Source organism: Schistocerca piceifrons, chromosome 1 (assembly GCF_021461385.2).
Source record: "Schistocerca piceifrons isolate TAMUIC-IGC-003096 chromosome 1, iqSchPice1.1, whole genome shotgun sequence".
NCBI classification, from domain to species: domain Eukaryota; kingdom Metazoa; phylum Arthropoda; class Insecta; order Orthoptera; family Acrididae; genus Schistocerca; species Schistocerca piceifrons.
In genome coordinates this window covers 949748827-949820915 of record NC_060138.1, presented here as the reverse complement: position 1 = coordinate 949820915, position 72089 = coordinate 949748827, and positions in this window count along the sequence as shown.

Genomic DNA, 72089 nt, shown 5'->3' with positions numbered 1-72089 from the left:
CGAGCGCCTTCTCTGCAGCATGGAAGGAGTGAGTCACAAGAAAACCTTTCAGATCAAATTTTATGACCTGAGCGTAATCACTCACTTTTTTTCAATTATATTGGAAGAAGTTTCACAGAAAATGAAACTTACTGGAAAGAACAAAACTTTATGTACAATATTAATATTATCCGTGCACAATCTTTTTCTATCTGGTTTCCACTGAATTAATGAGCAAATATTGTGAACAACAAATTTCATGCTGGAATATACGTACAGGCATGACAGAGGAGGAATTGCGAAACATCAGAACAACGGCTACACGTTGTTCGCGATCTATCAATACAGGCTGCCTGATCGCTCTTTTCTGGGCTTTGAATATTGTTGGTGAGTGCACGAAGTTGCCCCAAGACATTACGCCAAGAAAATTAATAGAGTGAAAGTAAGCATGTAATGTTGTTGCATTAATTTGTTCCGAAAGCGGTGCTGATAGACAATAAAAGCGGGTTAAAAGCTGTGAGCTGTCTGGGGAAGTTAACCTTGCTTTACTGAGCAACTGTTTCACCAGATATCCAGTCTAGCTTACCAAATTCCCAACCAGACTAACATTAATTATAATCTTTTAATAGTCATACGACAACTGGTGATATATATATATATATATATATATATATATAAGGGAACTTAAATAAAAAGAAATAAATCAGTTTATATTTTCAAATTTATTTTAACATTGATCATTGAAATTTCAGCATATTAAACTTGATTCATAACTAAACTGGTGCCTTATTTAGGATTATGAAAATGTGAGTTTGTAATCTTACAGAACACATCAAATAGGGAGCCAAGATTGGGAGACTGCATACAACACTGCATTCATAAAATAACACACGAAGAACGTTGAAACATATGCCTGAAGAAATTAACCACAACCAACCGATTCAATTTTCACCCAAAGAAGTTACGTTCGTAGCGCAATCCTGTCCGTCATGTAATTACCACACACTGGTATACTAAATTCATACTAACTCTCTGTGAAATCTTCCCGAAAAGAATAACTGAGGGCTACTTTGATGATTACACCACATGCTTCACGTGGTCAACTTCGTTTACACAAAAAGTGTAACTCCACAATAATTTTGATAATTAAATAAAATTAGATCGAAAAGCAATTTACAAAAGAAAAACCTCGAACTGGTTACTATCGTCTTACTATTAACCTGATGGGTCAAACAATTGTATAAGCACGTGGTACTGGTGTCACAAAGTACACCCCACGTGGGTTGAACATAAAGAAAAGTCGCTATATTGAAAAATATTGTCAAGACGAGACGTTATAATCTCACGCACATTCGCATTTAAGATTGATGATCTTAGTTAGAGTTACTGATCAACACGAGGTCCCACTTTACTCACAAAGTAGTGACAAAGCAGCTACCCGGATATATTCTGAACTTCACACTCGAATTGCACTGCGTTGCAATTTAAGATAACATTAGATATTTTAGAGCTAAACCTGAAATAAAGGTGATTAAATATTCAGTTAGGCTGAACTTAAGAAATCCATTGTCCTACGGACAGACACGCGCTTAGCCGGAGATCTTACCACTTCAGACGCTCGCCGCGGGCAGACTACCGTGGGCCCCATACCAAGGGTGCTTCCCGATACAAAACGGAAGTGACCAGAGAGGCAGCTTCCTATACCAACATGACAAGGGACGGACAGGACCATACTAAGAATAGAAGCCTCTCTGCTTTTAGAAAGCATAGCTACCTGTTCCGACGTTGGTCCTACTGTTCTCTAGCAGACAGGCTTGTCTGCTACCATGAAGCATGCAACTAGAAATACATTTGCTCATTCATCCTCTCACACAGACGGGAAGGGGGATGACAGTATCTTATCATATACAGTAGATAAAAGAAAGCGGATGTAGGTCCCGTATGAGACTGTGAGACATGAATTACATATAAACTGTGTTTTAAAGTGTTGTAGTGTGGCAGATCGTTCTTGTTTATGTGTAAAAGTAACACGTTTCCTCCCAGATAGTCAGAAACACCACAGTAAATTTAGAAGAGGAATTTATGCTGTAAATGACAACATATTTAAGAAATTAACATGAAAGGAAACCAACAGAGACCTTTCAAGCATAGTAAACAAGCCTTCGCATTTCAGTGCTAGAGACAGTGGAGATAATTTTTAGTGAAGATTGCAGCGTTCAGTTTCTGCACAAAATGTTGTAAATGATACTTCAAAGTTAGTTCTTCATCTACCTCGCCCTAATAATTTGAAGTAGTCGATATCAATCGCTATTTAAAATTTCTCTTGTAAAAGAATCCCGTGTCAGAAACGTGTACAGTGCGTTTTGTTGCAAGTAAGTGTTAATCTCAAAGCCACACGCTGGTTTACCGACTAAGTTATTAGCCGGATCCGTCCACGTCTTCAATAACACTTGTGTCATTGAAAAGAGAAAAAGTTGCATTATAAGCTACAAGACAGACCATTGCTGTAATCGGTGAATCCAAAACCCACTGACAAAATTTCGGACACTCAGGGATATCCTCTGGCTATTTTACTATGGCGGATCAGTGGTCTCAGGTATCTCGTAAGAAAGTAAATTCAGATCGTTTGCTTCTTTTACTTCTATTATCTTTGTATTCATAAAACGCCGAAAGTCTGCCTCCTTAGCGTAGTGGTCAAGGTGATAGATCATCACATGGGGGACCCGAGTTCGATTCCTGCTACTGCCAGGGAATTTTCTTTGGACCAGAGTGCATTCAACCTCGTGACGCTCAGTAGGGAGCTACCTTGTAACTAACCGGTTACTACGGGTTATTCCTTATTATGGGGAATGGAAATACTTATTGCTTATGAAATCAACGCGAGAAGAATAGGGTCGCCACCGACTCAAACCATACAACTAATCAAAGATTTGGTCGAATCGGAAAATAAATTAATCTGATCACAGACCAAAAACTCACAAAAATGCATACGTTGTGAGGTCGCTCACAGCGAATACGATGTAATTAATAGTATTGCCCGTGCGCTGTTCACGACAATCAAACATTTAAAATAAAATAGAAAATGCATGAACACTGCATAAGATCAGCTCCCAGCAACACACCTGAAAATATGACTTAATCTAAAGCATTTGTTATAAAATACAAGAGGAGACTAATCACTGGACCTGTGCATAAGGAAACGCATTGGATGTGCTAATGGGAAAGCTACGAGGTGAGTGGCTTAGGCGCAAAAACGTAATCTCGGAACACAAGAGAAAATTGTAGATAAAATCATTTATTCCTAAACTAAGGATGTGAGGTATGTACACGATTCCTGATAACACGTGGTTTGTGGAGGCACAATTTCTAGGTATAGTGCCAAATTCCAACAATATCACATCATACAATCATGTTAACATTTTCTAAAACAAACATACGATCGGACAGTTAGTGATGCCGGTAGCCCAACAACTATAATGTTCTACCACGTGGTTGGCTCCCCACGGACGAAAGACACGGAACGTAAGGAAAATTTACGAGAAGGCAAGGCTCTAAATATTTAGAAAGGTGAAAGCTTATACAGGCACAGCTGAAGGCAAAGAGACATTCATACAGAAGCGAGTGCTCACTTCTTATCGACACCTTTGTGTGGCGCTCTTCCGGCGGATCCAAGTCTGCTACAGAAATTCGCTAAAAGAAAAATCTGCCAAAGTCTTGCATTCCTTGCTGCGACAAGGCAAAGCAATATTCCAGATTTGAAAGGCGAGACCAAAGGCTAACAGCTCTCCCCTCGCCAAGTAACAACGCGCCACGCGGTCAGTCTAACTCACCCTTCTTCGACTGGAGCACAGCTGTGGACGCTTCCCGTACCGGCGGCAGACTGCCTCCCGCTTCTCCAGCCTCTTCCACGCTTCCGCGTGGACCGGAAAACCCCAAGATGCCATTTCCGCCACCAACCTAACGCAGGTGGATTTCTCACAAGTAGCGGAAACCTCTTTGCCGACTTGACCACTACGAGAGTTGGCTATTCTGTGCAACTGCTGCTGAATCTGTACGACTATCGCAGACTTTCTGCAGCAGACTACGCCACCGTCTAGCAACGTGACACACAACCACATTCATTCAATCACACTACTATGAGAGTAAAGAGAATATAGAAACAAGGAAAAGAAAGAGAAATGGTAATGAAAATGGGCTACCAGACTAATGAAAGGTGGCTACAGGACCCTTTCAACCTGATTGACATGTAGCAGCTTAAAGGTAGAAACGTAGAAAATGGCTGGGAGCGGGGTTTGGTGACCCCGTGCCACTCTGTACCCCATCCGATAATGAATGACCTAGGATGGCAAGTTGATCGGTTGACTATCGCCTAATCTCCATGGCCTGATCACTGGGTTACCTTTTCTTTTATTGCACTGAAAATATCTGAAAAACCGTGCAAGTGTCGAAAGTACCTGCTGTGTGTTTTGTTTAGAAACAGATTTGTTCCGTTCAAGAACGGTAATGCCCATATGACTCTTCACCCTCAAAATTACCTTAAGTTCTGCTCGGTTCAGTACCTAATTTGTCTTTCCGTCAGTACTTTAACAGCAATATGGATAGGTTCAGCAAAGAAGAGTTGGCCAACATGTACCTTGTGTATCATGTATGAGTTCACTGAAAGCAACGGAAGAACGGCACAATGACGCTTCTGAGCTGTTCCTGCAGCAACGGCAAACACATCACAGTGCTTTGGCATTTGGACATAACCATCTACAAAAAGCCAGATACGTATGCGTTATGCTGATTGCGTATTATAAGCTATACTACTCAGCTTGCCTTTTCCTCACATGATATACTGCGAAATATGGATGAAGGGCAACTGGCAGATTCCATATTTCTAGATTTCCGGAAAGCATTTGACATGGTGCCCCATTGCAGGCTGTTAACGAAGGTACGAGCATATGGAATAAGCTTATAGATATGTGAGTGGCTCAAAGTCTCCTTAAATAATTGAACCTAGTATGTTATGCTCGAGGGCGAGTGTTCATCAGAGACAAGAACATCGTCAGGTATGCCCCAAGGAAGTGTGAAAGGAGCGCTGTTGTCCTCTACATACATAAATGATTTGGCGGACAGGGTGGGCACCAACGCACAGGTCAAATGGCTCTGAGCACAATGGGACTTAACATCTGAGGTCATCAGTCCCCTAGAACTTAGAACTACATAAACCTAACCAACCTAAGGACATCACACGCATCCATGCCCGAGGCAGGATTCGAACCTGCGACCGTAACAGCAGCGCGGTCCCGGACTGAAGCGCTTAGAACAGTTCGGCCACACGGCCGGCCAACGTACGGTTCTTCGGTGATGACACTGTGGTATACGGAACGGTGTCGATGTTGAGAGACTGTAGGAAGATACAAGACGACTTATATAAAATTTCTAATTGGAGTGATGTATGGCAGCTAGCTCCAAAGTGGAAAAATTTAAGTTAATGCGGATGAGTAGGAAGAACAAACCTGTAATGTTCGGATACAATATTACTAGTTTGCTGTTTGACACAGTCAAGTCGTTTAAATATCTGAGCATCTGAGCGTAACGTTGCAAAGCGACATGAAATGGTGCGAGCATGTGAGAACTGTGGTGAAGGAGGCGAGTAGTCGACTTCGGTTTATTGGCAGATTTTTAGGAAGGAGTGGTTTACCTGTAAAGGAGACCGCGTATAGGACGCTGGTGCGACCTATTCTAGAATATTGTTCGACTGTTTGGGATCCGTTCCAGGTCGGTCTGAAGGAAGACATCGAAGCAGTTCATGGACAGGCTGCTAGATTTGTAACCAGTGTGTTCGAACGACACGTTAGTGTTGCGGAGATGCTTCGTGATCTCAAACGGGAATCTCTGGACGGACAACAACGTTCTTTTCGAGTAACACAACTGAGAGAATTTTGAGAATCAGCATTTGATGCTGACGGCCTAATGATTGCAGTGACGCCACCATACAATGCGTAAGGACAACGAAGATAAGATACGAGAAATTAGGGCTCATATGGTGGCACATAGATAGTCGTTTTTCCCAGGATCTCTTTGCGAGTGGAACAGAAAAAGAAATGACTAGTAGTGGAACAGGGTACCCTCCACCACGCAGCTTACGGTGGCTTGCGAAGTACCTATGTAGACAAAGATGTACGTACTTCAGTGTTGTGAAGTTATTTTCACAACAAACATTCTTGGGATAACAAAAGGAATAAATCAGAAACACACTATTATCCTGTAATAAGCCATTGGAGAAAATGGGTCCCTTATAGTACAAAACTTAAATAATACCACTGAATAGTTTTCGAAATTTTCTCGATAGAGTTCAGGTTCACACTGTGACTCAAGAACAACTATGCCCACAAACCAGAACCCTGTGGAACTCCCCTTCCCCTCCAGATTCAAATCTTTTTCCTGCTTATTATGTAAATTGAAGATGCAGGAGGGAGAGAGGAAACGGAAGGAAGTGACGATATTAACTGCATCGTGACTGTGTGAGGAATCGGCGGGGACGAGTGAAAATACGTGCCAGATCGGGACCCCAATCCGGGATCTCCTACTTATTAGGCAGTTGCGTTAACCACTGCGCCACCCGGACGCAGCATGTATCGCAAATGTACGGACTATATCGGCACGCTACCCCGCCGACCCAAACTCCCATATAGTGGCTTCTGTCTGTAGTTTCCTTCCATTTTCTCCATGATCGCTAATTTAGATACCCGACGAAGGACGAACGATATTGTGCACACGGGCATCCCGATGCAGATGATATCATCAGTTCCTTCGCTTTTCTTTCCTTTCTCCCTGCTCCATCTTCAATTTACATAATATGTATCACAGCTGTGGATGCCGCGGGGTGTCTGTGCTTTCGGACATGTGCGAAAGAACAAAAACAACGCATTTAACTTTAAATGCGAACATTTTTAGGTTCGGCTTTACCGTGACTGTTACTGACATTAAATGAAACGAAAAGTTCACAGTTACCAGTCACCGTTTTATTTATTCCCACGACGCGTTTCGAAGGTTTAAATCTCCATCATCGGGTGGATTTAAATTAGTAAGTATTACATTTGTGTGTGTGTTGTGTTACGATTTTTTGGAGGAACTTGTGGCACTGCCTAGTGGAGAAACGAGACACTATTTCAGAATATGGTTTAGGATTACTTTTGACGAAAAATTAAACTGCTATCTAATGGTAAACATTAAGTAAGTAAACTACAGTACCTTCAGCGATCACAGGTTCCTTTTGCTATCGTAACACATCACATGTATACTGCCACATTTGTAAACAAATATGGCGTCTGGAATCAGCTGGGTGCAAGGTTCGTATAGCAGAGGTGGAGACATAATCGCAAAGTGCAAAGAATATACATCATAACAATATTATTACAGAATAATTGCTTTAAGCATTTGGCGGTGTTTGTTTTGAGGTGTCAAATATATGTGTGTGTACTTCAGGTGGTATATAAATCCAATTCTGACAAGTTAAAACAGCAAACATTCGTACTCGTTTATACAATCAGGTGAAATGTTAAAATGGCTTAAGCTTCATACTTATTGATAACAATTAGGTGAAATGTTACAGACTGTAATTACAATGATCATATTGGCTATAAGAGTAAAATCATACATACGCTACACTCTTTGATTGGGGTTAGCAAACAGATGTGAAGTGAGGGGCTGGGGGCAGAAGGAGAGGTAGAGAGAGAGAAAGAGTGTGTGTGTGTGTGTGTGTGTGTGTGTGTGTGTGTGAGTGAAAGGGAGAGGGAGGGAGAGAGAGAGAGAGAGAGAGAGAGAGAGAGAGGGAGAGAGGAAAGAGTGATTATATGAGAGGAAACATTTACATGGCAAGGAGTCTTAAGATTGCATGTTGCATATATTAGCTGCCTAAAGGTTGGGGTAATACATTGGTTAATGCTATAAAATATGCAGATAGATATACATTTGTGCCAGTAGTTGATGTACATACAGTTTTAAGCTGACAAGGGGATCAAGCTGTTGGTGTGATGAATTATCTGTGAATGAGGTCAATCTCTTGTACTCTTGACAGCTGTCAATATTTATGGTAAATATTACGTGTGTGTGTGTGTGTGTGTGTGTGTGTGTGTGCATTTTTATGAGTGTTGGCAGTTGCTGAAAACGGAGATGATACTATTTTAAATATTGTCATTTTTGTCATTTAAGATGGATTATGGTTGTTTCATTTGATGTTTGTATATTTGGAGTGTTTCAAGGATGTCTAGTTTTCTGCCTTTTGGTTGGATGTGTAAGATGCTAACACTTGTGTTGTTAACATGGTGTTTTGTTTCATGCAGGTGGGTAGCTATTGCTGATGTGTAATATTTTTTGTTTTTTAGTGCTGCCATGTGTTCCTTGAACCTAATCTCAAATGATCTCCCTTTCTGGCCTACGTAGAAGCAGTCACAGTCTAAACATTCAATTTTGTACACACCTGTGTGATGAAGGGGGTTTCGTGTGCCGATGTTGTGGGGTAACTTCTGTCCAATCTTGTTGTCTGTTATAAAGGATATGCTTATGCCTTTCCGTTTGAAGACATTGGCAATCTGGTATGAAATGATACCCAGAAAGGGGATTGTATGGAAGGTGTTATTTTCTTTTTGGTTTTTTGTGTTGTCATTCCTTTGCCATTATTGAGTGTTTTAGGGTGTCTACTATGGAGCTGTTATAACCATTTTCAATAGCTGTTTGTTTTATTATTTCAATATCTTGATCACATTTATCTTCTGAGAGTGGTAGTTGGATAGCTCTATTAATCATGTACCGGAATGCTGCCATTTTGTGTGCTGCGGGGTGGCAAGAGGAGTTGTGGATTGTGGTATGTGTCGTGGTAGGCTTCCGATAAATTTCAAACTGATGTCTGTTATTCTTTATTCTCATGGTAAGGTCTAGGAAATATATACTGTCGTCTTTTTGGTGTTCAACTGTGAATTTTATGTTTTCATGGGAGTTGTTGAAAAACTGATTCAACTGACTGATGTCATCTTTAGTGCCTAGGATTAAAATGATGGTATCATCTACATATCTGTAGTAGCAGATGATATTTTTGAGGAGGGGGTGATTGGAATTCAGAATTTTGTCTTCACAGATAATTCATCACACCAACAGCTTGTACCCCTTGTCAGCTTAAAACTGTATGTACATCAACTACTGGCACAAATGTATATCTATCTGCATATTTTATAGCATTAACCAATGTATTACCCCAACCTTTAGGCAGCTAATATATGCAACATGCAATCTTAAGACTCCTTGCCATGTAAATGTTTCCTCTCATATAATCACTCTTTCCTCTCTCCCTCTCTCTCTCTCTCTCTCTCTCTCTCTCTCTCCCTCCCTCTCCCTTTCACTCACACACACACACACACACACACACACACTCTTTCTCTCTCTCTACCTCTCCTTCTGCCCCCAGCCCCTCACTTCACATCTGTTTGCTAACCCCAATCAAAGAGTGTAATGTATGTATGATTTTACTCTTATAGCCAATATGATCATTGTAATTACAGTCTGTAACATTTCACCTAATTGTTATCAATAAGTATGAAGCTTAAGCCATTTTAACATTTCACCTGATTGTATAAACGAGTACGAATGTTTGCTGTTTTAACTTGTCAGAATTGGATTTATATACCACCTGAAGTACACACACATATATTTGACACCTCAAAACAAACACCGCCAAATGCTTAAAGCAATTATTCTGTAATAATATTGTTATGATGTATATTCTTTGCACTTTGCGATTATGTCTCCACCTCTGCTATACGAACCTTGCACCCAGCTGATTCCAGACGCCATATTTGTTTACAAATGTGGCAGTATACATGTGATGTGTTACGATAGCAAAAGGAACCTGTGATCGCTGAAGGTACTTTAGTTTACTTACTTAATGTTTACCATTAGATAGCAGATTAATTTTTCGTCAAAAGTAATCCTAAACCATATTCTGAAACAGTGTCTCGTTTCTCCACTAGGCAGTGCCACAAGTTCCTCCAAAAAATCGTAACACAACACACACACAAATGTAATACTTACTAATGTAAATCCACCCGATGATGGAGGTTTAAACCTTCGAAACGCGTCGTGGAAATAAATAAAACAGTGACTGGTAACAGTGAACTTGTCGTTTCATTTAATTAACAACGCATTTATGTAATTTTCCCTGTTTATTGAGCCGGCCGGTGTGGCCATGCGGTTCTAGGCGCTACAGTTTGGAACCGCGCGACCGCTACGGTCGCAGGTTCGAATCCTGCCTCGGGCATGGATGTGTGTGATGTCTTTAGGTTAGGTAGGTTTAAGTAGTTCTAAGAACTAGGGGACTGATGACCTCAGATGTTGAGTCCCATAGTGCTCAGAGCCATGTGAACCATTTGAACCCTGTTTGTTGACCCTGTAGACCAAAACTCCTCATATGATGCGAATTTCTCGTAAGCCCATAATGTTTCAACTCATATAAAAATGTTGTAGAACCGACACAATCAAATCTTCTTATTAAATCGTATAAAATATTTACTTTCGTCTATCCATAATTTTGCCTCCAAGTGCCTCACATACAAACGAATAAATGGCAAATTGTGTGAATATTCTTTTCCTGAAGCTAAATTGCGAGTTTTTTTCTTTTAACGTCTAAAGCTTGATGGGGATGTTGATACGTTTGTATATGGAGAATATTTAAGGTTAGAAGACAGTAGAGAGATATAGTAAGACCTGAAAATGACAGACGCTTGTGCAGGGTCTGGCGTTGGAGTGGAATCATTAACGTAACTTCTTCTATATACATAGGCCAGTTATTGTATGTTAACACTTTTGCCAAACCGTCACTGGAAGCAGTCGCATCCATTAAATATCTAGAGTGTGTGAGCAGGGCGATTTAAAGAAAAACAACGAGATTAAACTAATTGTGGGAAGGTCAGATGCTAGACTGAGAGTGATTAAAAGAAGTCGAGGAAGTTGTAGCTTTTACAGCCCTTCCTCCACCAATACTGGAATAGTGCTCTTCAGATTCGATTGGTAGATGAAACAGAGAGGCACCAATGGAGAGCAGCACTTTTCGCCATAGGTTCGTATTGTTGCACCACAGCTTCACCGTGGGATGACGAACTGCTCCTGTGTCGAATCATCAGAATGACATCATGTACTATGGGACAAGGGTGTTCATTATGCAGGAACACTCATTGGGTACCCTGATAATGTGGAGGATTCCATCTAACATCTGTAAAGGCTGGTAGTTTACAGCACTGGCAGGTCTTCTGAAAGACCCGACCAGACACGAAAACCAGGGCTAATGAAGTCATAGATGCGCAACAGTTACTCAAACCCACCCGAACATGTTGTGGCTTACAGGTCAAAAGTGTTGCCACTGTAGCCAGCGCTCCTCAGATATAACACCCAAATTTAGACCCTACGTCGAAGTTGTGTTCAGTAGTGCACCATATGCTGCATGATGCAGTTGATGCCCGCCAATAATCGTGAGAAGAAAACCGCTTTCAGTGCGAGTTGAAGCAGCCACCTACTACCGACAGACATTACTGCCGTTTGTATGCCATATACTTGGCTTCTTTGACCCATCAGACCACTCAATGGGTGACCACCCTCTGCTGACAGCCAACTCAGTGGTGAGTTGGGGGTTCAAGCCAGATGCACTGTCATTGTCCACTGTCCTGGGAGGGTCTACATTGTTGCTAGCCATCGCATAGAGGAGGCGCACTTCAGCCACGATGGAGGCTGCACTCTGTTGCCATCTCGCTCCTATGGGCTGTACGCTCCCTTCTATTGTCCATTACCATTGCCACTAATGTTTTGCATCAGTGTTCTTCAGATGTGTTGATTTAGTTAGCATGACTCCGTTAGCCACCATCACCACGTGCCAACTTCGTGGCAGGCATCTGCTGTAATCAGCGTGCTGCAGCGACCATCGCTGACTAGATAACGAGAGGCCAATGATCACCCCTCCAGCTTCGATTCTGTCACTGTAACTGTTATGAATAAACAACTTTCAAATAACCAGAAATGTTTTACTGTTGGACCACCAATTGACCTCAGAAACCATCATCTCTCCAGACCACGCCATAGCGGGGAGCTGCAGTTCATCGTGACTGAAATCTGGTTTCGCAGGACAGAGCGGATCCGGTTGTGGAAAGGTCAATTACTGTTAGTTATACAAGAAAACATAGAATTTTATTCTTCAAACCAATGCACAGTTTTCTCTTTAAAACAACAAAGATCATTTCACGGCTAAGGGCCCAAGTAACTTCTCCAGAATAAGTTTAAATGATTGTTTTTAAAACACCAGGATTTAGAGTAACGAGTGAAGGCCTTACTTATGAAAAATTACAATATCTTCTCGGCTAAAGGCTGAAATAATATTTCAGATCAGCTAAGGAAGTTCTTTAAAAGCCAAGCATTTACAAATTCCGGTTAAAGGCTATATTAAGGAAAATTCAAGTTAATTCTTCGGCTGAAAGCCCAATTAATAAAAATTTTTCTTTACATAATAAAAGAGACATTAAGATAAGCCTTTACACAGTACAACAGAAAAACATCTTCAGAAAACTTAAAGCATTTTGTCGGCGGAAGGCCGAAACAATTACTCAAGAATAATTAAAGACAACTTTAAGATAAACATTTACAGAACACGGCCGTTTTAAGAATTCAAGATAATTAAATAGAAACCTTACAGACAAGGATTTACATATCAAAGCCATAGATTCTGACGCAAACGCGGATGAAGGCCTACATACAGAGCAACAAGAATTTTAAAAGAAACACGGCTGAAGGTCTAATCTTAAAGTTGTTATGAAGTTCTGCTGAAGGCCATGTACTAAACAGACAATATTAATACACGGCTGAAGACCCGGAACAGTACCTGCGACCAAAGAAAATGCACAAACAACAAAACAGTGGTACTCAGAAGTGTTCCAGGGGTCGGCCTGGGGAGGAAACTCTAACAACAGTTTTGGTGAGACAGACAGCCAAGCCTACCACTAAATAATTGGGTAGCAACACGACCTAGGGAGGCTGAAGAACCAACCAACAACCTAATCAATTCCCTCTGTTGCAACCGACCAACTGCCTACTCCATTACGCAGACAGCATTCATCTGCTCAGTGGACATCACAGAAGCTACACACAGTTCCACGTAAACACACTTGCACAAGAACTCGAATAATCGTAAAAGCAAACACTGTGGAACAAAAAGGATGAATCAATTCGACGCACAGAGAGTTTCCACAGGCGGTCGGCGACCAAATACACGTCGTCCGATGAGACGACCGACCGAACGACCAACCCAGGTCGTTCGCACTCAAGTTACGTGTGTCGGCGACGGTTGGGCGAGTCTTGGCTGTCCGAAGCTGATGCAGCTCCAACTCGACTCAACTCCATGTCCGTTCGGAACACGGCTACTCGGACACACTGGCTCGCGCTCAACCATGCACAGGTAACTCTGGCCCGTTGGCCATATCTCTGCACAAGGAAGGAACTGACCCACGACCGGCAAGATGACCAACTGACGAGGCCCAGTAACGGCCATAAGACCAAATACATGTCGCCCGATGAGACGACCAACCGAACGACAAAAAAAAAAAAAAAAAAAAAAAACGGTCGTCCCGCTCCAATCTCCCACCGTCGGACAGTTCATGTATGTCACCAGCGGTCGGCGAGCACTGGCTGTCCGCACCTCATTGGCGCTCCGTCCCCGAGTGCTTCGTCCTCCCGATTGACTGCAGTCGGCTCTCAGCCGTGGCAGCGTGCGGATGGCCCCGCGCGCCGGCCAGTGCTCCGCTTCAGGCGTTGTTTACTTCCGCGTCGTAGCTCTAAGGCTTGTATCCGTCCACCGTGAACAACATGTCGAGCGCTTACCGTCGTGCTACCCTTAAAGTTTCCTTCCCAGCTGAACATATGCGACCTCGTGCACATGAAGTTGAAACGTTCATACGTGAAGAAGTTCGTTTAGATGCTAACCACGTTATCGGAATCCATTTTTCGATCATGAGTAGTGTCGTTTATATTAAAATGACAAACACAGAGGTGTGTGAACATGTTATTCGCCGCCATGCCAATGGACTTAAGTTCAAATACTCTAATCGTCACGTCGGAGCTGTAACATCTGAACTCGCAGAGTACGGTCAACGCACGATTAGGGTGTTTCAACTGCCTTTTGAAGTGCCGAAGGACGACGTTGACTCTGCGTTACAACCATACGGTAACGTCATCGGTTACGTAGAGGAAAAATGTCATACCTTCACGATCTACCATGTCTTTAATGGTGTGCGTCAGGTCAATATTGAACTGAAAAAACATATACCATCATACCTGACAATTAGCGGGGTGCGAGCCATTGTCACGTACGACGGCCAACCCCGAACACGTGCTGGTCGTGGACAAGAAGGCCAGATCCGCCTGCATGCGACGCCGCCTGATCCAGACGCCGGACGGTGAGGAAGCGTCCCCAGCGGTGATCACTCAGATCCCTGTCACATATGCCAAGGTTGCCAAGGAAGGTGGCACCTCTACACAGGGTCTTCCGGCTCCGTCGACGTCGTCTGATCAGGTAGATGCAACCGCTACTGAGATTCCTTCTGAGGTGCCACAGACGCCAGATCCTGACCTGCCGAATCTTCGCACCACTGTGACTGAAAATGCTTCTTAGATGGACGTTGATTCGGGAGTGGTACCTACTTCTGCTTTCCTTCAGGCTGGTCCGGAGTCAGACGAAAGCCACCCGCAATCAGACTCTGAACGACATGTTCGAAAACAAGGGTCGACACGAAAGAAAAAGAAACGTAGCCGTACACCCCCTGATGAATCCATTCTACGGATGGATACCAGAGATGTAGACCCGAAGATGGACGACAAACCGCTCTTTGATGACCAAAAGTCTGATGCGAACGACCCGCCACAGGCGACCACTGGCAACGAACACCCCTCCTTACTGGCGTCGTCGCCCCCACAGGTCGACGTTGAAGAGAGCCTATCCGCTGAGCCGAAAACTACATCTCCTCTCCACGTGGATGATGTGCACAGCCGATGCCCTACCGCAATATCAGTCTCCTGGGCAGGCGACGTGGAGGTCGAAGAGACTGGGGTGGACGGTGCTGATGATGGGGCGCCCCCATCGGTTGCGCCCGCACCCGCAAACTCTCCACAATAGCAGCCTCTTCAGCGGAACGGCAAGACCGACGACCTCTCGCTCCTGAAGAAGGAGCCCCACCTGTGCCTGTGGGACTCCAACACCAGCATTATCGTGTCGCAACGATTAACCTCGCGACCATTGGTGCGCCCCTCAAACTAGCGCTGCTCCGCGATATGATTTATGATGCGGTCATAGATATTGCGCTTTTTCAGGAAGTGCATGTGGCCGATTTTTCACCACCACATGGCTTCACGGCGCATCTTTCTCCCGCTTCGGACACCGGTAGTGGTGTTGCCATCATCTTACGATAAGGGCTTCCTGCCGAAGATGTCCTATACCTCCCCAACGGCAGAGGGTGTACGCACGTCAACATTTATGCGCCGTCGGGCTCCAGCTACCGTCGTGAACGCAATGCCTTCTTCGCGAATGAAGTTACACCCCTTTTTATGGGACCACACGATGCCTGGGTCATGGGTGGAGACTTCACCTGCACCCAGCGACCTCAGGATCAATTGCTGCGTCACTTACCATGCGCAGCTCTGGAAAGTCACGCAGCTACAATTTGTCGTACCACACTGCGCACTCCTCTAGCCGACTGGATCGCATCTACATCTCGCGACCCCTAAATCAACACACTCGACAGGCTGAAATCTGGCCTGTTGCTCTCTCAGATCATGAGGCTTACTTCTGTGATGTTGTTCTCACAAGACAGGCAGTATGGCACGGACGTGGTTTATGGAAGCTGAACGGGGCACTTCTTAATTCACCCGACTGTCGACTTCTAATAGAAGACACTTGGATCACATGTAATAGACGCCGTCCCACGTATCCGTCTACCATATCCTGGTGGATCCAGTGTGCAAAACCTGCTCTTCGAAATACTTTGATCCGGTATGGCAAAGATGTTGTAGCCTGGAGGAAGAGCACTATGGACTTTTACTACAGGATTGTACGAGAATGCTCCACGGTGCCAGCCTCCCCTGAGCGCCATACAAGGATGAACCATGCTAAGGCACAAATCTCCAATCTCATGCGGAGGCATTTGGAAGGAGCGATAGTACGAACTCGTACTGCTGATCGCATGCCTCATGAACATCCGTCGATGTACCATATCATCCAAGAACAAAATCGACGCCGAAAATTGATTCACGTCCTAATAGACCAAGAAGGGCGTCGCTACGTAACCCAATCTGCAATAGGGAATATGCTTCACGCCCACTACCAGCAGTTCTACGCCGCAATTCCACATTCCCCAGAGTTGATCGAGGAAGTCTCACAGCTCAACTTCGGTGGTATCCCAGGACATGCGGCGATTGACTTGATGTCAGAGGTGACTGATGACGAAGTCCGCGAAGCGATCCGGGCAGGAACCATCAATCGCTCCCCAGGACCCGACGGTCTTCCCCTCGAATTTTATCGCACCTTTCGTGATTTGTTAGAGTCCATCTTCACCTCCATCTGTCGGGAACTGATGTCTCCGGTAGTACCTGCGCCGGACGCTTTCATGGAAGGAATTATTATTCCTGTACATAAACTGCATGGTGACAACAATATCAGTGATTATCGGCCCATCACCCTCCTTAACAGTGATATGAAAATCTTCACTCGCCTTTTGGCGGCACGACTTAAAAAAGTTGCCCGATATGTTGTGTCGCCAGACCAAGCATCTTTGGCAGGGGATAATAATCTCCGCACGGCTTTATGCCGCTACAGGGATATGATCGCCGTTACCCAGGCACAACGCCTGTCTGTGGCACTTGCGTCTTTGGACTTTAGTCAAGCTGTTGATTGGGTTGACCATTCGTTCCTTACGGCCGTTCTCTACCATATGGGTTTCCCAATCGCCGTTATCACGGTAGTGATGCGCCTTCTTCGGGGTGCCTCATCCAGGATTATGTACAATGGCAGACTCACTCCTCCGATAAAAATAGGTCGATCCGTACGTCAAGGTTTCCCTCTATCAGCGATTTTGTACGCATTTTCCTTGAAATCCTTGCTATGTGGACTAAGACAACGTTTGGTAGGGTTGTCCATAGATCGCTACCGATTCTGTTGCACGGCCTATGCTGACGATGTAGTCATCTGTTTACGTAATGCCGACGAGGTTTGAGCTGTTTTGACGTGGGTAGCGACTTATGGTGAGGCATCGGGTAGCTCTGTAAACGTACGTAAGTCACAAGTTATGTTGATTGGCACGAGACTTCCCGTGGAGTGCGTTACACCTCTCACCACCGTTGATACCTTTCGCTGTTTGGGAATAGATTTTTTCATCTGATCTCCGGCGTTCAGCCACCATCAACTGCCGACGCCTCCTTTTAATGATCAGAGCAGGTCTTATAGACCATCGCCTTCGATCCCTAGATATTCTCCAACGAGCTCGATATGTAAATATATATATCGCATCCCGAGTTCCCCATGCAGCACAAGTTCTACCTTTCCCGCTTACTGTAGCACGTCGCATGTTGGCAGCGATGGCATCTTTCGTCAGCTCTGGGCTGTTGTTCAAAGTTAACTATGCAGCCCTTACTCTTCCCCGTGAACGAGGTGGGATAGGTCTGTTTCACGTGCCAGATAGAGCTCGCGCCCTATTTGTCAGCTCCCAGATGACGGTATGGACACGTTGCCCAACGAGCCTCACTGGTCTCCTCCTGTCGGCATATTCGCAGGTCTCACTGTCAGCCCCAGTGATGATCTCGGATGTTCCGGCCCAGTTCCATTATATACGATACTTCTTTCTTGAACTCAGTTATCTACGCCTCACCTTACCAAGACAACTTTTACTCAAGACAAAGGCAGTATACAATGTCCTCCAATTAGGTCGTCCACCTAACCCGATTGAACAAAAGTTCCCCCCAGGTTGACTGGCGTCATGTATGGCGCGCGGTGTTCGCCTGTTACCTTGACACGAATGTTCAATCTGTCTCGTACCTAACTGTCAGTGGTAAGCAAATCAACCAATTTCGCCTTCATCGTATCCACCTCGCCCAATCACCTCTATGTTCCACGTGTGGAGTGCCAGACAATGATGAACATCGGTTTGTTTGCGGACCAGCGGCGGAGGTTTGGCACTTGGTTTGTTGTATTGTGGCTTTTCTAACGCGGGACATTCCGGATTGGATTACTCCCCTTTCATTATTAATTCCGGAACGTGACTATCTTCCTCGGACAAAGACCATTGCTGTGAATTGGATTCGCGGACATGCCATTCACTACCTATTTGGACAAACTGTAGAGTCTGTATTCGATTTTTGGACATACCTCAATGACCGTCATTATGTCGTTGTCCGTCACCCAAAATACAGACAATTTTTCTCAAACTTCCTTGGGAGTACTTTCCACGACCCGCCTCGCATCTGGAATGTGTTAAGCCAAGAGAGAAGAAGGTTTCCTGTTTGAACCAATGAACATTTCTGAACAATTTAATGGAACATATCAATTTCGAGAAGACGTGACTCAACATATTACCAGCGGGGCGCAGAAGGCCTCTGATCAGTTACACAACAAAAACGAAAAAAAAGAAAGGAAAAGATGAAAAATAAAAAAAAAATGTAAAAAAATAAAAAAAACAATAAAAATAAAAATAAAATTCAGAAAAAGGAAGATTTTGTTTTGTTTGTAAGGATAGCCTTAACCCTGATTTCCCATATTTCCCCTGGTATATTGGTAGCTCTCTGGAGTAGGTTTAGTCAGGAGCCAGCGCCTGAAGTCGACCAGATTTTTTTGTTATAGGATGAAAAGAGGCGGTGGCACTTAGGGTTTCATCTTTTTTTTGTAGTTCCAAAAGAAAAAAAACTACAAATTAAGTTTTAAAAAAAACTGCGGTCCCCGACAGAACTCCCGACACACCACGAGCCGGAAACACTAGCGGTCGCTTCAAAGATAATACGACAGTGCTCTTACCGATAAGCGCTGCTGCTGCCACTCACGGACAGGTAAGACAGGAACTTAGTGACGCCAGTAAATCGAATAACAAAACGAGGCGGTAGTATCGTAAAGAGAAGATGACAAACAATAGAGGGCAAAAACAAGAGCCGCGCGCGGCTCAGTGACTTATCAGCAGCCCAGTCCACCAGGCACCTTAATGGTAACGATGTCGCAGAACTGTGACGGAGATGCTCGCACGACTCCAGTGGGAGGCGCTAGAGGAGCGTTGTGCATCATGATGTAGTTTACTGTTAATATTTCGAGAGCATACGTTCCTAGTGAAGTCAGAAAGTACTTTGTTTTCTCCAATGTATATTTCATTCTTCCCGCTCACCAGGTGCGACTAAACAGGAAAGGGAAGGTGAATATGGAACCTGCCGTCCCACACCATAAGGTGTCTCAGCAGACATAAATTTCTGACAACGTGTAGTATGACATGCCGCTATTTTCTTGTCGGTCGCCAGCGCTCTACTCTCTCTAACGACCCTTACAATACAGTGCGTAAGCAGACGGGTGTGGCGCCTGCCAGACCCTTCGTTCGTCACGGCCGGCAACTGTGGACGCCGTGTCCTAAGCGGACGCGACCTGCACGGCTGGCGCTCTCGTGGCGTCCGCGGCTCGTTATCCTTTAAAACCTCATCAAATTAGCAGGGCCGCGCCGGCCCCGGCCTCGGGAGAAATGCCGTCTTGCCGTCTTGATTCGCGCGGCCCTAATTTAATCTGCGGGCCGACTGAATACTGGATGAGCGCGGGGAGCGGTCGCCTGCCCAGACTAGACCACGAAAGTCGGTGAGCCTACCCTCCCACCCGCCAACCTCGCGAATTGAAAGACCGACTCTTCCGGGCTTGGAGACACTTACGTGCTGACTTTTGGACAGTGGATTGGGCGGTCATGAATTCATAATTATCACGTCGAAAATTACATGTGATAAAATTTCTGTGGATTTGCAAGTACATGTCTGCAGTCATGGTACACAGAGAAATCCCTGCGCCTCAGTGCAATAGCACACGTCCACGGGAGGCAAATGAAACGGCCCCGCCCATCTTCTCTTACGTAATCGCCCGCTTTTTGTAATTGAACAGTACACATATTTAAGAAGACAACAAGTTTGATAACAGGCTATAGGAGCCAAATTAAAATGGAGCAGATCATCTCTACTTTAACAATGGGCAACGCAACGAATACTCAAGGAGATGTGCTTCATGTCGGGAACTATGGTTGTGCTAAAAGACGACGTGAAGCCGGTGGAGATGTGGAACGTGTCGGCCAGAAATGATGGTCAAGTAAATGAACATCCACAATAGCTTCTTTGGAAATGGACAGGCCTGTGTGGCTTAATGGTCTCGTGAGAGTCCAGGAATCCACTTCGTCGACTTGCGTGTCCCTAATCTACATTAGGCATTCAATCAGGGGTAGGAGACCTACAGTTTGTCATGGAATCCAAACCACATCTCGTTCCTGGTGACTCCTCACATTGGTAAGAAGAGAATGTTAGATTGAACTAAGACTGACGATTTTCGTGGTCCCTCTGCTATATGATCCCGATTCCTCGTTTCCATACAAGTGCTTTACAGCTAGACCACAAGGCCCCATGATGAACAAGTATAATGTACCTAGTGATGAGCTGCTACATGGGGATGGGGACCCCAACAATGTCGGTTCTTTGCATGCTTAAGTAGTAGAGTCCACAAAAATCTGAGCCAATGAAGCACAGCCCTGTTCTTAAATTTCGTGGGTCCTACTTGGTCGAGGGGCATGAAAGGGAAGCAGTGGTTGGGAAGGGAGTAAGATAGGGCTGTAGCCTCTCCTCAATGTTATTCTAATCTGTATATTGAGCTAGCAGTAAAGGAAACAAAAGAGAAATTCGGAGTAGGTATTAAAATCCATGGAGAAGAAATAAAAACTTTGAGGTTCGCCGATGACATTGTAATTCTGTCAGAGACAGCAAAGGACTTGGAAGACCAGGTTAACGGGATGGACAATGTCTTGATAGGAGGATATAAGATGAACAACAACAAAAGCAAAATGAGGATAATGGAATGTAGTCGAATTAAGTCGGGTGATGCTGAGGGAATTAGATTAGGAAATGAGACACTTAAAGTAGTAAAGGAGTTTTGCTATTTGGGGAGCAAAATAACTGATGATGGTCGAAGAATGTAGACTGGCAATGACAAGGAAAGCGTTTTTGAAGAACAGAAATTTGTTAACATCGAGTATAGATTTAAGTGTCAGGAAGTCGTTTCTGAAAGTATTTGTATGGAGTGTAGCCATGTATGGAAGGGAAACATGGACGATAAATAGTTTGGACAAGAAGAGAATAGAAGCTTTCGAAATGTGGTGCTACAGAAGAATGCTGAAGATTAGATGGGTATATCACATAACTAATGAGGAGGTATTGAATAGAATTGGGGAGAAGTGGAGTTTGTGGCACAACTTGACTAGAAGCAGGGACCGGTTGGTAGGACATGTTCTGAGGCATCAAGCGATCACAAATTTAGCATTGGAGGGCAGCGTGGAGGGTAAAAATCGTAGAGGGAGACCAAGAGATGAATACACTAAGCAGATTCAGAAGGATGTAGGTTGCAGTAAGTACTGGGAGATGAAGAAGCTTGCACAGGATACAGAGTAGCATGGAGAGCTGCATCTAACCAGTCTCAGGACTGAAGACAACAACAACAACAACTTGGTGTGAAAGTTTCTTTGTAAATTGGAGGTCTACAGGCAAAGAGTGTCATTGTCCCATCAAGTCAGCTGGAAAGATTAACTGCTTTTCAAAACTACAGCTCATCTAAAATAACAGTAAAACCTACAGTAACATTGAAGGGGATGCTAGCCCTAATTGGCTTGCACAAACATTTGTTGTGAGAGTTGGTCAGGAGATGATACTGCTCGTCAGAGCACTTCATCCTGTGCACTGAAGAGCGAGGAATGTACACGATGTCTTCCTGTATACTCGTGAACTGGCGGATAAATGGTTCAAATGGCTCTGAGCACTATGGGACTTAACAGCTGAGGTCATCAGTCCCCTAGAACTTAGAACTACTTAAACCTAACTAACCTAAGGACATCACACACATCTATGCCCGAGGCAGAATTCGAACCTTCGACCGTAGCGGTCGCGCGGTTCCGGACTGAAGCGTCTAGAATCGCTTGGCCCCATCGGTCGGCGAACTGGTGGGTAGCTTTGACTATTGTGCTGGACAACACTGATGAGATGTTGTGTATCAGTTACCTAACTCCATTGGTGTTGGTTTTCCCCATCCAGGAACAACTCCTGCACTAACAATTTTAGTGCAAATAGTGGTAGAGTAAGGTATAAATAGCGCTTCTGTAGAGTTAACCGAACTGTATTATAGATGCGGAGCGACACTGAAAATCGTCCTTCTTTTGATTTAGCTTTGGTTATGCTGGGTTGGTAGCCTCATGGTGACTAGCCTTTTTATTAGTTGCTACTGATGTTTCATGTTCTGTATGCGACGTAATGCGTGTCTCTGTTAAGGTGAAGGTATAAATGCGGGTCAACTGTGTTTGAGCAGTAAAATGCAGATCTCGGTCCGCAGATTTTTGCTGGTTACGGGGCTTGCACAATATAAACACCACATTTTAAGCACTTAAAGTATACGCACTGTACCATCGCAGCCTCTTGTGGCATGCAATGGTACTATGGTATGGGGATTTCAATGACTACATAACTACAATAGCAAACAAATAAAAAACAATTACGTAACTTCGTTTTGCTGGGGCGATGTTCATAACTTTATGACCATACATAGCACTTACTTCACTGTATCAATTGCTTGCAATATTTTGGCTCCTCTAGAGAGTGGCATGACAATTTCGATGTGTACCAGGACTGCAGACATTTACCTGTAACAAGAAAACAATTACTTTAAATTATTTTTTGAGGTGATAATTAATATCTAATGACTAACCTTTATATTTTCCTTAACTCGCGCATCTTAACAAACCAGAATCATTTAATTATGGTAATTGTGGAAAAACTCTGATGTCACACCGCATTTTGAAGCACTGTGTTCATTTCAGAGACATCGCCGAATACAGAAAATTTCCAACGGGGAATGAAACAATATCCAGCATCGTAAAGGATTAACCGCATTTTATTCGTTAAACTGTGACTTAGAAGGTGGAGTTTTACCTTAAAGGAAAATAGGGGAGAATGTCTGAGTTACCATGTTCCTGTACAACGGCCTAGGACACAAGAAGTTGGACTGGACCCTCGCCAAGGTTCAGCATGTGCCCTTCCTGCAGTGCTGGAGGCAGCCTGCGTGTCAGAGGAAGTACGGCGCTTATGGCAGCAAAAAGTAAGACCTTCAGAAAGTAAAACGAACGCAAAATCAGTGTAGGTCAGAAACGTTTACGGAAATGTAGAAATCATGAGATTTGGACTGCTCAGATTCTTCTAGATTTAGTAACCTTAAGTTAATGCCAGAGGCTGACTACCTGTTGTAATCAGATTTTGAAGTACAGTTCACTTATAGATTTTAAATTATTTCTACAGAAGGCAATAATAATTAACTGATAACGTATATATACATAACCTAGGGAACGAGCATTATTGAAGGAAGAGATTGCATTCAATGAACTCTTTGTTCCTTGAATCCATATTGAGAAGATCCTTATAAATATGGAGCATCTCATCAGCTAGCTTTGTCAGCATATACACTACTGCCCATTAAAATTGCTACACCACGAAGCTGACGTGCTAAACACGTGAAATTTAACCGACAGGAAGAAGATGCTGTGATGTGCAAATGATTAGCTTTTCAGAGCATTCACACAACGTTGGCGCCGGTGGCGACAGCTACAACGTGCTGACATGAGCAAAGTTTTGCAAACGATTTCTCATACACAAACAGCAGTTGACCGGCGTTGCCTGGTGAAACGTTGTTGTGATGCCTCGTGTAAGGAAGAGAAATGCGTACCATCACCTTTCCGACTTTGATAAAGGTCGGATTGTAGCCTATCGCGATTGTGGTTTATCGTATCCCGACATTGCTGCTCGCGTTGATCGAGATCCAATGACTGTTAGTAGAATATGGAATCGGTGGGTTCAGGAGGGTAATACGGAACGCCGTGTTGGATCCCAACGGCCTCGTATCACTAGCAGTGGAGATGGCAGGCATGGCTGTTATGGATCGCGCAGCCACGTCTCGATCCCTGGGTCAACGGATGAGGACGTTTGCAAGACAACAACCATCTGCACGAACAGTTCGACGACGTTTGCAGCAGCATGGACTATCAGCTCGGAGACCATGGCTGCGGTTACTCTTGACGCTGCGTCACAGACACGAGCGCCTGCGATGGTGTACTCAACGACGCACATTGGAAGCGTGTATTCGTCATCGCCATACTGGCGTATCACCCGGCGTGATGGTATGGAGTGCCATTGGTTACACGTCTCGGTCATCTCTTGTTCGCATTGACGGCACTTTGAACAGTGGACGTTACATTTCAGATGTGTACGACCCGTGGCTCTACCCTTCATTCGATCCCTGCGAAACCCTACATTTCAGCAGGATAATGCACGACCGCATGTTGCCGGTCCTGTACGGGCCTTTCTGGATACAGAAAATGTTCGACTGCTCCCCTGGCCAGCACATTCTTCAGATCTCTCACCATTTGAAAATGTCTGGTCAATGGTGGCCGAGCAAGTGGCTCGTCACAATACGCCAGTCACTACTCTTGATGAACTGGGGTATGGTGTTGAAGCTGCATAGGCGGCTGTACCTGTACACGCCATTCAAGCTCTGTTTGACTCAATGCCCAGGCGTATCGAGGCCGTTATTATGGCCAGAGGTGGTTGTTCTGGGTACTGATTTCTCAGGATCTATGCACCCAAATTGCGTGAAAATGTAATCACATGTCTGTTCTAGAATAATATATTTGTCCAATGAATACCCGATTATCATCTGCATTTCTTCTCGGTGTAGCAATTGTAATTGCCAGTAGTGTAGTTAAATTTTATCACTAACTACTGTTATGATAGTCTTAAGGAAATTAGCAGGAAAATGTTATTTTTTTTAAAACACGTTGCTAAATAATGTGCTTACTTTATTCATCTCTTGCTCTCCCTCTACACAGTTTTAATCCCCCCCCCCCCCCCCCCGCTTCACTCCAGTACTAAATATGTAATTCTTTGATGCCTCAGAGTATGTCCTACCAACGGATCCCTTCTTCTAGTCAGTTTGTACCACACATTTCTCTTCTCCCCAATTCTATTCAGTACCTCCTCATTAGTTGTGTGATCTACCAATCTAACCTTGAGCAATTTTCTGTAGCACCACGTTTCAAAGGCTTCTATTCTCTTTTTGTCTAAAGTGTTTATTGCCCATGTTTCACTTCCATACATGACTACACTCCTTACAAATACTTTCAGAAAAGACTTCCTGACACTCAAATCTATACACGATGTTAACAAATTTCTCTTCTTCAGAAAAGCTTTTCTTGTCATAGCCAGACTACATTTTGTATCCTCCCTACTTCGACCACCATCAGTTATTTGGCTTCCCGAGTAGCAGAACTCTTCTACTACCTTAAGTCCTTCGTTCCCTAATCTAATTCCATCATAATCACCTCATTTAATTCCATTACATTCCATTGTCCTCGTTTTGCTTTTGTTGATGTTCATCTAATATCCACTTATCGGACTGTCCATTCCATTCAACTGCTCTTCCAAGTCATTTGCTGTCTCTGACAGAATTACAATGTCATCACAAAACCTCAAAGATTTTAGTTCTTCTTCCTGGACTTTAATTCCTATTCCAAAATTTACTGCTTGCTCATATAAAGTGAATATAATCGGGGATAGGCTACAATCCTGTCCCACTTCCTTCTAAACCTCTGCTTCCTTTTCGTGCCCCTCGACTCTTATAAGTACCATCTGGCTTCTGAACAAATTGTAAATAGCTTCTGGCTCTCCGTATTTTGCCCCTGACACTTGTAAAATTTGAAAGAGAACATTCCAATCAACACTGTCAAAAGCTTTCTCTAAGTTTACAAATACTATAAGAATAGGTTTGCCTTTCCTTGACCTATGTTCTATGAGAATGAGTGGGGTCAGTACTGCCTCGCGTGTTACTACATTTCTCCTGAATCCAAAGTGATCTTCCAAGAGGTCAGTTTCTCCAAGTTTTTCCATTCTTCTGTAAAGAGTTCTCGTTAGTATTTTGCTCCCGTGGTTTATTGAACTGATAGTTTGGTTATTTTCACATCTATCATTACCTGTTTCCTTTGGAATTGGAATTATTACATTCTTCTTGAAGTCTGAGGGTATTTCGCTTGTCTCATACTTCTTGCTCACCAGGTGGAAGGGTTTTGTCATGGCTGGTTCTCCCAACGTTATCATTAGCTCTAACGGTATGTTGTCTACTCCCGGGATTTTGTTTCGACTTCCGTCTTGCAGTGCTTTGTCAAAGTCTTCACGCAGTGCCATATCTCCCTTCTTATCTTCATGTACGTTCTCCTCCATTTCCATAATACTGCCCTGAAGTACGTCTCCCTTGAATAGACGCTCTATATACTCTTTCCACCTTTCTGCTTTCCCTTCTTTGCTTAGGACTGGTTTTCCATCTGAACTCTTGATATTCATACAGGTGATCCTTTTTTCTCCAAAAGTCTCTTTAATTTTCCTGTAGGCAGCATCTATCTTACCCCTAGTTATATATGCTTCTACATCCTTACATTTGTCCTGTAGCCATTTCTGCTTAGCCATTTAGCACTTCCTGTCGATCATTTTTCAGACGTTTGTATTCCCTTTCTCCTGCTTCATTTATTGCATTTTTATCGTTTCATCGATTGAATTCAATATCTCTTCTGTTACCCAAGAATTTCTATTGGCCCTCGTCTTTATACCTAATTTATCCTCTGCTACCTTCAGTATTTCATGTCTCAAGGCTGCCCATTTTTCTTCTACTGTATTCCTTTCCCCTGTTCTTGTCAATCGTTTCCTAGCGCTCCCGCTAAACTCTCTACAACCTCAGTTCTGTCAGTTTATCCAGTTCCTCCTCGGTAAAATCGTGCATTTTTGCAATTTCTTCAGTTTTGATCTGCATGTCATAACCAGTAAATTGTGATCAGAGTCCACATCAGTCCCTGGAAATGTCTTACAATTTAAAACTTGGTTCCGAGAACAATCTGAAACCTTCTGGTGTCTCAAGGTCTCTTCCACGTATACAACCTCCTTTCATGATTTGTAAACAAAGTGTTAAATATGATTAAGTTATGCTCTGTGCAAAATTCTATCAGTCGACTTCCTCTTTCATCCCTTAACCCCGGTGCATTTTCACCTACTTCTTTTCCTTCTATTGAATTTCAGTCGTCCATGACTATTACATTTTGTCTCCATTAACTATCTGAATAATTTGTTTTATCTCATCAAACATTTCCTCTATCTCCTTCTCGTCTGCGAAGCTAATTGGCATATTAACCTGTACCACTGTGGTGGGCGTGTGCTTCGCGTCTATCTTGGCCTCAATAATGCATTCACTTTGCTGTTCATAGTAGCTTATCCGCGTTCCTATTTTTTATTCATTATTAAACCTACTCCTGCATTACCCCTATTTGATTTTGTATTTATAACTCTGTATTCAACTGACTGGAAGTCCTGTTCCTCGTGCCACCAGACTTCACTAATTCCCACTATATCTAACTTTAACCTGTCCATTTTAAATTTTCTATCCTATCTGCCCGATTAAGGGATCTGATATTCCACGTTCCGATCCATAGAACGCCAGTTTTGTTTCTCCCGACGACGACGTATTCCTGTGTAGTCCGCCCGGAGATCCGAATGCGGGGCTATCTTATCTCCGGAATATTTTACCTAAGAGGATGCCATCATCATGTAACCATACAGTAGAGATGCATGCCGTCTTGATCTCAGCAGTTCGCAGTACCAGCACAGCAAGGCTGCTTTGGTTGATGTTACAAGGCCAGATCGGTCAACCATCCAGACTGTTGCCCCTGCAACTACTGAAAAGGCTGCTGCCACTCTTCAGGAACAACACGTGTGACTGATCTCTCAACAGATACCCCTCCATTGCGGTTGCACCGATTGTACGGCCATCTGTATCCCTGAGGCACGCAAGCGACCCCACCAATGGCAAGGTCCATGGTTCGTGGGGGAGGTACAGCTTGCACATTTGAAAACTTTCATAAGAACTCTCGCCATTGTCCATTCTGTTCCAGCTTCTACCTATGGCATACACACTTATTATGTCTCACCAACCATCTCCACACTCCTAATATCAAAAATCGATCCATATTGTACCTTCCCCCCCCCCCCCCCCTCCACCACGCCGGGGGTTCGAATCCTCCCTCGGGCATGGGTGTGTTTGATGTCCATAGCGTAAGTTAGTTTAAGTTGGATTAAGTAGTGTGTAATCTTAGGGACCGATGACCTAAGAAGTTTCGTCCCGTAAGGTCTTACCACAATATTAAAATTATTATTGTTCCTTTTTCTCCCACGTCCTTTTCGTAAGACTGTTGCACGCATACACAATTCTTCTTGAACCAGTGTGTCTTTTTTTCACAGGAATGTTGGAACGATCTGGATGAGTTCTTTCATCAACACCTCGGTCAACACTGTCAACATCATCATAATCACTTCATCCTGGACCTTCGACATCTGGTAGTCATAGTAATTCACTGGGCAGCAGCAGTTTCTTGACCATCCTATTAGTACTGATAATAATCTTATACAATGCACTCCAGCTTTGCCTTACTCAGTGGGTAGTGTTTTGAGGGTAAGATCTTGTGTGCCCACATTGATAATTGTGTGGCTGGCTACCATGACCTCATCCATTCTCTAAATGTGTGTCTAACGATTCATTAAACGCAGCTTTCATAAACTGTACACAACGCATAGTATCCTACCATTGATTGCAGTCCAGTATTATGCTGCAAGCTGATGCACCCCCCCCCCCCTCCAAGACACGGTTGTGATATCGACAAGCTAACCAGAATGCATATAAGGGGTGAGAGACACCTCAATTGCCAAGTGGTTTGAGAATTTCATCTTGCATGTCATCCACGTCCAATTCCCTGAAATACAAGAAAGAGGGTCTTCAAAATCTCTGAGTAAAATCCTGCATCTTGACATTCACTTGCACGTGTTTGATCTATTACCTGGGTTAGGGTGTCTTTCCACATTTCTCTTCCAGAGATTATCGCTGATAAAGACGACATTATTAATGTCCAAAATTATAACTTTTGCTTTGTTTTATTACTTCTGGCTTGTGAAAGAAATTAAAGCTGCAAAATGCACAAGTCAGTGCAACATGTGTGATGTTTGTAGGCTTCATAACACTGGTGATATTGATTTTTTTTACACTTCAGAATGCACCTAAATTTGAGCGGCAGGATTCCGGTATATCCATTCACGTTTGTGGTCTGAGGTAAAGAAAGCAAGGGGCGGACAAAGTTGTCAGACTCCTTCTTCAATTTCTCTGTTCCACACTAGAAACATGCAGATTCTTTATTATCCTCACAGTGGGAAAAGCAGCACTCCTGCTGAATCACAAATAATGTCGCTTATAGTTTCCTGCCTTTATTCAAGTTAACATGATGGGTCGTAGCATATTTGGCCTGGTGCCTGAACCCATTTTATACAAGCAAGCAATTAACATAGAATCAGCCGGATTATTCTACACTGGACTGGTTCGTGTGGATATGCCTACCGAGGCAAATAAATTCCGAAAAAGTAAGAATTTTCGCAGCGAGGAATATGTATCTTTGGTTCTCTAACCTGACTTTCAGTGCGTTTTCGCTCCTGTAGTGCTCTTTAATGGAGAGCGCACTGCGTCGCATACTAGCCTCACAAAACGACACTTACCATATGTGGTAGCTTTTCAAATTGTATGGGCATCTGACTGGAGTCTTATTTAGAGTGATACATTGGTTGGGCATCTGACTGGAGTCTTATTTAGAGTGATACATTGGGGAAATATCTGGAAGGTGGCGTCTCACTGAAACTGAACAACCTGCACAGAAAGTTGACATGATTTGTCACACTGACATTTCTATGACGAAATTGCAGGTAAACACACCACTGCACAAGAATCCAGTTCGCTGCTATATTTGTGGGCTGCCATTAACTAATAAAGCTTAAAACTTCTGTGGCGATCATCATCATTTAACTGGATAGTTCTCCAATGAAGCATACAATGCTCGTTGTGAACGACCAACTTCCTTGACACTTTCCTGGTCTCTTTCACACATTTGGTTGGGTAGAATGCTCATTTCCTTGTTGAGCAATTGCGTGATTTTGGCTTCAACCATTATTGGAACAGTATCCTACCTGAGAGCACAGAAAAATGTATTTGAGTTTGGAAATGAATCACCAAATGTATTATACTACGCTTCCAGGACTCGCTACTGTTTATGAGTACACCTTCACAAACTTGTTGAAAACGCATCGGAAGGACAAACACTCAAGCTGCACATCCTGAGGATAACAAGTTTCAGGTAACGACAAAGAAATGGTGCTTCCTTTATGAATACCTGGATTCGATGGAGAAACGTAATGAAGCCACATTGTATTTTTCGGAAATCTTACAGGAAATGCCATAATGGATGGAGAAGGTAATCTTACAGGAAATGCCGTAATGGATGGAGAAAATGAGCATGCTGTGAGTGTTTGGGAGGAGTTCCAGATCTCTGACTTAGTGGGTTATGAAAAACTTTACATGGACACAGATGTACACTTATTTGCTGACATTTTCTAGAAATTCCGGAGTGTATGCATGGAAACATACACAGTGGGTCCAGAATTCTGCTACACTGTGCAAGAGTTTTAGCCGGCCGGTGTGGCCGTGCGGTTAAAGGCGCTTCAGTCTGGAACCGCGTGACCGCTACGGTCGCAGGTTCGAATCCTGCCTCGGGCATGGATGTGTGTGATGTCCTTAGGTTAGTTAGGTTTAATTAGTTCTAAGTTCTAGGCGACTGATGACCTCAGAAGTTAAGTCGCATAGTGCTCAGAGCCATTTGAACCATTTGCAAGAGTTTTCGGGGGATGCAATGCTCAGAAGTATGGAAGTCAACATCAGACTCTTAAACTGATGTTGACATGCTGGTGGTTTTCGAGCGTGGGATTCGTGGAGCAATTTTCAGGTAATGTTTACATAGACATACCAAGGCTAATAACAGTATATTATTGACATAAGCAGCATTATTCAAATATAAAGTGTCAAATTGATGGACCTCTTCCTGTTATACTGCATTGTCATAGCTGTAAAAGGGAACAAATCATATAATTTTTTTCAGTGTATTATCTTTTGTTTTTCCATCTTACAAACTTTGCAGTAAATGCGCAGTCGTTATAGTTTATGCAGTTGGGGTAGGATAGCAATGGGCCTATTCTATTTTGTATAAACCTTTTAAATTACATTGAAAAGCGGCTTGCCATTAACACCAGTCCGCTCTCATTTTATTTTTATTCATGACGTTATCAGACACCTTAACATTTATTTGATTTTCTATTTCTTTCTATATATGAACTTGGACGACCACAGGATGAAAGCAATGGGCAAATGGATTAGCTAATATTAATTTTCTTTCTCCTTACACGATTAAACTTACTACAGCCATTACCTTAACTCTGATAAGTGGGGGCAAATAAGGGACAAGTTCCACAGGCAAGCGTCTTGGGAAGTCCTTAAGTGCCCACTGCTATGCCACTAAGAGGAGCTGACCTTTGTACTGGTCAACACTAGTCCTCTTACAATTGTCAGTGGCTCTGAACAGAGAACCGTTCAGCCTTTGTGAAGCATAGCTGAGCAACTGGAGAGTCCGCTAGCCACGAACGGTTTCTACTGGTTTGGGAAACGCATTTCTGGTAGATGCGATAACATCTTTCAAAACATTCTTGGGAACCATAGTCCAAATTTCCCCATGTGCTATTTCTTCGTTCCACATCGTGTCAGAATTTCAGGCTGTTTCCACTCATGCTAACCAGTGGATTAGCCGGTTTTAACAAAGTTGGTGGGTGGTAACTATCATAATTTTGTAATTGGAGCGACATTTGTACCACGCCATACGATTGTTCATAGCGTTGGGGAGAGAGCGTCTCAACAAAGTCTCGATCAAAAGTTAAGAGTACTCGAATTCGTACTCTTGGTTCAGCCTTCGTTCGCTTTAAATTCCTCGCTTGGTTTACAGCCACGGCCGCACATACGCTGGGTTCATTGTTCTTCAGATAAGCCAAATTTCGCCAACAGGTGGTGGAAGCACGGTATACATGAGCCGTAATGCCTCGAACATGACGCGTGTTAGGTAAGACTGCAGCGCAGTAGTGGGAATAGTGGGGGACATTCTAACAGCACGGTCTGGCGAAGCAGGAAACTTTACGTTGTCAGTCATCTGAGATGTGTGAGACGCAGGGCGATCACACGCTCTTCCAAATTCTTCTTTCACTGTGTACATATTCAGTTGGTCATCCACGTTGTCGCATAATATAAATGCAAATCACAATTTTTTAATCACGTTCCGTAACAGCCTTTCGGTCTGTCGTTCCTAACTTAAGTTCGTCTCTGATTTTCCCCCTATTTTCACTTCGTATTTACTCTGTTTATCGTTTTGTTTTTATGCAGTTCTCATTGTTCGCCTTTTGTAAAATTCATTTGTAATTTAATGTTGCATCAATCGCCTTCAGTGAAATGACGTAATTTTACAGCGATAGCTCTCTGGTGGTGACCCTAATGTTATCATTTTTATGGTTCAAATGGCTCTGAGCACTATGGAACTTAACTTCTGAGGTCATCAGTCCCCTTAAACCTAACTAACCTAAGGACATCACACACATCCATGCCCGAGGCAGGATTCGAACCTGCGACCGATACGGTCGCGCGGTTCCAGACTGTAGCGCCTGGAACCGCTCGACCACTCAGGCCAGCTTATCATTTTTACATTAAAATCAGTCCAGTGTCAACTGGATTTTCAATGATAATTTCTCTAGGATAAACATTAATAAATTAAATTTTCACCAGATCGAGCAATTAGCAGGTAGAGCTTTCATTCTCGCCTGTATTAGCAGTGTGTCATCTCAGCCACACACTGGTGAAATGTGGCCACAGTAAATGTAATAGGGGTATTACGCAACACGCAAACAGTGCGCGATAGCACAGTGATTATCAGCGTCTTCGGGACACCCGATTTCATGACGTCTGTGGTGGCAGGGATTAGCCCAAGTTATCTTTTCCGTCCGCGAGATAGCACGTAGAAAAGATGACGTGTGTTAGGTCACGACCAGCATCGGGCACAGTTCACATCATCCATTTTACACACATAGTGCGGCTTCTCGTATAAATGGCTTGTCCCTGTACGGGATGTCGTCGTTTTTAGGCACTGCGAACTGCAGATTCCACTGGGAAGCCCTCGGAGTTTTTTTTGTCAATATTTTAAATTTGTGGGGATTCTTATGCTTATGTTCATCCCTAAATTAAAGAAAACCAAGACAATCGCAGAAAACAAATATCTGGGGGGCGGGGGAGGTAGGTTAAAGTATTTATTGCAAAATATTTACTGTGAGTTTCAGTATAAGTGGCTTACGCTTTTCCTAATCGCGGTATTTTATTTCAGCTTGTGAGTCTAGTCCATTTTGTTGTTGGTTCCTTGTCGTATGAACAAGGGCGTGAGAGTTTTCACACTCGAGACGTCGAGGCTTCAGTGGTGAATTAGTAGGTTTGGTGCAATGTGGACAAGGAGCCAGGGTCGAAGTAAGGCAGATACGAAGCGTATAACAGGCAGATGATAGCATTATTAAGAGCTAAGGGCCAGAACAGGTAGAAGTAGATAGAGAAGGCACTGGACAAGCTCAGCGGCATGCCATAGTAATTGATAGCAATGAGGATAATGAGAGAGGAATCGAGGACCACCGTAATGATGTGACTTCAGAATGGGAATTCGCGGGAGACGACGAGACTGCTGGTAACAGCAGGTGTGAATGCTCAAATGAGCCAGCCAGTCACAAATGCCGCATCAGTTCTAAAGCGAGAGAGGGAGTCTGATGGACTCAGGAAACTATTATTACTACTCATTGGCCAAAATAAGGAACGGGATATGAAGGATGATGAGAGAAAGAAGAGATTAGATAAACTACTTGCTAAGAGGCTAAGGAATTAGAAGAAAGCAAAAAATCTTGGCGGGAAGACTTGAGAAGAATTCCATGACAGTAGTACCCATTTTGATTCCATAACGGTGAGAAACCGAGACGGTCTGGAGACACTGCACCCCTAGATTGCGGAGACGAAATCTGGGGTAGACACAATGCTTGCCCGGAGAGAAGAGAGAAAGGGCAAAGTAAAGAAAGCCACCAGGAACAACAAGAAAATGCAGGGTAATGTTTGTGAGGAGAAACAGTCTCAAACGGAGGACAGATTAGTTGTGCAGGACAGGAAGATGTCAGTCAGGTTCCGGAACATGTTGACACACAGGAGTTTATAGCAGAAGCTGCGCCTCTTGCTACAACAGCAACGTTGAACAGAGTTCAGATAGCACAGTACCAACCAGTGGTTGTGATTTGGGAGAGGTAACAGCTGTTCTGAAGGATACAGTGAAAGAAATTTAAATCAGTAGTGACCTCATAACTGCTTAAGCTCCGTATTTTGAGAAGGGTATTGTTCTGTATTTGCTGTGTCATCGAGAATTAACACTTCGAATATGTCATATCTTTCCTGATGATTAAAATTTGTCTGTTTACGATGTAAGTTGAGAATAGTGTGCCGACATTAAGTCGTCGAAAGCTCTTGGATGTTTAGGAATTATCGAGTTTAGTATGAAAAGTTCTGAGCAGCAACTGTGCCATTTTCTAATTCACGTGATACCACAGTCGAAGGGTCTGGAATGGAATTTGAGGAAAGTGAAATTTATGTGTTAGATTTCTATTGGGTCTAGTACAGGAGTCAGTGTCGGGAAGTGTGAAGGAACCATACTTTCTGAGGGTCTTGTATTACGTATTGAGTATTTAGAGTTCTTGTATGTATACTTGTTTAACTGGCTAATTGGACAGTATTAGTATGTCTTGTGTGTCATGAAGATCGTGTGAGTGTATGTTTTACGTTATAAGATCTTCATGTTAATGAGATAAATCTGCGTAATTGCAAGTGAAGAAGAAGGTGTTAGTAGGAGCTCATTGTCTCTCGAATAAACAGAAAAGTCAGAATCAGGTTTGTCGTTATAAGGCAGGCCGCTGTGGCTCAGGAAAACTGTACACCGCAGAGAGGCGTAAATTTTCTTTTTGTGGTCATCAGTCGTCTGAGTTGTTTGATGCGGCCCATCATGAATTCCTCTCTTGTGTCAACCTCTTCATCTCAGAGCAACTCTTGCAACCGACGTCCTCAATTATTTGCTGGAAATATTCCAGTCTCTGTCTGCCTCTACAGTTCTTATCGTCTACACCTCTCTCTAGTGCCATGTAAGTTATTCCGTGATATCTTAACAGATGTGCTACCATCCTGTCCCTTCTTCTTGTCAGTTTTCCATATAACCCTTTCCTGGCTGTTTTTCTGGAGAACCTCCTCGTTCCTTATCAGGTCACCTAATTTTCAATATTCTTCTGTAAAACCACGTCTCAAATACTTCGATTCTTTCCTTTTCTGGTTTTCCCACAGTCCATGTATCACTACCATACAATGCTGAGCTGCAAACGTACATTCTCAGACATTTCTTCCTCAAATTAAGGCCTATGTTTGATACTAGTAAACTTCTCTTGACCTGGAATGCTCTTTTTGTCAGTACTAGTCTGCTTTTGATATCCTCATTGCTCCATCCGTTCTGGATTAATTTGCTGCCTGGGTAGCAGAATTAATTAACTTCATCTACTTCGTGATCGCCAGCCCTGATGTTAAGTTTCTCGCTGTTGTCATTTATGCTACTTCTCATTACTTTCGTCCTTCTTCGCTTTACTCTCAATCCATATTCTGTTCTGAATAGACTGTTCAATAGATTCAGCATGTCCTGTAATTCCTCCTATGGTCCACTGAGGATGGCAACGTCAGCAGAAAATCTTATCATTGACACTCTTTAACCTTGAATTATCATTCCATTCTTGAAACTTTCTTTTATTTGCGCCATTGCTTCTTCGATGTATAGATTGAACAGTAGGGCCGAAAGACTACATCCCTGCCTTACACACCTTTTTAATCCGAGCACTTCGTTCTTCATCTCCCGCTCTTATTGTTCCCTCTTGGCACTTGTACATGTTATATATTACCCTCTTTCCCTAAAGCTTAACCCGATTTTTCTCAGAATTTCGAACATATTCCACCATTTTACATTGTCGAATGCATTTTTCTGGTCGACAAATCATATGAAATTGTCTTGAGTTTCTTCAGCTTTGCTTCCATTTTCAACCGCCACGTCAGAATTGCCTCTCTGGTGCCTTCACCTTTACTAAAACCAAAATGATTCATCTAACACATCCTTAATTTTCTTTTCCGTTCTTCTGTGTACTATTCTGCTCAGCAACTTAGATGCATGGGTTGTTAAGCTGATTGTGCGATAATTCTCGCTCGGTGATGTTTTTCCGAAATTCAGATGGTATATCATCAGACTCATACATTCTACACACCCAACTGAATAGTTGCTTCGTTGCCCAATGGTTTTAGAAATTCTAATGGAGCGTTGTCTATCCCCCGTGCCTTATTCGATCGTAAATCTTCCAAAGCTCTTTTGAATTCTGAATCTAGTAGTCGATCACCTATCCACATATCTGCATTGTCTTCTGCATTTATCAGTGGAATTCCCTTTGCTCCAGTAATGTTACCACTGTTCCTTTTAATTTCGCCGAAGGTTCTTTCGACTTTACTATATACTGAGTCAGTCCATTCGACAATCATGTCTTTCCCGATTCCTTCACATTTTTCATGCAGCCATTTCGCCTTAGCTTCCCTGCACTGCCTATGCATTTCATTTCTAAGTGATATGTATATTTGTATTTCTGCATATTCATGATCATTTTTGTACTTCCTCGTTTCATCGATCAACTGAAGGATTTCTTCTGTTACCCATGGTTTCTTTGTAGTTACCTTCCCTGTACCTGCGGACCTCTGCCCTGTTTACTGATGACCTTTCCTCTTCTCAGACTGCGTACTGAGTAATTCCTTATTGGGGTATCTATAGCCTGAGATAACTTCAAAGCTTTCTTGTCATTTCTTAATACTTCCGTATCCCAATTCTTTGCACACTGACTTTTCCTGAATAATCTCTTAAGCTTCAGATTACTCTTGCTCACTACTAAATTGTGGTATGAGTGATATGAGTGTGTATCTGATCCTGTATACGCCTTACAATCCAGCATTTGATTTCTGAATCTCTGCCTAACCATGATGTAATCTAACTGAAATCTTCCCGTATCTCCCGACCTTTCCCGCGTGTACCTCCTCCTCTTCAGATTCTTGAATAGAGTATTCCCTATCACTAGCTGAAATTTATTGCAGAACTCAATTAGTCTTTCTCCTTTTTCGTTCCTAGTACCAATTACATAATCCTCCACACCCTTTCTTCTAATCTTTCTCCTATAACCGCATTCCAATTCCCCCATGACTATTAGATTTTCATCTCTGTCTACGTACTGAATTACCTCTTCAGTATCCTCATATACTTTCTGTATCTCTGCATCTTTGGCTTGCGACTTCACCATTTGCACCTGAATTACCAATGTCGATGTTTGTTTGCTGTCGAGTCCGATGAGAAGAACACAATCACTGAAGTCCATAGTAACTCATTCTCTGTCCTACCTTGCTATTCGCAACGAATCCAGTTCCAGTTACAGAATTTTCTGCTGCTATTGATATCACCCTACTCTCATCTTACCAGAAATCCTTCTCTCCTTTGCATTTCGGTTCACTGACCCCATTAAATCTTGCTTGAGCCTTAGCATTTCCCTCCTTAGATTTTCTAGATTCCATATGCAACCGTGTTCAAACTTCTTAAATCCGACACCCCAACTCTAGAACGTTATCCTTTCGATGATTGTTCTGTCTTTTCCCTTGGCAGTCTCCCCCCCCCCCCCCCCCTCCCCAGGGAATCTGGATGGAGAACTAGTTCGGAATATTTTGCCAATGGAGAGATTATCATGACACTTTTTCAATTTTAGACCACATGTCCTTTAGATACACATTACATGTCTTTAATACAGTGATTGCCATTGCCTTCTACATCCTCATGCTGTTGATGATTGCTAATTCTTCCGCCTTTAGGGGCGGTTTCCCAAACCAAGGGTAAGAAAGTGCCCTGACTCTCCTTCCACTCTTCTGCCCTCGTTAACAAGGCCGTTGGGAGAATGAGGGTTACTTCTTATTCCAGAAGTCTTCGGCCGCTAATGCTGAGAATTTTTATTCAAAATGTAAACGATGACAAGTTTCGAACCTAGGACTGAGGACATTTTTGACTAGTAATCATTGACGGTAGTCCCCAGACCGCGGCTATAGACAGGACTATGGTCTGTCAAGACCGGGGAACTTTCTGGTAGGCATCATGTGGTAAACATCAAGCCACATTTAGAATAACAAAATAGTTGACTTTCAGGATATAGAGTGTCAGAAATGTTGACATTCAAATAGAATTTTTGTTGTAACTTTTGGGGGAATTTATTAAGGTTACTGTTCGTGAATTGCTATTTATTGATGTTTTAGACATAAACTTTGATTCGATATTGCAGAGCAGTTTTCATAACAGTGGAAGGGTGCTGACAGATATTTATAAATACGCGTTCGTCTTAATGTACACTTATGACGTCCACATCAGTGAGCGATGTGGCTGCCCAAACCTAGTTACGAAAAGGCTAGGAACCCATTTCAGCATACTAGAAATTGTGAGTAGGTCCCTGATCCTGCTGAACATACAAATATGATGAGACTTCTGCTGATATACATACCGGGATGGAAATCCATCTACAGTGTTGGGAATGTACACAAAAGCACTATTTCAATTGCAGGGTCATACTTATCGAGTGTGTGTGTGTCTATGGTTTAGGGTCGCTCGTTGACGAGGTTATCAGTGTCCTTACGAAATTAGTAGAAACGAATGTCTTTAAAACGGAAAAAATGGGAGAAAATAGGCAAAAATCAATCTGAGATAAGATCGCAGTCACTCTCACCATCTTATCCACGATCACCCTTAAAATCACGCTAGTTCACATCATGGAATACAGCGTTGAAAGTGTTCAAATGTTCTGCAGCTATTAAGAAAAACTAAGAAGAGATGAAACGTGAAATAGATTCACAGCAGTATGTGATCCCTTTCAAAAACACGAATAAGCCAGCCGCCCAGATAACATATTACAAGCGAAGCCCTAAAATTTTAAGGAACAATTCACAAAGTCTTAAAAATCGGGCCACATTCGTTTAACTGTCAGCTAAAAGAGAGGCCCAAGCCGTCGGCAAATGAAATGCCACCCTTTGGTTTGAACATAGAACACAGTCTAGTAAAATGTGGCGCACTGCAGTCTGTATCCTACAAGCACCACACATCGGAGGGTTCTCTCGCCGGAGCAAGAAACCATATGTCAATAGAGCAGTGGCCTATCCGAAGACGACTAACGAGGTACTCATCCCGCATCCGTGGCTGGAAGGAGGTACGCCACAGCCGTGTTGTGGACTTAACTAGAAGCCCCAGAAATCACAGTGAGTCTTTAAAATGGAGAATGGTGTCCCTCATATGCAAATCAGATAAATTAAAAACTCGATGAAAACGATTAAAATGAACACACACACACCTATCTACTGAAAACACGTCTTTGCAGTCAACTAAACTAACCTCTGCACTGTAAGCTGCAACTGATGAGTCACTCTTGCAACACTGGAATAGAAACAGAAAACTGCAAAATACCCACAGATAATCAGCACTGCACAGGACTCATTACTGTCGACGTGATACTATTTATAGCAATGGCACAGAAGGTAAAACTTAAAACACTTTCCACACGTAAGAGAGCCTGCTGAATAGCAACCCCTAGCAGGGTCAAGTTGTCGACAGCGGATCCAATCTCCTGGATATACACTGAGAGACATTTCCAGAAGTTAACTGGTCTCTAACATCCAGACTAAGCAACGGTTAACCGTTCGCCTCAAGGTCTTTCGTGCACAACTAGTTAATACTGGGACACGTTTGGTTCTATTCTGGTTTTAGGAGAGGAATCAAAATGGTCTGTCTATACGAGTTGGGAAAGTAGCATTCAAGGAGGATTTCCTTTGACGCTGGTTGCAAAACTGGACGCATGCTGCAATGGATTCGGTCGTGACCGGATGCAGTATCATGAGCCTCAGACAGCGCTGAATCCAGCTCCGACATGGCGAAGGGTTAGTTCTAAGCCTGAGAATGGTAGGATCCGATTTCCAACTGACCTCTCTCTATGTTCCACGGTAGCGGTAGAATGCCGGTTCCTGGTTAGCGTTTGCAGTACTCGTTGCAAAATGCTTTACCATTGGAGCGACGTCTCAGGGTGGCGTTTCGAGACACACCTCTTTCAGCACTGCTGCTTTTGATTAACGACTGTGTTTAGCGGAAATCCTCTTGATAGCTTCCCAGATTTTTGTAGAATAAGGGCAACGATTGATGGAGTGAAGGAACGCTTGCAGTGACCTTTCCTTGCTCTCCTTGATCACACACCGAGCCTTGGATCTCGTAACTCGAAAGGCTGTGAGGTTATCTGCTATTGGGCAGCATTAAACCGTCTTACGACCACACGCTTGACCCAGGTTGCTGATTGGCACTCATCAGTTCACCAAGGTACAGATTACCTCCTAAAATCACCTAAGGACTTAGGGATGGAAATTCGGCGGCATGGTGGATTACTTGTGTGATGTGGTCCACCCATTCATGGACTCTGTCTCGGCGTTCAAACACAGCCAGCTGGCTGAAAAGAATTCGCTTAGCTCTGCTGACCATCCATTTCGAAGCCTTGCTTTCAAGTAATGCACCATCTGGTAGGTGGACCCGCAGTGAGAAATGGTCACTGGGATGAAGGTCATCAGTTGTCTCCCACTGAGAAACTTCTGCAAGGTCTGGAGAGCAGAAGAGAGGTCAGTGACAGTGAACGACCTGGTAGCAGCCGAGAAATGACTTTAACTCCCTGTGTTGAGTATGCACAGCTCTTCAGACGTTATGACTTCATGTCTTCACAAAATTCGACCCCTAGGGCAATTTGAGTTCGAGATCCATAATTTATTATGAATATTGAAGTCACCCAGTAGGAGAAGTTGTTCTATAAGCCCTGTGAGAGCTTCAGGGTTTATTGTGTCCTATGGAGGTAAATACAGTGAGTAGATAGTGACCTTATGATCCACCAAACCTTCAGTGGCTGCTGTTTGTAGGCTGATAACCTGTCTCTCCACCAGGGTAAATTGTCTGCAATGGATAGAGGTTTAGTCTTGAGGACAGATGGTTCCCCATGCAAACCTCACATTCCATTGCCTCCAAAGTAGACTAATTAGAACCATCAGGTCGAATGATGTCTACACAGTCTGTCGGTTTGCTACATATTTTTGTCTGCGATTGATGCTTCCCTTTCACTTTTTTTGGTTTGGAAGGCAGACGCTGATACTAGCAAACTCCGTTTATGTCGAGGCATTGGCTGTCAGATGAGGCTTTTTAAGGGCCGAGGCAAAAGATGTAGTGAATGTGGGAATTGCAAGACCTTATAAATAATTTCGGTTTGGTTATCTTAATCTCCTGTGTCTTCATTTCTTCAAGACAGACGCTGCAGTCTCTACTCTGGACAGGGTGGACCTCAGAGCAATTTACACACTTTGAAGGAGATGAACTAATGACACCTTCGAGGGTAGCCTTACCACAATTGCCACAAGTGGCATCTCTCTTCCATCCCAGCGACGTGAGCCCAAAGCACTGGCATTTATAACAGCAAACAATGTTGTGCCCAAGAGGCCTCATACTTATCCTATATCTTCGTGTCGTGCAAGTTATTAGTATATTGCAGACACGCCATCACAAGGAGAAAATAAAAGAGGAGAAACTACACCTATCCACTATGAGTAGCAAAATTTATGGAACCAGTAAACCGAATGAAGAGAACAATTCAAAACAGAGATTAGATTACATTAGATTCAGCTTTCGTTCCATAGATCCAAAAAATGAGATGATTCTCGTGGGTGTCGAACATGTCACAAAGTATGACATAAAAACATAAAAATTTGAATATAATACTTACTACCCTGATCATTTGTCAGGAGATAGTCGAGTGTAAGTTAATACAATGCAGTAAACTGAGACAGCTAATATTTACAGAATTAACACACGATCAGAATGAAACACTGCTATCCACTATTAATAAATTTATCATATGTAAAATACCTAATCTTGACTGTAGTGACCAAGTGTTGTCAAAACTGAAATCTAACAGATATTTTTACTTAAGCTAACTTAACAGTCTCTGTTAAGATATTCATCTATGGAGTAGAAGGAGTTGCCTATCAAAAAGTCTTCCAAACTCTGTTTAAACTGTGCTTTATCTGAAACCACGTTTTTAATTGTTGCTGGCAAATTATTAAAAATGTGTGTTCCTGAGTATTGGACCCCATTTTGGACCAGGGTAAGTGATTTTAGGCCTTTATGTAGATTTTTCTTATTCCTAGTATTGGTACTGTGTACTGAGCTATTGGTTGGAAACAGAGATGTATTACTTGCAACAAATTTCATTAATTAACAAATATATTGAGAAGCAGTGGTTAGAATACAAAGTTCCTTGAACAGATTTCTACAAGATGTTCTTGAATTTACACCACAAATGATTCTTATCACACTCTTTTGCACCCTAAAAGCTTTTGCTCGGTTTGATGAATTGCCCCAGAATATGATCCCACACGACGTAATAGAATGAAAGTAAGCAAAGTATGCAAGTTTTTTATATTTATATCTCCTACATTTGACATCATTCTCGTGGCAAATACAGACTTGTTTAGGCCCTTAAGCAATTCTGTGGTATGCCCTTACCCACTGAATTTATTATCGAATTGTAATCCCAGAAATTTAACACTGTCAACCTCTTCGATCTGCATGTCTTCATATGTTAAGAAGGAGAAGGAAAATTCAGTTATTCTAGTACTCAGAAGGACAGGTAAACAAGGTAAGGCTATAATCGTATTTACGAGAACTTTTTGACAGCAGTAAGCTCTGTGGATCAACTACGATTCCAGTCACAGCATGAACGGACTGATAAGAACTCATGCATTGTGAAGCCCTGCTTACTGTATGTTACAAGAACATCGAGAAGTTATACAACTCTATCGTGAGGTCAATCATGATCCACAGCATCTTAATTTGGTATTAGAAAAGAAACGATAGAAGGGGCGACACGAAAAAATTGTATATTAGATAAGGCTAATGTCAGTGACAGGGGCGAGAAGAAAAGACACGTAAGTATAACGAATGAGGGAGTACAATGCTTCAGTGCAATGTAAATCTCATGATAACAAAGCAACCACATAATCATACGTAGTGCATCTCGGTTTCAGTTTGTTGTTTAAATTTACACTCAGTATTGCATGTTAAGTGTTGAGGACTGATGGTTTAATGAGTACCTTTGTGAACTAATCACTGAGAAACTAACATGATGTTAATGACTGTGTGTCTTCAATTGTTAGATTGATGATATAAATCATTTCTAAAGACAATGATTTTGGAACTTACATAAAATTATTATGATCACTTCTTCTACTTTAAATCATTTTATCATTTGTAACTGACGATCCATTGTAAAGTTAGTTTTTCCCATCACTGAATCCTTGTACATAAGTTTAAATTCATTTGTCGTTAGAGATTTAAATATAGGGTAGTCAACAACTAACTTTTGTTTATTAGAATAGTGCGATATCGTGTGATTGCAGTTGTTTTAAGTGTACAAGTGAGTGTCATGGAGGGCCCATGGAAACAGTGAATCTCCAGTGGGGTGAGAAAGCATCGCGACACTCGAGGATGATCGGTCAAGTTGTGTTTTTGCTGGGAGGTCCATTGGGGTGAACAACCGCTTTTCTGAGGTCTGAAGCGGTAGGGGCCTATCTTCACAGATATTTGAAATGGATTTGTTCGCGGTGGCTACGGCTCTAGGGAAGCAAGTCGATCCTGGAGTCATGTGCCGTCTGAGATAACCTGGAGGAGTACGTGCAGGACAGCAGCTACCACACTCCATGGGTAACCACCTTCGCATCCATGGGGTTCTCAGGTCATTGACGCAACCATTGAAGCAACTGGGTAGAAAGATTGTGAGGCGTGTCTGTCGCAAGTAACCATCATAGACACCCTTTTTCTTCTCCCTGTGAGTCAGAGACCAATGTACCACAGGTGATGCAGGACAACCATACACTAGTCACGGAACAGAACCATTTCCTCGTAAGAGAAGCTACCCTTTTCCGAGGTTGAGACGCTCATCCTAAGTATGCTACCTTTGTTGTCTCCTCTGGAGACGATAGCAAACGTGGCGAGTGACGTCGACCAAGTATACTCACTGATACGTATCTCACGCAAGTGTCTTGTTAAAAAAAAAAAAAAAAAAAAAAAAAAAAAAAAAAAACAAACGATTTTCTGTGTACAAACGTCAATACTGACACTTATGAACACCAGCTAACTTACCACAACAACATGCCTTGCCATGACTGAGAAAGCAGGCACAGTGTTGTAGATGGCGCCACCACGGCCAATCACACCCATGAACAACGCATGTTTCGTTTACGCCCCACCGGCCTTGTCACTTCGTCTGCCGTATGCTGTGATTCGTTATGGAACAATACGTGTAAAACCCGCGCAAATGGTTTTTGAGAAAGAAACCGCAAAATTATTTCGAGGACCTCACAGTGAGACTATATTTCCTAATACGTTTTTTCTGGCGCTTTCCAGCGGACATTACAATATTATTGACACAAGAAAAACGTTCAACAATTGATGTGGAATTGTATAATTTTCAATAAGGCCACTTGTAAGAATCCACTGATTAAATTTTCTTTACGTAATTTTGTGTTTTAATTGTGTATGTGTTTCTTTATGAGTAGCGTTGTTTCTTATACCACGTTCAGCACAAATATTTCAATTCAGTACCACGACCAATTTTTACCTTAATTACTTGGATTGCTTGATAATAATTTATTCCATGTGTAATCATGTCTGTTTTTGGGTAAATTGTTGAAACTGTCATAAAGGAATTTAAATATGAGTCTTATGAATCGTAAAGTTTTCAGAACCCTTTTTTATGTTCTCATCAGATTTCTTTAAAAACAAAACTTTGTACATTAGTTGTTCTTTGTCCAGTGTATTGTGAGGTATTGAATTTACTGACTTGGTGAAACCTGTAAATGAATGTTTGTAGACACTTTATTATTTCCGTTTGAAATGATTTTGAAAATTAAATTCATTTTACAATCGTTTTTTGTCAATTTCTATCAATCTATATTTTGTAATACTATAACGTTTATTTTCATTCTATTTTAAGTTTAATTTTTGCAGTCATCTCTAAATCTGACTCAGTATAATTCCAACTGTTGTTCAAGCACCATCAATGTACAGATTGTCATGTAACTTTAATTATTTTCATTCGATTATAATTTCTGCAGACATTTTAAGTTTTATTCAACATAATTCAGTGGTTTTCAAATACTTAGTATTGATGTTTAACTATACCAGAGACAGACCAACTGTTTCCTTCTTCTACGTGTTCGGCTTTTTACTTTTCTTTAATTTTGGAAATTGATTGGAGAAGGTCACACTTTGTTTCTCAGAACAACATCTTCTGGCATCAATTTTGTGTACGAGTGGGAGGTTATGAGATGTGACAGACCATTCTCACGAGTCCTATCCATTTTATTTTTGTTCACGAAATTGTCAGTCAGGTTAACTTTCTTTTAATTTTCTATTTTGCATGATATACCAGCTTGAATGATCACAGTATGAGGGTACTGGGAATTTAGATTCACAACTTCATGCTTTTATTTCTTCATGTATGATCAAACTTACTACAGTCATTACCTTCAGAATATTCATACAACTGTGATATGCAGGGGCATATAAAGGACAGATTACGCAGGCTAGCATCTTGGGAAGCCCTCCGGGGCCAACTGCTATGCCGACAAGTGGAGTTAACCTTTGTAGTGGTCAACACTAATGCTCTTGTAATGGTCAGCAGCCCAGAGATAATCAGAATACCGTACCACCCGTGAGGAGCACAGTTCAGTGACTGGGTGTTACGTTAGCTGGTAACTGTTTCTGCTGGCCTGGGAAGTTGGTTTCTGGAACACGTCACAACATCTTTCAAAACATTCTTGGTAACCACAACCCAAAATTTCCATCTGTTACTTGTTCACTTGTTTTGACTCTCTCGAAGCATTCTATAATATGTGAGAACAAAGTTTCAGGGCTCCTTCAACTTTGGATTAGCCTGCTCAGATTTTACAAATTTGGGAGGAAACGTTTACCATTACAATTCTGTCATTCATCTACATCTACAACTACATGGATACTACATGGATACTCTGCCAACCACATTTAAGTGCCTGGCAGAGGCTTTATCGAACATCTTTAAACTATTCTCTTTTATTCCAGTCTCGAAAAGCGCTGAAAAAACGAACACCTATATCTTTCGGCGCGAGCTCTGATTTACCTTATTGTATAATCATCATCGTTTCTCCCTATGTATGTCAACAAAATATTCTCGTATTTGGAGGCAAAAGTTGGTGACTGATTCGTGAGAAGTTTCCCCCGCAATTAAAAACCCCTTTGTTTTAATGATGTCCACCCCAAATCCTGGATCATGTTCGTGACACTCTCTCCCCTATTTCGCGATAATACAAAACGTACTACTCTTCTTTGAACTTTCTTGATGTACTCCGTTAATCTTATCTGGTAAGGATCCTAGACCGCGCAGCAATACTCCAAACAGGATGGACAAGTGCAGCGTATGCAGTCTCTTCAGTAGATTCTGCCAACAAAACGCAGTCTTTGGTTTACCTTCCGCACAACATTTTCTATGTGTTCTTTCCTATTTAAGTTGTTCGAATTTGTAATTCCTTGGTGTTTAATCGAATTTACGACTTTTAGAACTGACTGATTTATCGTGTAAAAGACGTTTAACGGATTCCTTTGAGCTCTGATATGAATGACTTCATATTTTTTATTATTTGGGGTCAGATGCCAATTTTCACACCATACAGATATCTTTTCTAAATCATTGGAGGGACTTCCGCGCCATGTTCTGCTATTGGCGTTAGTGATAGGGAGAGAGCTCCTAAAATAAGCTTAGGAGGGAAGTTAAGGGAGACTCAGAAGAGCACTCTTGGTTCAGGCTTCATTCAATAAATACACGCTAAATCTACATTTGGTCTATAGCCGGCACCGCTATTGTGCTAGGTTCGGAGTTCTATGACAGCCAAATTTCACTGACAGGTCGTGGAACTGTGGTGTATCTAAGCCGTGCTGCCACAAATTTGACTAGAGTGTTCTGTAAGACTGCAGTGCAATGATGTAGATGTAGATGTCGAATTGTAGGAATAGTGGCGAATATTCTTACGGTATGATTAGGTCGAGCGGAGACACTTTATGCCGTCGGTCGTCTGAGATGTACGAGAGGCAGGGGAATCATTCACAAAACCTCCCACATTCTTCTTCCTCTCAGCGATCTGCTGCTATGGTACAAAGGGCACGTGAAAACGTATTATTGGGACGTTAGGGGTCAAGTGTGTCGCTTTTCTGTAATAATGAATATGAACTTAAGACAATCGACTTGTAATATAACTCAATGAGTAGAACACAAACAGCATTTCAAGTATTTACTAAACATCTAACTCCGTGGTTCATGTCACATCGTGTTTTTTTTACCCATAGCTCTTCCAGAAGTAGGAATTTTATGTGACCCCGATGGGCCAGGAATATCTTCATCGTCATTCATCGCTAAACGCTTTACCAGTTAGTAACGGACACACGTTCATCGAGCAGCTACAATACAACAGTTGGAACAGTGTGGCTGGCAACAGATCAAAACATGACGTCATAGTTGCGAAGATTATCGACTTACGCCGATATGTATTGAACACAACTAGGGGCTATAGAGACACTGATTTGGGAACAGGCGGTAGCGCTTGTTGGCTATATTAAATCTTGTGGTTTTATTGTTTTGGTTATAAGAAATTACTCTTCGAAAACCTGAGCAATATTTTCTAAACAATGATTTCTTACCGTAAGTTTTATCACAAGTTTTCAAAATTTAAACGTGATTTTCATGACTGGAGGGGGGATGAGGAGGGGATGTTGTTTGGTTGAACACGTGCATTCCAGCAGCAAAAACTTTAGAAACTAAGCTGCACTGTAAGCCCTGTTGCATTGGGTCCCATGTCTTTTTGCAAAACACATCAACTTTCTCACCAACATACGTTGATCATATCTGTGCTATAGGGACTGGGTTCTTATTTTATTACATATGGTTATTTTTACCTCGTCATTATCCTCATGTTAGTCTGACTTACGTGAAAATGGAGTTATCAAACACTACACTTGTCCGAGTATTAACAGCAGTAATGTTTGTTAGGACCTAGCAGAAAAAAAGGAACCTGAAGTTCGGGAACAATGGTCACTGCACTACCAGATTGATTTCATCTGAAACACACACACACACACACACACACACACACACACGCACACTAGGCGAAAACTGTTACTAAATATAGTTTTAAGTAAATGAAACTTAACTGGAATGCTATAACATACACTATTAAACCTGTAAACTATGTTCTGAGTAATACTAAAGTTCACAGTGTGTGTACGATCATTGCTTCTTTTTACTCAGTTTCTGACAGGTTCTACCTATTATTTAATTTGAAGTTGTCTTTGTGATGATACTTCTATTTTTGTATACTTTCAAGGTTGTATGTGAAGTTTGTGAAATTGTAACAATTACAGAATTACGTCTTTTAGTGTCTAATGGATACAATGATATTAGAATATTTCTTAATGTACTACCAACATTTTCTGTCGTTTCTAATCGTTTTAAGTTACGGGTCTGATTTTGTTCCTGGTGTTTAAACGACGTCAGCGCATTTAGTACGGCGGCAGATAGAACAATCAACTATAAGCCGGTGTTAAACGGTGGACGTATGACCGTAGTGGGTCAGCGTTGTTGTATCAGAAAATGCAATGGAGCAACGAACTGAGTATCTCCTAATCAAAGGTTCAAGACAGTCTCCACAATGTTCTACAGAAGAAAAAAATGTGTGCAATGTTTGTCCGGCATACCGTGACTTCCAAACAAAAACCAAAGGTACATGGCTGCTTGCTGCGACTTCGCTGAAATGAAAAACGAACAATACTTTTCTGAAAAAGGAATCATATCTGGTGGCAGCCCTTAATCAATCTCTGACGGTTCGTGACGCGTGATTTCAAAGACATATCAAAGAAGGACTTCTCTGACGGCTTCGCTTAGCTGTGTGAAAGTACTGCGCGTTTACTGAAGTGGAGGAGGCTGTTTTACACCTGAAATATTAACGCAACCGACTCAACTCCACTCGTCTCTATTTTTTGTCAACCCAGACTCGAAACATTTCGCACTGACAAGGTATATGCTGCCCAATAGGATTAAAAGTAATTTAAATCATTCCAATCCAGTTATGTATAAATTCATGATTTAGTACGACGTGTGGATGTGTGCATACACATGTAGTAGTTAGCTTAGTATAACCCTGTCACTGACAAAATTACTCTATCACTAAGAAAAACTGGAACAAAATTAAATTTCATGGAGAAATAATAGGCATTATGTTAGACATCCATGCTAGACGTACGATACTGGCACACATAACACTGGTTTTATTCCTTACTGTCTGTAGGTACTGTAGCAAAAGTAAAACATTCGAGTTAATTAAGAATTAATTTATTCGCAGCAATTACTCTTTGTCATGTATCGCGATAGCAAAAGGCATTATTTTTCCGGGATTCTGTAGCTCGCCCGAGGCTAATTCTGTTCTCGTAGCTTTGTGTCGAGCAACAAACCGAGCGTGTAGGCCACGGGTTAACAACAGCCGCAGGCATGTCAAGTAAAACACCCGGCACTGTGAAGGCGTGCGTTACATTTTGTAATCGCCAAGTGCACTAACGAAATAACGATGCGCAACTCATCGTATTCCCGGCGATAACATAAACGCAATGCACATAAACAAATAATATATTTATTTTATATTTTAATATAATGTATAATGTTGGAAACATATATGACCTCATTAAAATTAATTAAAAGATATGTCCACAATCAGCTTTATTGTTCTCGTACAGAATTAGCTTCAAACAGCAGGTTATTTATTTTTTCTCCACAACAAGGAGAGAAATAGTTCTGTATAGTTAGAACATCCTCTATACAGCTGCTTTTTCTGGCAAAAACTTCATAACGAGCTTATGTGTTAAAGGAAAATTACAGCTTAGGTGCTCTATTCTCGTCACGCATCTCCTGTAGCAAATGCACAAAACATAAACTCAGTTTTCAAATAACAGAAAGGGGCTCTAAGAGTAATATTCAAAATGGCAGTCTAACTCACTGTGTATTTTAAGTGTATCAAGTGAGTACATTTAGCAGTGAGTTACGTACCTCAAAAATAACACTGACAGTTACCGTAAAAACAGCTGTGTCCATTACCATGGAACAAGATCCACATTGAACTTGCATTTACCAGGAAAGAATAAACGAAGTCGAGATAGTATTTTCTACGAAGGAACAAAACTAAGCAACAGAAGATGACAGAGGTTACTAAAACCATCTTATTTAAAGAGACAGCTAAAACGTATCTTCCAAGTAATTAGGAGTATCCTATGCAGTAATGTATTACTCCAACAACACAGAGTAGGCATTTGTTAAAAAATGTAACACAAGTAAATAATAATGATTTCATTTTTGAGTCCTCAGTCTTCTGACTGGTCTGATGCAGCCCACAACGAATACCTCTCCAGTGCCAACCTCTTCATCTCAGAGTAGCACTCGCAACCTGCGTTCTCAATTATTTGCTGGATGTATTCCAGTCTCTGTCTTCCTCTACAGCTTTTGCGCTCTACATCTCCCACTACTACCATGGAAGTCATTCCCTCATGTCTTAACAGATGTTCTATCATCATCTGCCTTCTTCTTGTCAGTGTTTTCCACATATCCCTTTCCTCCTCGATTCTGCGAAGAGCCTCCTCATCCCCTACATCACCAGTCCACCTAATTTTCTACATTCGCCTGTAGCATCACATCTCAAATGCTTCGGTTCTCTTCTGTTCCGGTTTTTTCACAGTCCATGTTTCTCTATTACACAATTCTGGGTTCGAAACATACTTTCTCAGAAATTTCTTCCTCAAATTAAGGCTTACGTTTAATACTAGTAGACTTCTCTTGGCCACGAATGTCCTTTTTGGCCTGCCGCTGTGGCCGAGTGGTTCTAGGCGCTTCAGTCCGGAACCGAGCTGCTGCTACGGTCATAGGTTCGAATCCTGCCTTGCGCATGGATGTGTGTGCTGTCCTTAGGTTAGTTAGGTTTAAGTAGTTCTAACTCTAGATGACTGATGACCTCAGATGTTAACTCCCATAGTGCTTAGAGCCATTTGAATCATTTTGTCCTTTTTGGCAGGGCTAGTCTGCGTTTGATGTCCTCATTGCTACTCAGGGTACTCTTCATCACTATTACATTGTGATCTGAGTCTATATTTGCTCCTGTGTATGTCTTTCGGTCTAGTATCTGATTTCGGAATCTCTGTTTTACCGTGATGTAATCTAACTGAAGTAATTTCTTATCTCCTGGTCTTTTCCAAGTATACCTCCTCGTCGTGTGATTCTGAGACAGAGTATTCGCTATTGCTAGCTCAAATTTATTGCAGAACTCAGTTAGTCTTTCTCCTCTCTCCTTCTCTGTCCCCAGTCCATATTCTCCTGTAACCTTTTCTTCCACTCCTTCCCCTTCAGCTGATTTCCAGTCCCCCATGACTATTAGATTTTCATCTCCCTTTACGTACATTCTCACCCTCTTAATATCCTCAACTACTTTCTCTATCTCTTCACCTTCAGCTTTCGACGTCGGCATGCGTACCTGAACTATCGTTGTCAGTGTTGGTTGGTTGTCAGTTCTGGTAAGAACTACCCTATCACTGAACTGTTCACAGTAACACACTGTCTGTCCTACTTTCCTATTCATAGTGAATCCTAACCCCGTTATACCATTTTCTGCTGCTGTTGATGTTATCCGATACTCATTGACCAGAAATCCTTGTCTTCTTTTTATTTCACTTCACTGACCCTTATATATGCAGATGGAACCTCTGCATTTCCCTTTCCAAACTTCTGACATTCCACGCCCCGACTCGTAGAACGTTATCCTCCGTTGGTTATTCAGTCTTTTTCTCATGGTCACCTCCCACTTGTCAGTCCCCTTTCCTCAGACGAGAGTGGGGACTATTCCGGAATCTTTTGCCAATGGAGTGATCATCATGACAATTTTTCTATCGCAGGTCATATGTCCCGTGGATACACATTAAATGGCTTTAATGCAGAGGTTTCCGTTGCATTCTGCACCTTCATGCCGTTGATTATTGCTGATTCTTCCGCCTTTAGAGGCAATTTCCCACCCCAAGGATGAGAGAGTGCCCTGAAACTCTGTCCGCTTCTCCGCCCTCTTTGACAAGGCCGTTGGCCGAATGAGAGTGACTTCTTATGCCGGAAGTCTGCGGCCGCCAATGCTGATTATTAATCAAAATTTAAGCGATAGCGAGTTTCGAACCCGGGACCGACGACAGTTTGATTACTAATCAAAGACGTTATCCGTTGACGACGGATGCAATGAGCATAATAAAAATAGCTGGTAATAACCATAAAATATTTTTCATTTGGCATAACCCTTTCACACTTATTTTTTTGCAAAACTTGGCTCTCAACGCAGTGTCCAACACTAACACGTTACCCTCTTTCTAAATCGGGTATCTCACTCCTTACAGTGGGATTCTGGCTCCGTTTTTCAGGATAGCAAGTGGGGAGTACATAAAACGGAAGCTAAACATCGTCGCTATGGTCTTGATGTCAGGTGATAGTGAATGTAGTATTACTTTATTAGTGTGCACGAATTAGGTACCGCTGTTTTCAACTGAGTGTACTGGTATTCGAAAGTATGGAAGCTCGAATCTTCATCCGTCCATTCTGATTTAGATTTACTTGGGTATCAATAAATTTCTTCGGGTAAATGCCGGGATGGTTGCTACTATAAAGACACGTGCAACTACTTTTCCTCACCATCCCAAACTAGACCTATAAGTATGTAAATGCCTAACGATATGAAATATTTTACTTTGTTGTTCTTAAACTTTGATGCCATGAAAAGTCCAATAAGCTTGTAAAAATGATTCTTGGACGAATAAACTACTACTTTTACGGCTGCTGCTCTTAAAATGGTGGCCCAAAGTCACACTTTTCCCGAAACAATCGATTAACTTTCGAGACACATCTTCTCCAACTTTAATTATACCGGTAAACATTAAACAATATAACGGACGGAAATACAGCAATGAATCTCCTGACATATTCAGATATGACGTTTTCTAAGCAAACGGAGTCTAAATGATGTGAAAACGTTGAATAACTCTATATAACAGGATCTCCTGAATTATTCAGATTTTTTTTCTTTTTCAGATATTTCGTTGTATCAGCATAACTTTACTAGTATACGAATTCATCAAAAGAAATGTAATTTCAGAATGTGTAATCAAAAAGGTGGCTTTCATAATCGTATTAATACTATAAAATGATGTTCTTTACACATACACAGTTTCTGTATCGAAATAATGTATATTAAAAACATGAGCTAATACCTATCACTGCTGCAGATGCAACATGTTTTGGGTACTTCCTACCAATTTTAGTTCTTAGAAGACAACACATTCTCACACTTACTAAGTCAGTTTCATCAAATACGGTTATTATAGAATCTTGCCCCTCCCGAATCAATTTCAGAGGAGGGCCTTTCTCTCCATATTAGAGTGAAGCGTTTGTTTATTACAGTCTTCTCCTTATATGGGTATCGATGGCGTGCATTTATAACTAGCAACGGCGGCCCCACAACAGTTACCAGCTGCTCGACCGATAGTTTTCATAGCTGTTCTATGCAGACTGCTGTCTCTCACCGTATTATTGCTTCGAAAGCTGGTTTCCATTTTGCGATTATGGCAAAAGCATTATCTGTCACAAGATTCGTAGACACTCGTATCTTAGCTGGCTCCTTGCTGGTGCTATCCCAGAAACAATTAGCTGATCAGATGATAGATGTCTTTTCAAAATGGAATATGTGTTTTTTCGTCAACCCGTTTTCGGTCGTAGAAGACGCCAGTGCTGCACGTAAATCTCACCGTCGTTGGAGTGTGAAGGCGCTGCCTGCGGGTGGCGCCGATAGCTCGCCAAGCGCAGCTGTGTGGTAGAGTTGCGGTTATCACTGAAACAACCGGTTTTCGGTTATATCGTTTTTTAAAAACCGGTGTAACCCAAGTGTTAAAACCGCTCAAAATGACAGATTTCTATAATAATCGACTTTCGGTTTTTTATTCCTATAATTTCCTGTTAAAAAAGCAGAAATCGACTACAGAGCGAAAATTTTTGATTCCCTCAGTTTTAAGACACATAGAATCAAAATATTAAATTAAATATGCAAGTAAAGGACGACCTAGTCCATCCACAGTTCGCTGTTTTTCTCATATACTAATGAGTGGTTGAATACTTCAAGAAATTACGTCTTTTCCTATTGATTTTAATTTTTTAAGAAATTATACTCAAAAATTATGTTGTTGTCGAGGATCATACTACTATTTGCGCATTACGAATAGTCAGTGCTAAAGGGTAACAAGTGAGGTCGAACTTTTTTTTCGTGTTAATTTGCACATTTTCGAGGCTACAAGCAGATAAAGGCATATTATGTAGCCACAAGCAGCAGAACTTTTAAGTTTGAACTTTTGTTCATATACGATGTCGCAGTTCTGTTGCACCTCTTCCTGTTTTTAATCTTGTAAAGGAAATGCAGCATTGAACTTGAAAGATACTGTACTCTGAAAAATACTTCTGTGCTAGGGATGGTGTCATTCCGTAATAAAGATACTTTCCGACAACGTCAGCGAGAAACCACCATACAGACCGGATGGGGCAAGTCTTACACACTGCAGCAGCTCAAGTGCCAGCTAATGGGCCACAGACGTTGGAAAGAGATACAATTTTCTCTCAGCAATGCTGCATCAAATCTTATGCCACTTTTTTGTTGCTTTTTTCTGTCAAAACTGTTACTGAAATAGCGCTGGTCGCTTTTTTCCATTTTTTATAATGGAAATGGAAATGAGCGTTTGGCGTCATTGGCCGGTAGGCCCATTGCGGGGCAGGTCCGGCCGCCTCGGTGCAGGTCTTATTACATTCGACGCCACATTGGATGACTTGAGCGCCGGATGGGGATGAAATGATGATGAAGACAACACAACACCCAGTCCCTGGGCGGAGAAAATCCCCGACCCAGCCGGCAATCGAACCCGGGCTCGTAGGACGGCAATCTGTCACGCTGACCACTCAGCTTTCGGGGCGGACATTTTTTGTAATAATGTAAGGTTACGAAGCAATGGAAATTTTACGAATAAAATTTATTCGTTTTTTAAAAAAGGTGTACTTAAATGCTGCAAACTTTTGTATCCGGTTATTAGTAAAAATAGAAAACGCATGTTACAACCGAGACCAAACAAATACCGAAAATATCAGTCACTCAGAAATAAAATACCGCTATCGGTTTTAACCGATCGGTTCCCCCGTCCTCACTGTGTGGATGACACAGCTGCATCGCCCTCTTAGGTTGTTCGCAGATGATGCTGTAATTTACCGTCTAGTAAGGTCATCCGAAGACCAGTATCAGTTGCAAAGCGATTTAGAAAAGATTGCTGTATGGTGTGGCAGGTGGCAGTTGACGCTAAATAACGAAAAGTGTGAGGTGATCCACATGAGTTCCAAAAGAAATCCGTTGGAATTCGATTACTCGGTAAATAGTACAATTCTCAAGGCCGTCAATTCAACTAAGTACCTGGGCGTTAAAATTACGAACAACTTCAGTTGGAAAGACCACATAGATAATATTGTGGGGAAGGCGAGCCAAAGGTTGCGTTTCATTGGCAGGACACTTAGAAGGTGCAACAAGTCCACTAAGGAGGCAGCTTACACTACCCTCGTTCGTCCTCTGTTAGGATATTGTTGCGCGGTGTGGGATCCTTACCAGGTGGGATTGACGGAGGACATCGAAAGGGTGCAAAAAAGGGCAGCTCGTTTTGTATTATCACGTAATAGGGGAGAGAGTGTGTCAGCTATGATACGCGAGTTGGGATGGAAGTCATTAAAGCAAAGACGTTTTCCGTCGCGGCGAGTTCTATTTACGAAATTTCAGTCACCAACTTTCTCTTCCGAATGCGAAAATATTTTGTTGAGCCCAATCTACATAGGTAGGAATGATCATCAAAATAAAATAAGAGAAATCAGAGCTCGAACAGAAAGGTTTAGATGTTCGTTTTTCCCGCGCGCTGTTCGGGGGTGGAATGGTAGGGAGATAGCACTTAAATGTGAATTGCAGAGAAATCATGTAGATGTAGATGTAGAACGATGTCTGACCCAGGAATCTGCTGACGAAGTCTCCGCCTGTGGCGTCATGACCACAAGTTGTTCAAGGTGCGTGAAGTTTCTCTACCGAGTGTAAGACGCAAAGTGACTCTGCTACAGAGGCCGGAGTGTCCCCTCAGGAAGCAGAGCCTGAAGTCGCTCTACTCAGAGCAAAGCCCGAAATAAAGTTCAAAGCGCAGCGCTCGTCAGTGCTGTGGACGTTTCCCTCGTCTCAGATAGCAACTACCAACCAGAAAAGTAACTTTTTTTTTTCGTCAGTGAAAAAATTCCGGCGCCGCTGCACTTCCATCACCGTGGGAAAAATGCACCTAAAAACTTTATGTCGCGATTCTCTAGCCAATCCAGATACCTTATATTTGGCACCTTTCGCACGTAGTTTTCTAGCGTGGGAACATAAAGAGAGTAAAAAAAGAAAAGGGAAAATGATGGGCTAGATGCTGAACAGAGGGCCTAAGCATGTGGCCGTCATTTCCAGGGACTGCCCGTGTCTTATAGAAAGCTTTTGAGACCGGTAACTCCTCTACAAAGTTTTCTCGTAACAGTCGCTCAAAAAACTAGCCATATTATATACCAAAATCTCTTTTCGCCAAGGCAACGTTTCACAGAGTTTCTTAGCAGAAAAAAGTTGAGAGTGTCCCTGGCTAACAAAGCCTCTCCAGCTATCTGCAGCATCCGTCCAGCCTCTCTCCCAGTCCGGTACCAGAGGACGACGCAGACCAGTGGGGGATGCAGCGGTTCTTGCTGGTCTTCGGCTGGCACAGTCCGCAGAAATTGTCTTAGCACATATCCGCTACAAGAATGCAGGTGTCTAGATGGAAGGACAAGGAAGAAATTTCCTATGCAACCACTGTTGTATTTCAGCTGGAAATTAACGTGCTTTTCTCGCAGGCTCCCAGATTATTTCAGGAGTTTGTTCGAAATATAACTGATTAGGATATAAAATTGTCTTTAATTTGCATAAAAATTATGGTTAACTGTGTCATAACGTATCGTCGGATTCAAAAGAGGCTGGCATTCTGCTTTGCCCCTTTTTAAGCTCATCCCACCCTGTCTATAATGCCCGGACAGCAGAATTCACTATACTGTCGCAAACGCTAGAACACAGCGTGATCGCAACAAAGCCTTCCTCACTAAATTTAACATGAAGTGCCAAGAATTCCTGACCAAATTAAACTTGATGTATCATGCTCGGTGAAACACAGAATGCTTCAAATCTGACTAAATAAATCCCTGAAATTGTCTTGTGGCTAGCTTTCCACTTATGCCAGACTGAGATAAGCAAGGCAACACATTCACGCACTCGCCCTCACTCTTAAAAAATATAGAGTCAAATATGTTCAAAAATGTTCAAATGTGTGTGAAATCTTATGGGACTTAACTGCTAAGGTCATCAGTCTCCAAGCTTACACACTACTTAACCTAAATTATCCTAAGGACAAAGACACACACCCATACCCAAGGGAGGACTCGAACCTCCGCCGGGATCAGCTGAACGGTCCATGACGACAAATATGTAAATACACTCGTGGAAATTGAAATAAGAACACCGTGAATTCATTGTCCCAGGAAGGGGAAACTTTATTGACACATTCCTGGGGCCAGATACATCACTTGATCACACTGACAGAACCACAGGCACACAGACACAGGCAACAGAGCATGCACAATGTCGGCACTAGTACAGTGTATATCCACCTTTCGCAGCAATGCAGGCTGCTATTGTCCCATGGAGACGATCGTAGAGATGCTGGATGTAGTCCTGTGGAACGGCTTGCCATGCCATTTCCACCTGGCGCCTCAGTTGGACCAGCGTTCGTGCTGGACGTGCAGACCGCGTGAGACGACGCTTCATCCAGTCCCAAACATGCTCAATGGGGGACAGATCCGGAGATCTTGCTGGCCAGGGTAGTTGACTTACACCTTCTAGAGCATGTTGGGTGGCACGGGATACATGCGGACGTGCATTGTCCTGTTGGAACAGCAAGTTCCCTTGCCGGTCTAGGAATGGTAGAACGATGGGTTCGATGACGGTTTGGATGTACCGTCCCCTCGACGATCACCAGTGGTGTACGGCCAGTGTAGGAGATCGCTCCCCACACCATGATGCCGGGTGTTGGCCCTGTGTGCCTCGGTCGTATGCAGTCCTGATTGTGGCGCCCACCTGCACGGCGCCAAACACGCATACGACCATCATTGGCACCAAGGCAGAAGTGACTCTCATCGCTGAAGACGACACGTCTCCATTCGTCCCTCCATTCACGCCTGTCGCGACACCACTGGAGGCGGGCTGCACGATGTTGGGGCGTGAGCGGAAGACGGTCTAACGGTGTGCGGGACCGTAGCCCAGCTTCATGGAGACGGTTGCGAATGGTCCTCGCCGATACCCCAGGAGCAACAGTGTCCCTAATTTGCTGGGAAGTGGCGGTGCGGTCCCCTACGGCACTGCGTAGGATCCTACGGTCTTGGCGTGCATCCGTGCGTCGCTGTGGTCCGGTCCCAGGTCGACGGGCACGTGCACCTTCCGCCGACCACTGGCGACAACATCGATGTACTGTGGAGACCTCACGCCCCACGTGTTGAGCAATTCGGCGGTACGTCCACCCGGCCTCCCGCATGCCCACTATACGCCCTCGCTCAAAGTCCGTCAACTGCACATACGGTTCACGTCCACGCTGTCGCGGCATGCTACCAGTGTTAAAGACTGCGATGGAGCTCCGTATGCCACGGCAAACTGGCTGACACTGACGGCGGCGGTGCACAAATGCTGCGCAGCTAGCGCCATTCGACGGCCAACACCGCGTTTCCTGTTGTGTCCGCTGTGCCATGCGTGTGATCATTGCTTGTACAGCCCTCTCGCAGTGTCCGGAGCAAGTATGGTGGGTCTGACACACCGGTATCAATGTGTTCTTTTTTCCATTTCCAGGAGTGTAACTATAAGTAAACGTACATTTACGAGGTCTTCTGTAATGTTGATTTCTGGGAAAGTTCATTGTTAGTTACCGTAATGCACATGTAGACAGTTATCTCGGTTGCATGTGATGTAATTGTCGTGAACAGAAATGTTCTATTAGCATGTATTAGCCGATCGGTGTAGCGTAAGGTATTCGCACTGAATGTAAAAGCAAATTGCTAGATATTGTTAATATCTTTCGCATGTGGATGTGCGAAACGTAATCAGAGTTAATTTACCATGGTATAGAAAGACACTTAGCGCAACGAACGACAGTAGCACATACAGGGTGTTTCAAAAATGACCGGTATATTTGAAACGGCAACAAAAACTTATCGAGCAGCGATAGAAATACACCGTTTGTTGCAATATGCTAGGGACAACAGTACATTTTCAGGCAGACAAACTTTCGAAATTACAGTAGTTGCAATTTTCAACAACAAATGGCGCTGCGGTCTGGGAAACTCTATAGTACGATATTTTCCACATATCCACCATGCCTAGCAATAATATGGCGTAGTCTCTGAATGAAATTACCCGAAACCTTTGACAACGTGTCTGGCGGAATGGCTTCACATGCAGATGAGATGTACTGCTTCAGCTGTTTAATTGTTTCTGGATTCTGGCGGTACACCTGGTCTTTCAAGTGTCCCCACAGAAAGAAGTCACAGGGGTTCATGTCTGGCGAATAGGGAGGCCAATCCACGCCGCCTCCTGTATGTTTCGAATAGCCCAAAGCAATCACACGATCATCGAAATATTCATTCAGGAAATTAAAGACGTCGGCCGTGCGATGTGGCCGGGCACCATCTTGCATACACCACGAGGTGTTCGCAGTGTCGTCTAAGGCAGTTTGTACCGCCACAAATTCACGAAGAATGTCCAGATAGAGTGATGCAGTAATCGTTTCGGATCTGAAAAATGGGCCAATGATTCCTTTGGAAGAAATGGCGGCCCAGACCAGGATGCAGGGACGATGGGACTGCAACATGGGGCTTTTCGGTTCCCCATATGCGCCAGTTCTGATTATTGACGAAGCCGTCCAGGTAAAAATAAGCTTCGTCAGTAAACCAAATGCTGCCCACATGCATATCGCCGTCATCAATCCTGTGCACTATATCGTTAGCGAATGTCTCTCGTGCAGCAATGGTAGCAGCGCTGAGGGGTTGCCGCGTTTGAATTTTGTATGGATAGAGGTGTAAACTCTGGCGCATGAGACGATACGTGGACGTTGGCGTCATTTGGACCGCAGCTGCAACACGGCGAACGGAAACCCGAGGCCGCTGTTGGATCACCTGCTGCACTAGCTGCGCGTTGCCCTCTGTGGTTGCCGTATGCGGTCGCCCTACCTTTCCAGCACGTTCATCTGTCACGTTCCCAGTCCGTTGAAATTTTTCAAACAGATCCTTTATTGTATCGCTTTTCGGTCTTGTTGCAACAACACTGTGTTCTAGGCGGTGGAATTCCAACACCAGAAAAATCCTTGCACGTTGTGAACAGCACACGCTTACAGCAGAAAGACGACGTACAGAATGGCGCACCCACAGACTGCGTTGTCTTCTATATCTTTCACATCACTTGCAGCGCCATCTGTTGAAAATTGTAACTACTGTAATTTCGAAACTGCCTGAAAATGTACTGTTGTCCCAAGCATATTGCAACAAACGGTGTATTTCTATCGCTGCTCGTTTAGTTTTTATTGCCGTTTCAAATATACCGGTCATTTTTGAAACACCCTGTAGGTATGAAATCTAAAATCAAAGTTGCTGTCACTTGGAAGTAATATTTTGTTAAGTTTCACAAGTATTCCTGCATTCAATCTCGTGTACTTGAGTAATAAAAAAAAACACTACTGTTGAGCCGTGTTGCGGCTAGCGTTGGTGCCTTTGGTAGGTTGGCATCGTGTAATAGGGATAGTGGCGTCTCGTTTTCTTCTCGTGTTTACTGGCGCCACTACGTTTGCTATCGTTGTCTGTCTGCGAGTCGCCGCAGCAGTGGTTATCGATTTCTAGTACCCTAGTACTATCTTTGGAAAGGCGTCAAGTGTTTTCCGGATCTGAGTGTGTCGGGTAGTTCTGGTGGGACGAAGCAGCGGTGAGGTCCATCAGCGCGAGGACATGCCAGGACCACTGGCAGCACGCTGGCACTGCCGGATCGAGGGGCTGTAGTTGCAAGGGCGACAACCTCGTTCTCCACTGGACCCAGGACGTTTGAGTTGAGTGAACGTTAACCCAGTAGTGAAACCTCCACTATTTTGATATCAAGCTGTTTGTTTGCATGTTGCTGCTTGCAGGGTCGCTGAGACGAAGAGCAACGAGTGGAGTGTTTGGAATCGACGAAATTAATTGGCAGTCCTCTACCTTTTAATATTAATCATTAAATTCCTTGTGTTTATTGATGAAGTTCAACCAGCGTTATTTTTCTGCCTAGTGGCCGTTAACGCCCCAGTTACCTGCCCTGGAGGTTAACGTATTTTCGCAGCAGTATACCTTTCCTCGCCTAGCCGCTACTGTCTGGTAAGGCGTGTAGCTCGACAGCCTCCTTGATTGTGGTTTGGGTTGCAGAGGGTCCTTCTGCTTCTGGATGCTCTAAAAACCGGATTCTGAAGACGCAGTGCTGTCCGTCGGTCCCGCTTAACCTGGGTTATTCCATCGTTGTGTTGGTCATGAGACGTTACGTAGATGTTGCAAGAGCGCTGGCCTGTGTGCAAAGTGTCACTAGTTTGAGCTGCTATCAGGTTAAGTGAATACAGCTCTTGGCTGCCTGTCTTATCGTTTACGAAGTTGAGCGACTTTCTCAGGTCGATCTTTAGAGCACTGTCTGAGGCCCACTTTCTCTCGATTTGGTCAGTTTATGATGATTGTCAATAAGGTCTTCAACCGTGAATGCAATTGCCTTAAGAATTTTTAATTAGATATTGTCTCTTAGTAGCGAAAATTTTATGACTGTCCCTTTGGTATACTATTTTGGTATTTGGAGAAGTTAACTCGTTCTTGAGAATTTGCTATTTAGACCTTCAGCCATCAGATTGTTTTGGGTTATTACTTTTGGGGCCTTCAGCCGACAAATAATTTGAATTTCTTGTCAATAAGACCTTCAGCCGTGAGTGCAACTTGCTGAAGAAATTTTTTACTACGTTATTGTGTCTTAACAGTCAAAATTGATAATTGTTCCTTGTTGTCAAAATTATTTGCAATTGTTTTCAAATAAAGTGTAAAAAAAGAATTGAGCAACCAACGGTAACTCAGTATGGACCCGTCCACACTGAATTCTGCCTTTCCCTAACTACCACATTTCAATTATCTTTTGTATCATTTACAACTCTGTCGAAAGTACACTTTGAGACAATTAGGTTGGAAATTGGCATGTATGATGCACATGTACAGCAAGGAAAAATGGGATGATTTCTTCAAGGGAAAGAGTTTCACTAATTGGGCAAGTTAAGAAAGCGTTGGTCCACCTCTGGCCCTTATGTAAGCCGTTATTCGGCTTGGTATTGATTGACAGAGTTGCTGGATGTCCTCCTGCGAGATATCCTGCCAGAGTCTGTCCAACTGGCGCCTTGGGTCGTCAAAATCCCGAGAAGGGGGCGGGCCCTGCCTATAGTGCTCCAAACGTTCTCATTTGGGGAGAGATCCGGCGACCTTGCAGGCCAAGATAGGGTTTGACAAGCACGAAACAAGCTATAGAGATTTCACCATGTTCTGATGACCCACCTCTGTGCTTAAGTGTGCCACGGATGACAACCAAAGAGGTCCTGCTATGAAGAGGAATGACACCCCAGACCATCACTCCTGGTGGTCGGGCCGTAGCCGTATTGCGGTTGACAATCAGGTTGGTATCTCACTGCTGTCCAGGGCGTCTCCAGCCACGTCTTCGACTTGGAATCTCATTGGCTGGAGTAGAATTTTCTTCAAAGACGAGTCCCGCTTCGAAGTGAGCCCCGATTACCAGCGCAGATGTGTCTGGATGCGTCCCGGACAATGGTGAAATTCCAACGTGATTGGATAACGAAAATAGCTGGGTCTAGTGTTCAAAGAAATTTTAGTGTTATTGGATGTACTTACTTCAGTTGCTTTTAGATCTAGATCGTTCGATGTACTTCCAGTTTCATCTTACTCCCAGCATCTTCTGTGATCGTTTTGAAATAAATCTTGTCGCTTGTAATAATTTTTTTCTTCTTTAGTCTTCCTCACTAGGCCTTTCATCTTTTGCGTCGATCTTTGAAAAGTATTGTTATTCTTGAAATATTAGTAAATTAATGCAACAATAGGGCAACATTCGTTTCCCAAAAGTTTCTTATTTCCATTCGTATCTACTTCTAAATCATACCATTCTCTATCTCATTACATGGTCAGCTTTTCCAATTTCTCTCCCTTTCACCACTACTCCAACTTTTATTTTTTCCATAAATTAATTAATTTTCCACAAATTCACTCCATGCTCGCACCCTACCGGCCAAACACCTTGAACTATCCCACCGCGAACATTTCGCTCCTTAACTGTCACTTCCACATTCGCAGTCTTTTACGTAGATTACATGCGTCCTTCCTGGGGAGCAAAGCTTCCAAAAATACACAGAGAGCTTATGTAAGTACTATGGAAAACAATATTACAAGTAGAATAACGTTTTATTTGCAAGTCCACATACATAAACTCATAGATTAAATAAAGGACACCTATATATGAGGGTTGCTCAGAAATCAATGCACCGCTTTTCTTTCTTAGCCGAAAATAACGCTACTAATGCGAAACGTTACGTATGTGTTATCTGAAGGCTCCTGAGTAAGTGCGCCAAGTTTCCGTCATTTCCGACAGCTAGCGTAGCTCCAGGGCAGTTTCAAAATGGCGTCTGTAGGTGATGTACATTCCGAGCAACGCGCTGTCATTGAATTTATCACTGCAGAGAAAGGAACTGTGGGGAATATTCACAAATGCCTGTGCAAAGTTTATCTGCTGTCGACAGAAGTACAGTTAGTCGCTGGGCAGAAGGCAGTTCGGCGGGGCTCCACGATCTGCAGCGGTCTGGAGACCATCCACGGCTGGCACACCTGCCAGCCCCGACCTAAACCTTCGGACTTCCACTTGTTTGGTTCATTAAAGGATGTCATTCGTGCAAGACATTGTGAGGATGACGAGGTGAAGCACTGGCTGTGCCACCGAGACAAGGATTAGTACAGACAGGGCATACACGCCCTTGTTTCGCGCTGGAGGAAGGCCATAGAACGGGATGGACATTACGTGGAAAAATAGGGTGTGTAGATAAAACACCATTCTTTCGTGTGTGTAATTTTCATTATGTTCAATAAAGAATTGTTGAAGAAAACATGCGATGCGTTGCTTTCTGGGCAACCCACGAACAATTTTAGTATACAATTCTACGACGTATAACATTGTTGGGAGGGCTGTTGTGTAATCGTTGAAGAGGATGAAATATGCCCCTTACAAGATAGGAGTATCGCGTTTCGCTGTACTGAATGGTGGCATCAAGTCGATGGAAAATACAGTGCGTGTGGGTGGGTTTCCTGTAAACTGCATGTCCCATAGAGGCATCATGTGTCTTCTGCAGGTGAAAAGCCCGAAATAGTAGGCAGTTATTCTCATCAGCTTCTATGGTAAATTTAATGTCTTTGATAAATTTTTTCGGTATGCCATGTAATTCGTCTAGAGTGTTTCATTCCCTCTATATTGCCACACTACAAACCTGTCGTCGACTTATCTGTAGAAGTGATTAGGTGGGCGAGGTGCTCTCGTTACTGCAATTTCTTCCAGTTCTTCCACGTACAAATTCACTACGATATGTGATGTAGGCAATGCTGTCAGATTCCCGTCATATGTGATTGTGACAACAATAGAGATCCTCGCACTAAGATGTTTGTTACCCACATTCAATGCGAACATTTCCCCAGAAGCAATTCTGAATTGTTGAACTGTCATTTTCACTGTAGAATCATGATATATTTCTCTTAACTGAGCAGCTATATTGTTTAGTAGTGGCATTCCCACTTTAACTATGTGAATACGCTTTGTTTCAACAGGATAGGTCTCTTTGCCGATATATCACCGTAGCCCCACATTACAGATGATCAACCATTGGACAGACATCGAGCAGGTTATTATCAGGCGGTCACCACATTATTGGAATCGACACAGGTGATTTGCTATCTTTGAGGTCATGTTAATAACATGGTGTATTCAGAATCTAAGGAGTCGATTGAGTATATCATATTTTTAATTGCTGTGCCTTTCGAATTGTCAGCCCCTTCCTGTTGGCTCCAAGGTGAAATCAGACTTTTGAATTGACGCATAGGCTTGAACGCTGAGAAATGTGAACATTGCAATATTAATGCTCTAGAAAGATATAGTGTTAAAAGTACTGAAGATTTCACTACTGCTGTAGTTATCTCTACTTTTCTTTGACTTCTGGATGTACAGCAATTTTTTCGACTTCTCTTTGCACTTTAAAATAATTTTCTTTAGTGTGTTCTACAATCTTTCAAAATAGGGGAAAGTAGCTTTTTGCGCTCCAGTACTTATCTCAAGGAATGATGACAATTATTAGATTGAGCACCTTCACGTTTACGAGGCATAATAATCGAACGCTTCGTGAACGCAGGAACATAAACTCTGTTTCTTTTTCTTCTGATATTTCGGCCGCCTTCAGAGTGAACAGAACTCGTTCCCTCATTGTAAACCACAGATACGCAAGCGCCATAAACGATGATCGGCAGCAATAAGTATGCATCTGTGGCTACGCGGCCGATGCTGTGGCCGAATATTGCATCGACACCGATCACTCTTTGCGATGTCCGCCCCCTGTAGCTGAATGATAGAGTCCGCTGTTAGCAGCGCTGGGGCAAGGTCGTCGTTTCTGTGTCCACCTGTTAGCGTACCGCGCGCGCGAATGTTTACTGTTTACCTTCCGCTGCGGCGAGTGTCACGCGTCCGTGTCTCGGCAGTGCCATGGCGCACTCGTACCGCAAGTCCATAATTAAGATCACATTTCAAGCGGACTACACAAGACCTCGAGCACTTGACATTGAACGTTTCATCCGGGAAGAACTTCATATTGCACCTCAAGACATAATTGGGATCCACTTTTCTATAACACAAAGTGTCGTATACATAAAACTGATCAATGAAAAGGCGTGCACTGATGTTGTGTGGCCGGCCGGTGTGGCCGTGCGGCTCTAAGCGCTTCAGTTTGGAACCGCGTGACCGCTACTGTCGCAGGTTCGAATCCTGCCTCGGGCATGGATGTGTGTGATGCCCTTAGGTTAGTTAGGTTTAAGTAGTTCTAAGTTCTAGGGGACTGATGACCACAGATGTTAAGTCCCATAGCGCTCAGAGCCATTTTTTTTATGTTGTGTGCCGACACACTCATGGACTTAAATGTAAGCATCCTGATGGCCACATAGGAACTGTCACGATCGACCACGCTGTATTAGGCCTTCGCACTCTGAGGATCTTCGAGCTGCCATTCGAAGTCCCGCCAGATCTTGTAATGACAGCTTTCAAACCGTATGGCAACGTGCTAAGCCAACTGGCTGAAAAATGGCAAACGTTTGAGACATACCCCGTCTTAAACGGAGTGCTACAAATTAAGATTGAACTGACGAAGCATGTGCCATCCTATTTAGTAATTGGCGGCTGCAGAGCCATTGTCATGTACGACGGACAACCACGTACTTGCGCCGGCTGTGGCCAGGAAGGACATGTCCGATCGACCTTCATTCTACGCCGACTGACTCAGACACCGGTTGGTGAAGTTCCACCCCCGGCGACGCCTACTTCACTTCCCATCACGTATGCAGCTACTGCAACGGCTACAGCTGTTCCTGCCCAGGTTCGTAATACCATATTACAGTCAGTGGTCGATGACAGTGTGGCGACAGCATATCCCCCTCTACGACGTCATCGGCAGACTTGCCTCAAGACGGTGATCAATTGTGCCACCGAGACGAGCCTAAAGAGAAGATTGAAGTAGAAACGGGAATTGTCCCGAATTCTGCCTTCCTACCAATGGAGACCGCATCAGACGATTGCCGCCCGCACTCTGACACAGAACAACATGTCCGGATACAACGGTCCCCTCGGCAACGCAAGAAACGGCGCCACACGCCATCCGATGATCGCCTGCTTCGGATGTGTGACCCGGACGAACATCCGGCGTCGGACGACACTCAGGACTCCAGCACCACAACTCACCCTTCACGTCACGATGCTACTGTGAATACAGTTTCTGAGCCTCGGACTGACAACACCACTTCTGTTACTGAACATACGCGCGAGCGCTCTATTGACAGCACTAATCAACAGTTACCAATTGCCGCATCTGATTCTTGGGCGGCTGATGTCGAAGATGAGCCACAGCACCAGGAGGATGCCGAAGGCAGAGATGCTCCCTCGGCTGTACCCAGCACCAACCAACCACAGTGACTACGGCTGTATCGTCAGCGTCTGTGGGGCCGCCCCTGCCGCCCACACCTGGCCTCCTGTACAACCCAGTTGCCAACCTGGCTGACCAAACGTACCGTCTAGCGACGATTAACATTAAAAACCTACGTGCCCGACATAAACTAGCGATGCTACAGGAACCACTCAACGCAGCAGACATCGACATTGCGCTCCTTCAAGAGGTGTATGTCGCAGACTTCAAGGAACCCTCTGGCTACAAGACTTGGGTCTCACATGCGTCTGCCAATGGCAGTGGTGTGGCGATACTCCTCCGCGAAGGTATATCCGCAGAAGACGTCGAGTATCTCTCTGACGCCAGAGGCATGTCTCTTACTATCCAAGGAGTCAAACTTATGAACTTCTATGCACTGTCAGGATCTGGTCGGCGTCACGAACGATCCACCGTTTTCGCTCATACAATCACACCCCTCTCTATGCGCCGTCAGGAAGCCTTGATAATCGTAGGGGACGTCAACTGTAGCCAAGCACCTAAGGATCAGTTACCACATCATTCGCCCGGTGCAGAACTTGCGACAATTATAAATAACCTTCTATTGGTGGACTAGTGGGAACATGTTTGTGAGGATTGGCCCGGGTTTACTCACTACACGAGCCATTCCTACAGCCGCATCGACCGGATTTACATCTCGCGCTCCATAGCTGTGGGGACGAGAGCTGCCGAAGTTTGGCCCACAACTTTTTCTGACCACGAGGTCTACATCTGCGCCATTACCCTCGGCCGCCAGAAGGTATGGCACAGCCGTGGTCCTTGGAAGTCGAACGTTGCCCACCTAGCCTCTCAGGAATGCCGCCGCCTTATAGAGAACACGTGGGTCTCTTGTAGCCGCCGGCGTGCCACTTACCGGTCTACACTGTCGTGGTGGTCACTATGCGCCAAACCAGCCCTCCGGAAGACCTTGATAGGCTACGGCCGGGATGTTGCAGCATGGAAGAGACATACCATGGACTTTTGCTACAGCATCTTAAGGGAACGTACAACATTGCCGTACTCACCTGCACGGCAGGTGACAATGAACCGTGCGAAGGAACAGATCATCAGATTAACACGTTGCCACCTTGAGGGTGCGATCGTCAGAGTGCGCACTCAAGACGGAGTGGCTCAGGAGGAACCGTCCACGTACCACGCCATTCCGGAACGACGGCGCCGACGCAGGACACTGATCCAAGTTATCACGATGGAAGACGGACGACGCCTTGATACCCAGCGCTATATAGGAAACGCCCTTCATGCTCACTACACTAGGCTGTACTCGGAACATCGACATCCCCCAGAGGTGATCGCCGAAGTCTCTCAACACACTTATGGCACGATCTCTCCGATAGCGGCAGCAGATTTTACTGCAGATGTAACGGAAGAGGAAATCATTGAAGCAATACAGGCGGGGGCTGCTCATAAGTCCCCGGGACTTGATGGTCTTCCTCTCGAAATTTTACCGGACAAATCAACAATTGCTGGCACCAGTATGGACTGATATTTGCCGCGATCTTATGTTTCCCACGACGCAGATCCCTGGGGCCTCCCTAGAAGGACTGATTGTGCTCATACACAAACCACGAGGTGGATCCAGGATCAGTGATTATCGCCCCTTGACCTTACTCAACAGTGACTTGAAGATTTTCACCCGGCTCCTGATGGCACGTCTAAAGCGATCGGTACAATGTGTTGTATCCCAGGACCAGGCATCGTTAGGTGCTGACCATAATATTCGCACTATACTGTGCCGATATCGAGACATGATCGCGCTAACCAAAGCTCGCAACTGCCAGGAGTTTTGACCTCACTCGACTTTAGCCAGGCCTTTGACAACCGGCCGCGGTGGCCGTGCGGATCTGGGTGCTGCAGTCCGGAGCCGCGGGACTGCTGCGGTCGCAGGTTCGAGTCCTGCCTCGGGCATGGATGTGTGTGGTGTCCTTAGGTTAGTTAGGTTTAAGTAGTTCTAAGTTCTAGGGGACTGATGACCTTAGATGTTAAGCCCCATAGTGCTCAGAGCCATTTGAGCCATTTGAACCAGGTCTTTGACAGAGTCGACCAGCCATCTCAATCTCCACATATCGCACACCCTGTCTATAGGCAGAGGTCTACCCAACGAGAGCGTCGCACCGCTACGAATCCGTTGTCTTGGCATTGAATTTACATCTGACATGAAGCGTTCAACAGCCCTTAACTACAGACGTTTATTGAATCAAATGAGAGCAGGACATCTAGACCTCCTGCAACGGACACGATATGCTAACGTCTATTTGGCGTCACGTATCCCCCAATTTGCGCAGATACTCCGGATACCACCTAACCTGGCTCACCACATGTTGGCGATTTTGAGCTCCTTTGTTAATACGTGCATGTTATATAAGATTCGTTACGAGTCCTTAATCCTCCGGAGGAGCAGAGGGGGTTTAGGTCTTTGTCATGTTCAGAACAGAGCGAAGGCCCTGTTCGTCAACTGTCATCTGCAACTGTGGCGACGGAGTCCGACGTGCCTCACATGTCTCTTATTGGAGGCCTTACTACCAATCACACTCGCACCCCGTGTGATGATATCGGACATCCCGGCACCTTTCTTCTACATTAGCCAATTCTTCCTTGAATTGAGCTACATCCGGACCGCACTACTACTCAAACGCTTGATGATGACGAGGGCGACATATGCTGCCTTGCAAATGAACAGGACGTCGAATGTGATTGAAAGCAAACACCCCACTACAAAGTGGCGTGCTTAGTGGCAGGCAGTGAATGCCACCACTCTTGATACTGACGTGCAATCTGCATGGTACGTAACTGTTAATGGGAAACAGTTGTGCCAGTCTCGCCTACATCACATCCACCTCGCCGATTCACCCTTGTGTGCCACATGCCAAGTGATTGACACGGATGAACATCGTTTCGAATGCGGGTCGGCAAAGGACGTTTGGTATTTGGTGCGTTAGATATTGGCTTGTCTCACACGCAATACTCCTGACAGGATAACTGCCCGATCACTTCTTTTCCCAGATGGGGTGTATTTCCCAAGAGCAAAAACGAACTCTGTGACGTGGATTAGCGGCCACGCTGTTCACTACCTATTCGGTACTGGCGAAAAGACAGTACCCAATTTTTGGTATTACCTCAACGAACGACATTGTGCGATCGTCAAGAACCGTAAATATAGGCAACATTTTCCTAATTTTCTTTGGAGCGCATTCCATAATCCACCTCGCAACTGGATTATCTTCCCAGTCCCTTTTTTTTATGAGATTGAACAAACAACGGAAACAACACAGCAACGAGACGACAGTCGTCGAGAAATACGCAGTGGGCTATAGTATGGAGCATCCTTTGTCGTAACGGGACGGTTTCTATTATTCTGTTCATGTAGCCGAAGAGGAACAACTTTCCTTTTATTCATTTGTATAAAAATAAAATAAAATAAAAATAAAAAAGCAGAAAAACAAACTTTCCAAAATCCTTTTTCCTTTTTTCATTTTTGTTAAAAAGAAGTGGCTAGGATAGCTGGCAAAAAAGAAAAAAAGGAAAAAAAGCGGTAAAAAATAAAGCAAAGTAGGCATTGTTCACAAAGTCATTTTGCCAGTTAAGCAGTTTAGTTGGTTCTCTATTTTTTGCTTAAAAAACAACAAAAAACCAGAAAAAAATAAAAAATTGTCAGCGTGACGGATTGTCATTCTTCTGGACCCGGGTTCGATTCCCGGCTGGGTCGGAGAATTTTCTCCGCCAAGGGACTACATGTTGTGCTATCTTCATTATCATCCTATCATCCTTATCGACTGCAGGTTGACGAAGTGGCGTCAAATTGAAAGACCGGCACCCGGCGAACCGTCTGTCCGACAGAGGGCCCTAGCCATACGATTAAATAAATAAACTCTTTGCGATATGAAAACATCGAAACTGTAGCGTCGACTTCTTCGTTTTGGGAAAGAAGTCGTTGAATCCGTTAGGCGAAGAATTTAATTAACAGAG